Here is a 55,189-nt window from a genome sequence, read left to right as displayed (position 1 = left end):
AGGAAGATCATCAACAAAGTGATTTTGTCACAAAAAGTCTAATCTGGTTGTTTTCTGAGTCAGAATACAGGACACATTTCTAGCAGAAGACACTTTGAGCTGCAGTCCCTCCCTAAACTTTCCCAGATATCCAAATGTTGGTTTTATTCACTATTAAACAGGCAAAAGAACTTCTCAAAAGGATTGCTGGGCTAGTACCCATCACATTCCGCTGAGGACTCATCCATACAGAGCTCAGTGATCACTGGGTACCTTCTATAAAGATATCCCCATGGGAGTCATGTGTCTGGCACAAAATTGAGTATCTCTGCTCTTACTGGAAAGACTTCATTCTAGAGGAGAATTTATAGCAGCTTTTGTGACATAGACAGGAAACAAAAAATATCTTTTGTCAAACTGAAGCCACAAATAAACTACTTGGCAGACAGGATTAAAGGGGTAGGGTCCCAAGTAGCCCTAGACTTATGCTCTCTGGTTTAAATTGTGTGTTCCAACACACTAACAAATCTAAAGCATATAAGATTGCAGTAGGGTGTAGGGAATCCAGGTCAGCTCTTTGAGATCTGCCAGTTTCAGGACTCTACATGCTTACAATTTTAACTAATTGAAGCCAAAAGATTGCAATAGAATATGGAAATGTACTAGCCAAAGTGAATCTGTCACAACCTCAAATCACTTCATTTATTGTAACTCTGAAATCTTGTCCCATTATGAAATGTGTGCAGCAGTGTATCCCACGCTGACAAAGGGGCACCCTACAGGTTCAAATGTGGTTTTGAAAGCTACTAGCAACAGTCAGAAGTGCTTCCCAGAGCCTGTTTCTTCCTGCCCAGCTGATGCCTGCCTGGCCAGCAGTAGCACACTGCTCATGAGGGGTTTGGGCACACTCATCCTCACCTAACAGCTCCTTAACTCCTGGCTAACTTCTGTGTGTGCAGACCAGTCAAGAAATGAAGTATCCTTTTAAACTGTGCATATTCTGCTGCCAGAGTCTCAATAAACTGATTTAAAAGCAGATCCATAGCAATCAGACTGAAGTTGTTCCTGGAAAACTCCACAGCAAAAAAAAAAAAAAAAAAAAGAAAAAGAAAAAAAAAAGAGAACAAATTAATTAACATGGGTAGCAAATAAAGCAATACAGCAAGATATAGGGGGGATATTGTAACACTGCAGGTGGCTTTGATTTGATTTACAAGAACACTTGGCATCAGTTCAGCCATGAGTTCTCTTACATATCTTGGATCATACTGAGCCAGCTTCTGCAAAAAATTACTACAAAATCCTTTCAAAAAATTCTACAACACACACCGTGTACATTTGACTGTGTACCTTAGTAAGCCTACAGTAAAAATGGCTTCTTACTAGGAAATCTAAATAAACTGGGATATAGAATGTAGTGTTTGAATCTTTTTTTCTTTCTCTGCTCTGTTCTTAACCAGCTAAAATCTCTTTCTATTGGAAGAGCTCATCACTGAAAGCATGGTCAAGCTTTCATACAGAATCTCTGGGTTTTACTGCTTTTCTGGCCAAGGACTTTCTGCACAGCAGCAGAGAAACATTCCTGCTTTCTAAGGGGCCTGTGACAGAACAGTATCTGATCAAAAATATAATCACAAAAGCAAGCACAGCACGGACCAGGAACTCTGGGTTTTGTACTTTTTCTGTCCACACTTACAGTAAAATAAGAGGTTTAATCTGACTGTATTTGAAAACTGCAACAGCATGTTCAGCTTTTTTTTTTTTGAGAAATGACAAAATAAAATCACATTGGAAAAAAGGCTGAGAGGTGAAATGGTGGCAACACCATCCTTACCAAAGGCTTCTAAAATTGTTAGAGAAGACAATACCCCCAAAAGCAAGCATAATTAGTCTATTTCTTACTGTAAAACTGTGTCACTTTGCTACGTGATGCAGATGGTATAAATTGCTTTGAAGAAAAATAGTAGAATCCCAAAATGCAGTCAAATCAGTACAGCTGTATCCAAGAATTTTGTGGCAGAGCATACAGAATTCTACACTGCAAAATGAACAAGGCAAGAACTAATTTAGCTATATATTACACAGTTACTAAAAATACAAGCAGCAATCTCAAGTAAATGCTCAATCCCTCAGTAGTTAGACAAAATTTTATTATTTGCTTTATTAGAAAGAAACAATTCACAATAATTTCTTCTAAATTAATTTTTAAAATGCAAAAGACATGATAAGCTAACACCAGTTCAAAACGGAGCTGAGGAAAACCAAATTATCCTTGCAACTATCAGCCCTATTTCTACCATGGAAAAAAACCCCCACACAACAAAAAGGTAATGGAGAACCATAAAAAGAAACAAAACAAACTAAAAAGGAAAAAAAATCTAATGAAAGGTGTACAGTTTTTCAGTATGAGCTCTGGAAAACCACTCATGCACTGGAGTGAACAATTTATTTCTGAACTCTTTCCTTCATACATGATGACTTTCAAAAAGGTTTTTTGATATTTTATAAGTAGCACAACCAGAACTAAATGAATCCAAATGTTTGTGTGTATGTGTGTAATGCAAACCCCCCAAATTTAAAATAAATATTTGCTACTAACATGTCATATAGAATAAATGGAAATTTTATTTTTAAAAAGTGCACAGAAACAGATCATTAGCACACACCAGTATTTGTTAAGATGGATAAGCATTTGCAAAAAAAAAGGTCTGTATTCAACACATTAGTAACAACTAACAATGAAATAGAATAGGTATTGCCTATGCATAAACAAACTTAAGGTTTTGGTCAAAAAACATATATTATTTAAGTACACATTGTAAATCACATATATTTAACTGAAGGTACTATTTTTGAAAAACAAATCATAGCATATGTCTACAAAACTAATTAGAATTTAGAACTGAAATTAGATCAAGAATTGTTTCTTATATTAATCCTGTATCAGCTGAATATTTACATGTGTTTTACTTGAGGCACAGGTCAGTCTTATTGAACAGCAGCTCTTGAATTCAGACAAATACTTAAATATCTCACTGGAGCTGTGTCACCAGGGTATATCAGCACATCCAGAGCTTAAACTATACCTGTATCTAAAAATTTTTCCTACTTATATTTATAAAATGCTACTATAGTATATTCCTGAGCATAATGATGAGATGTAGAGAAAAGTGGCTGGATGGGACAGCCTTGTGGTGGCAACTCTTCCATGTAGTGTAGGACTATACTGGGACTAAACTGCAGGGGAAAAAAGAGAAGGAACCTAATGATCTCAATTTTTGTCTGTTTTAATAGGTAAGATATCATTGAATTGAAAGCTAATCTGTGGTCATTTGCATTTACCATGGACTAAAAGGACTCAGGTAAGATTTTACAGGCCAGGACATTGACAGACATTGTGTGCACACCCCACACACACACACCTGCTGCTGCAGCCGTGCACTCAGCCTGGCCCTGCTGTGCCCTGGGGAGCACAAAGGGTTCTGCAGCAACACCAGCCCCATTCCCCACGTGTGCCCAGCCCCTGGCACACAGCAACGCCTCACCTGCTGCTCCTGCCCACAACAGATGTCTTCCCAGGGAAGAATTAACATCAAAAAATTTAATCTGTCAAAATAATGTAAGGCCTCAATGGCTTTGTCTTCAACAAGACTGGGAGCCCAATCCTGACAAGTTTCTCTACTATAAAATAGATTAAAGAATTCAGCCAAACATTGTAACATATGCATCTTTCAAAAACTGCACATAATTCTGGATGCTCTGGTTCTTGATCACTGACTTCTGTAGGCGGTTCTCCAGCTCTTTCAGATGTACTTCATGATGCTTTTCATTCTAATGAAAAAAGAAAAATGCACAGAAACTTAGAAAAAAAATATAAAGCAATGAAAATAATAATCTAAGACACAAAGTACCTAATTTTTATAGCTTTATTTCCCTGTAAACATTTTCAGAGGCTCCACAAAAGCAAAGGTGTTAAAAATAGCTTCAAAGGATAGATGCTTTTCTTTATATTGTCAGGACCAAAGTGAATATGTTTGGATAGACTTAAAATCAAAAAAAGGCCTACAATAATTTATAACAATTATAAATTCAGATTACTGGCATTAACTCAGGAAAGAAAAACAAGCTATCACTACATCATTATGATATTGTAATGCACCTAATCAAATGTAGAGATGTTTCCTGAACATAATTGATCTGAGGGAAACTACAACTTCATACTTTATTTCTTTTTCATCTTGCTGTGTAAACTTGACTGAGTAAGAGTTGTAAACTCAATATTATTCAAGTGATTTAGTTAGATTGGACATCTGTTAGGTTGATGGGAAATGTCAATGTACAAAGTATATTGTAAAGTTGAATTAATTTACTGCTCTGAAAAGTGTGTCTCCACTGTATTAGTAGTGTGTTTTCAGTAAAAGGAACTTGGTTTTGTAAATGGTGATGTGGGGATTTCTTGAATCACAAACAGCATTATTTACTCACATGGTGAAATAAGCAGAGGAGTTGCTTTTTTTCTTCTTGCCTCTTTCTCACTTCAGCTTCAAGAAGCATCAGTTTTGTCTGAAAGGCCTGTTCTCTGTATGACATTTTTTCCCATTCTTCAGCTACCTATAAAAGTAATGAGAGAGAAAGGCTATATATGTTATATATATATACACAAAATATATTTATAAATTATATATGTATTACATATATATTTACTTTTAAAGCCAAAATCAAATTATTTTCTTATATTTTAACATTACTAGCTCTATTTCCTATTCTTTAATCTAATACTTAATTTATTTCCCATGCCCAGGACTTAAACAAATCTGAGAAATATTCTGGCTAAATTTGAAAGCTGTTTCAATTTGGAAAAAATTGTAATACAGTGGGAGTGGAACACTTTATAGCTTATTTTCAAGTTAAGCCAAAATTTCAGTATTTTCAAGACCAAAAAATATCCTCAGACAGTAGTGAAAAAAAATCAGATGGTTATTTCTACATTTTTAATCTGAAATTTTAACTTCATACATTTTTTCTGATTAAACTAATATAATTCAATACAATCTAAATTTCTGCATTTTCTCTTTAATTTGATTTACCGTTTGCATAATTTCAGCAAATGATTTTACAGATAAAATTCTGCTTAATATAGAAAGAACCTGTTCTTCCTCTAAAAAGAGAGGGATTTCAACACCAACGTTCTTGTGGGCTTTTATAACAAAGAAAACAAAAGGTAAGATTAAGCTTTTGTATAGAAACTTTTTGCCATATGTGTGGGATTTAATAGTAGGTGGTTTACGAATTTTGATTTATCAATTAAAAAAAATGATAATAAAAGGTTGGTAAATTGAAACTTGGTATTTATTTCCATAGTATCCAAATTTGACAAAGAAATTGAATTGTTCCATCCATATTTGAAACATGAAGGAATTCACAGTAACTGTTTAGTATTTCTTCCTACATGCAAAATAGTCTTGTCCCAAGCTTTTTTCTCAAGCTTAATTTTAATGCTGTTTTTAAATAGAAAGTAGCAAACAAGATTGAGACATGTAATAAATCACCAATACCCTTTTTCTCCCTTCTTCCAAAGCAGATTCAAGTTGTCTGGTCAATGCATTATATTCTGCAATTTTCTCTTCAAGCTGCAATTTACTGCTCTGAAGACTCTCATCTTCTTTCCTGAGCTGGTAAGCAAGTTCTTTATTCTGATATTCCACCTGTCCTAATTGCCTTTACACAAAACAGATCAGTGCATTATAATTCACTATAGCAGAAAAGTGTAGGAATGAATTTTGATCAGATTCTTCAAGTTACCTTTGAAGATCTCCATATTTCTTCTGAATGTTACAGATCTCTTCTTCTAAGCAAAGACTGCCCATAGAAGTTACACTGTGGTTATCCTGTGAAAATGACAATTTGTTTCTAGTTGAAGAGACCTCTATGTAGGATCTTACTGGAGTAAAGTAAGCCTGTCTATTAAAATCCATCAAAAAATTTAACTGTAATTTCAGATAAATGCTGTTTATTCAGACAAACGCTATACTATAATCAAGTAAATGTTATCTTGTATTATTGCACCTTGTAAAAATATCTTAAATTAGTAAATTAGTAAAATTAGCTAAAGTTGGAGACTAAAATTTAGTGTGAAAATTTAGGCTGAAAATCCCCTATGTAACCAAGTCCTAAAAAACTCCATGTGCTGCCCATGCAGCCTTGTGTATTAGGGCCAGCTAAAAAGGCTCCCTCACAGTACAGTCACAGCAAGCATAAAAGCAACACTGCATATACATCCAGTTATCACAGCAGAACAAGGCAGCACGGGCAAAGAACTTCATAAAGAAGAGAATATAAAAAAAGGACAAGTTCATGAAAAGAGATACAGCAGCAACAGCTGAAGGAAGCAAGAAGACAGTCTTCTACTGCTCAGCATCCAGTGTGCTAAACTTTTATACACATTTTCCTTCAAATCTCAGTAGCAATGGGATTATTGCTCCTTCTTGCACCCATCAGCAGCCTGTCAGCAATAATCAGGCACATCAGCAGTTACAGGGGTGACCACCACCATTCTTTGGACCACCTCAAGCAGTCCCATCCAGCAATCTGAGCTCATCTGCTGATTGTGTTTATCAGACCTGCAGGCTGTTCAGGCAGCAGCACACTGGGAGTAGCAGAAATTAGTCCAGATGAACCCAGGAGAGGAGCAATTGCTCCAAAATGAATTTTCCTAAATTCTGGTCATAGAGTCAAGTGTAAAGTACATCAATCACCAAGACTTAATGCTGAAATTCAACTACTGTTCCACCAGACTAGTGATTATATTCCCAATTATTGTGCTATACTTAAGAGGTTCTTCTGCACTTTTTCAAGGAAACACGTAGTTAGATTAAAATGACATTCATCGTTTTATATGATGTATAAATTTTGCACCTCAAAATTAATTATTGTTTAAGTACTTGATTTAAGAGTTTATGAACATTCCTGGAAGAATAAAAATCAAGAGCAATGTTTTATATAAAGTCTATAGGACCACAGAGACTCACAGTACTTTAGCTGTGGTTTTCCTGCTGACATAGCAGGATGATTAGGCCCCTTTCCCACCCTACTAACTTAAAAATCTTTGTCATTTGTGCTCTTCTAACTTAAAAGCACATTAAAATAAAGACAAAAAACAATAACCAAAAAATCCCAAACCTACCCTGCCATAGAAATTGATGTCAGAGAAAAAAAAAGTCCAGGAAAATTCATTTTCAGGCTTTAGAGAAAATACAAGCATTAGCGTTAAATACAGCTAAAAATTGCAATTATCCTATTAAAGCGTATTTTAAAAGTACTTACTCAATTAAAACATTTTAAAATGTTATACATCATCAAGAATATAATTTATCTGATTAAATATTGTGTGGTTTATTAATTTGCCATTAAAAACAAAACTAATGTAGAATTAAATTGTTCTATTAGATACAAAAAATATCAAGACTTGCATTTATTTCCAGGGAAGAATTCTGCAACACATCTCAGGACACAGGTATTCAAAAAGATCAAAAATATATTAATTATAAAAGTTACAAGCCTCACCACATAATGAATTCACATAAATACTGTTGGCAACAGCTTTATTTGCATTATCTGATTTCCCCAGAAACTGATTTATGATTTATGAAGATTTCCCCAGAAATTTTGATTTATGAAGAAAATAACAAAGGAAACCTCACCACTGTCACACACACCAATAGCAAAATGCCCCAGTGACATTTTACCACATAATTTTCTCATTTATCTTTAGAAATCAGCATGTTCTAACCACCTGAAGCTCCAGCTCCCTGAGGGTTTTGCATTTCTGTGCACAGATCCTTTCCCAGGCCAGAAGTTTTTGCTGGTTTTCCTCAGTTGCTTTCAGCAAGTCACAAACATGTTCTAACTCCTTTAACTCAGCCTCCATTTTGTGCCTCACCTGCATAGTAGCATCACAGGAGAAAAATGTAAATGTAAACCCATAAATTAATTGTAACACTTAATGGATTTTCAGGTGGGTAATAAAGCTAAAATTCTATACAAGTAACATGTCACCTATTTTATAAAATACAGACAAAGATACAAGTTCTTTTCTGATACTTAAGAATATGCTGTCTTCCAGTGTTCAGCTCCATCTGCTGAAAAATTGATAACTCATCTCTGTATGGAGTCTCAGTCTTAACTGTTAGTTAAAAAGAAAAGAACTTACAATAGGTTTGCTTCCATGTGCAACTTTCACAACTGTTCTGTCAAAAAGATAGTTTCAAAATCATCAACAATAAAATCACACTTTTGAAGGTGATAAAGGAATTCTGGAATTCTAAAAAAGTAGCCAAACTACTTAGTAATTGGACTAGAAATCATTGTTCCACTGTTTGTAATTGTGAGGTATCCGAAAAGCACCAGCTTTAGATAGCAGTCAGTAAAACTCAGAAATTTAAAACCAAGAGACAGTACCTTGTGACTTCTAACAAGATCACAAAAATTTAGAAAAGACCTGTGTTCTACAGAATTATTTGGGAACATTCTTTACTACTGAAAAACTTACCTTATCTGCTTCTAAGCATTTGTTTTCTGTTATTTTTGTGTTTTCATTTAAGACTGTTTCATATCTGGATTTCAATTCTTCCACAGCAATTTGTCTTTTTTGTACCTAGGACAACATACATTATTCACATACATTTGCAAGGTCCTTCTTTTAAATATAGAAAAGGTAGAATCATTAGTATGAAGCATAAAGGAAAACATCTGACTTCTAAGCAGTATCTCAAAATTTATTATTTGAAGTTATTTATTTTCATTATCCTACTTGTCACAGCAAGTACAAAATGATTCCAGGTAAAGAGCACTGTCATATCAGCAGTGTGTTATCAACAATGGAGAATGAGCTGCAGCTGTGCTGTAGAAGCAGCCAGTGTGACTCACACCTCTGTCCCCACAAAACTGTCACTGGCACTTCCCATCTGGAGTCACTACAGCCCTGAGCTGGGGAATTCACTCCACTCACTGCTTGAGGCTGGCTGTTACCTGGAACTACATCTACCATCCTGAACCTGGCTGCAGCTTTAATTGTGATGATGCATTCCAAAGACAAGCTCTCTGCCTCTACTCTAGATTTTGTATCATGTCTTTCTTTTCTCTTGTCAGTGAGTAAAACAAATCAGTAAGTGAAGAATGTCAATGAAATTGTGTCTATACTACAGCATAAATAGACACATATTTGAATCAATGTTCTAAAACTCCTGTGTGAATAAAGCCAAATACAAAAACTGAATTGATAAAAAGCCCATTATAAGTTTGATTTATTTGTTTCACTGGTATTTCTTTGTGGATTTCCCCACCGAAATAAAACAACTCAAATAACCCTATACTCATAACCCTAATATATATTTCTTGAATGAACTTGGATTTCTTGAGCTTACTTGAATACTGATATGCTCTTAGGAATGTGAAGATAAAATATGGCCAAGTAGAGGTAAAATATCATCAGTTTATCCACTGAAGACATCAGACTCAAACTTTTTAAACATCTCGTTTACTGGGTCACTAACCTGCTTTTTAGCAAGCAAATCTTGTCAAAGCAATCTTGTCTTGTTGGCTTCAATGAGCTTCAAGTACAGACAATGTGTACTTGCAAGTGTGTGGAGACTATTCTTCCATAGGGTCTGTAATAGCAATTTCTTCTTTCATACTCAATATTACAAAAATAGTACAATCCCAATGACAACAAAACAGATTTATTACAGACAAAACCTTTATAATTTCCTCAAAATGGCTTACAAATTTAAAAAAGAAACATACTTGAAGATTTCAAACATGCTAAGTCACCTCATTTTTACTGTGTTCTACAAGGTTTTCCTGTAGCTTTGCTTTTTCTTGCAGATGAAGCAACTCATATTCAACAGATACTGTACTTTTCTCCAATGTAGCAAGGGAAGCCTTGATCAAAAATAGAAAATATAAAAATGTTAAGAGTGTTACTAAAATAACACATTCTACAATATGATATTACCAGCAAGTGACTGGCACTAGGAAGAGTAATGTAAGTATTTTTTCTGTCAAACAAAAATGATAGCCTATAGTTCATTTGTCAGCTCATCAGAACACTTCTATTGCACAATAAAACCTGCAAACTCTTTCAAAATTGAAATTAATAATTAAACTCAGTTCTTTCATTTGAAAGAAAGTTTAACAAACATAAAAGAACAATTTCTACTTAAGAAATTGTGCAGTTATTGACAGTAAAATAAACAGCATCCTGATTAAGCAGATATATCATCAGACAACCTTGTTCCTGGCTTTGCCATAAATTTCCACTGGAAAATTTTCAGCATCTCCTTTGTCCTTACTATTATAAATGGACAGCAAACCTTATTCTGCAGGTCTGGGGTCTCTAGACAGAAGGTCCAAAGAGAATTAACATGGTTGATCATTAATGTGTGAGAAATGTAGAGCCATTCAACAATGATTTATAATCTCACCTTTAATTTTTTGTTTTCAAGGTAAATATTTTCATTTTCAGAGTTAACAGAATTTAGCTGTCCAAGAATTTCCTCTTCTGAGTTTCTTCTCCATTTCTCCCTTCTTTCTACATCTTCCATCAGGCCTTGGATCTGACTTGTAAGACAGGCAAGTTCTCTATAATACACAATGCTTCCAAAACTCTCACTATGAAAATGAAATTGAACTTTAACACATTCCCCTTTGTAGTATATATATATATAAAAGGGGGAATGCATTTATGCATCCAAAGAAAGGATTATCTGCTTATATTCTGAAATAAACTCTGCAAGAGGAGAGTTTCTACTCCAAGGAAGGTGTCTTAGCTCAGTTACAGAACACCAAATGATACTCCCAAGAGAACTATGCATATGCACACTGTACAAAATATAATTATATTGAATTTATAGGGTATAGCACATAATGTCCTACTAAGAACACTCCTTAGCTACTTAGGAATGTTATTACTTTCTTTTATTAAAAGCAGCAAACTATGCTAGGCCTCATTTTTTGCTTTTTTTGGTTAATAAAGTTCACAAAATTTGTTTTGCTGTTTAGTCAGCCACACACTGCTTAGTAGAACAAATCTTGTTAGAAGGGCACATTTCAAGCAAAGACTTGTATTTTCAGCTGAAATGAAAACAGCAAAAACCAGCTGGAAGCAGAATGAGTATTTGTTCTTTCTTAGATGCCTTCCTATGCACACTGGACCAACAGTGGGCTAGAGAGATTTCTGGACTGATGTCATCTACTTGCCCTGTGGTTAAATTTTAAAATCTGCTGCAAGTATTTTCAGAAATGCCAGATTTTCTGGGAAAAAAAAAATATTCAAGCCATTTTAATGTGAGTTGTTAAATACTTGAGCATGAATCAAGTTCTCTGTGAAACAAACATTATCTCGGACCTAGAATAAAGGCATCTAACAGTTTCTTTTGCTGGTTTAAATTATAGTCTATATTTCTACCAACAGAAATGGTAAAAGGATGTTTGTCATTGTCTGCTCAAAAAAATAACATATCCTTCATGTACATTAAGATTGACTGTGTAGTTTGAACAAGGTTGGATCATTTTGTTCTGCTTTTCTCTATATCAGTGAACTGTTCGAATGGCATCTGAGAACTCCTCTCTATCCCCTATGAGGTGAGGCATTAGGGAAACTGAAATAATTTGGCCATCACTACTCTGAAGTAGGACCTACAAGACAAAGAGCCTTTTTCTGTTCTGTAAACACAAGGGTTAACACTCAAGCTGTTGAATCAGTTATTAAATAAGTGGTTATGTGGAGGCTGCATAGGAGCTGCCAGCAAGTTCAGGCTGATCAGAAGTATGCAGGAAAAGGAATATGTTCCTTACTGGTAAAGGGGAATAAACCTTCAAAAGAAGTGAAATGCAACAGAGAGGAGGCTAAAAATCTTAAATTTGTTCTTATTTCCAACTTCCAAATTCTGCTCAGAATTTTAAAATATTAATAAACTCATTTACATTGTCAACAATGAGTATTGCACTACTAAATATCAACACCCTGTGACCATAGAAATAAATAAACAAAAAAGATCAACAGTCCAACTTACTTCTCAAGACCTTCTATTTGAACTTCTAACATTGTCTTTTCTTCAACTATTCTATCATGCTGGTTTTTCCAGACATCAGAAGCTGACAGTATCTCACCCAGTCTGACTTCCTAGAGAATGCAGAAATTATAAATTATGTAACAAAAGAATGTCACTGAAGAATGTCATTTAATTCTATAAAATTTAGATAATAGAGATATTTAAAATAAGACCGTTTTATTGGATCTCCCTTGTACAAATCAATATAAATTTTCTCTCATCTCAAAATAAAATCAACAAAATTCCCCATATTTTTAAAAATCAAATCTATGTACAGATTTCCTTTCAAGGCAGAGACATAGTTAAACACTGGTACTGTATATCAACTGTAGAATACAACATTTCAAAATTTAGGATGATAATCTTTTCTTACAAAAAAAAATTGTCTTTAATACATCTCTACTACATATAAATGACATTAATAATAAATGAATAAAATTGTGCTAAAATATCATAAGAATGACAAATGCTAGCTGGGTAAGAAATTAAGCATTAGGTAAAATCCCTTAAATGAATATAGATAAAACTACTGATAGGCAAAGCAAGATTCCAAGGAACAACTTGGATTAAGGAACTTTTATGTTTGGATTTGGAAAAGGTTCAGAGGAAGCAGCTTAGAAACTACAAGCTAAGTAACCACATGAGACATCACATATTAATAAATCAAGAAAACTAACACTCCAAACCTCAGCCATGGATTCTCAGTTAGTACACTGTATTTCTGAGTTAGTCAGTGCTTATCCACAGAGGACTAACAGGAGGACCAGGAAAGGTTTAACCAAAAGCTGATGACACTCCTCTTACCTCCTACAGCTTAAAATGTTCAACCTCTTAAGACAACCACTAAATTTTAACAAAACAAAAGCAGTTAGTAGTAATAGCTTTCAGGACACCTATAGCAACCTTTTCCTTAAGAAATGAGCAGCAAAACAAAAGACATACAAGCACAGCAAAATGAAACAAATTTTTCTATTTTCCACAGGTGAAAGTCTTTCATTTGTTTAATTTCAAACCATACAACATAACATTGCTCATAGCATAGTCACTCACATGTTCTTTTATTTTAGAGGTTACATCTTTCACAGTTTCTTCTAAGAGTTGAGCTCTTTGTTTCTGGGATCTTATTGCTTTTTCCAGAGCTATCTTCTTTTGCTCACTTGTTTCCTTTAAGGCTAACTTCTGGCACTTGTATTCACCAATTTGATGTTTCCACTCTGCTATTTTATTTTTTAGAGTCTGCAGCATAATTAAAATCAAAGATTCAAATTCAAAGCCTTACAGATAATTTTGTGCTATAAAATAATTAGGAAGAGCTGTTACATTTATAACATCTGTTTCCATATAATTTTGGTATCTCAAATCCTGTGGTTGATACAAGGAGCTAGCTAAGTACAACAGTCAAGAAGAAAAACACAGGGAGAAAGTCATTACCAAGATGAAAAGAGGAGGCTGAGAGGGGGCAGGGGAAAGAGAGCAATCTAACCATGTCTGTGTGTTCTTGCAAATGGATGCAGAATTTCCACCTGCAAGGCATGGTATCAACACTACATGATGATATTCATTTAGAGCAATACCAGACTGTTTCAAGGAGAATCTCAGATCCATTTATCAAAAATGATCAAGCTACCAATAGACAATTAATTTCAGAAAGACAAGTGTAAGTCCTGTTCATATCTTTTACTATTCTTCCACCAAACTCCAGCAATTTAGGTAAGCCAGCAGTGTCAGCTTTCTTAGTTCAGTGATAAATATCCAAATTGTAGGAATGATTAATACATTTGTTTCCTTCCTTTTAGCCTAGGTCTGACACTACATTAGGCACTCCTAGTTAACTACTGAACCTGTGGATGGGCCAGCCTTATTCAAGGTACTCATTGAGAGTTGCTATAAAATATGCATATTATGGGTACCTCTCAGTAAAGTTCCTGCTAATGGCCCAAAATTTTACAGAATCAAAGCAAAATGTATGTGGTTTTCCAAGTGAAAGATGGCCTCAGGTACCAGGATTCACCGAAAAGCAGAAGTACTACTTAAAACAAAAAAAGGAAATTACAAAAAATACCCAAATATACAAAAAGGTTTTCCTATATAAAAACTTACAGGGCACCTAATAAAGAAAGATGTGACTTGAGGTCGTGGATTAACACAGCAAACAAAATTTCAGTTTATGTATGGATTTCAGCTGTCAGTGTAAGTAAACAGCTGCCATCCCCTGTTATAACCACAGGAGGTCAGAATCACACTAAGAATAAATGCTTTGGGCATTCGCGAGCGGCTGAGGTAAATTCGAATTGAGAACTAATTTTATAGGGGCAATGCTAAGCTTTTGCAAGCTTTTGTCTAGTTATTAACAAAATCAGCTCCAGGATTTAAGCTAGCAAACGACTTCAGCAATTTCTGAAAGTGATCAAAACTTATATATAAAGATTGAATGGCAATACAGCTGCACATCAAGTTATTTTATCTAATGAAAATGTTGTTAGAATTCTATAATTGTACTAGGTAGAACAAGAAAACAATTTTTATTTAGAAGAAAACATGAGACATTTATGCAGACATAGACATGTGATTTGAAATTGCCTTGCTACATGTTGGGTGACAATCTCAAATGATTCAATTAGCAGGGGATGCATGCTAGTAAAAGAGTTTGGAAATTAGAAACACATTGTTTTTAGCCAATGTTTTCTCATTCATGCCTGTGTTCTTGATAAGTTTCATATACTGTATTCTGAGGCCACATACAGCTGCAGCCTTTCACACATGACCTCCTCCTTGCCTTTAGAAAAGCCAGTAACTTATTCAAATGCTCAAATTTAACTTGTGCTTTTTAGAACAGAAAATGGAAATAATTTAACCTACTTTAACAAAGTGGATTAGGCATTAGTCATCAGTGTTTTACTTTCAGTCTACTAAGAGACATCGATTCTTCACAGACAATAAGAAGCAACAGGGTGTGGCTGTCACTGCTCTCTTACAACAGGAAGTCACCATAGGGACTTGCTTATCTCTTGACCATATGGAAACTTCTAGACAGTGCAGTTAAGTGAGTGCAAACACATCTATGCACCTTTCACTTTGCTCCACCAGAACTGTACAAGTGTGCATAAGTTGAGAAAAGACAAAACACCAACAAATAACCTTGCAGTTCAAATAGTGTGGTCAGGCAGATCTTGCAGAACATAAATGGTTATAATTTTAACTGTTTGGGATTTTTCTTCTATCAATAATTTGCTTTCAAAACAGGTTTGTTTGTTTTGGGTTTTTTCCCTATTTAACTGAAACACAAGTAAAAATATTTTGACCTGCATTTTCACTTTTAATTCATAATTTTCTGCTTCTTTCCTTTCAATCTGACGCTGCAGGTGAGCTTGTACTTCCTTTACTGATTTTGACAGGTGGTCCTGTCTCTGTATCTTGATCTAGGAAAGATAAACACAAATTTATTGTACAATGCTGTATCAGGCTCTCTGTATTTTTTCTACTATGCTGTAGTTTCTAACTGACATTTGAATGTCCTCAAAACCAGGAAAAGAAAAAACATGCTCTACAAGTATATTCACAAGCAGTAACTTGCTACTAACTGTATTAATGTTAAACAGAAATCACCAACTTGAAACAACTGACGTTTAATTTTATGTATAATATTTAATCTGAGTTTAAGTAGCAGGAATAAGGCCTGGGAGGATGAACTCAGACATCCAGGCTAGGGAAAGGCATCCAGCTAGCAGGATGACTAACACTGAGCCACACTGATCAGCTGTGCTCTAACTAGACCTGAACTGACTTCATTAAATTCCAAAGACCTTCATCTCCTATTAGAACTATTGATACATTTAATTCAAACTCCAATTTTGGGGGATATGTAAATCACAAGGGAAGAGGAAACTTATGTCACTAGCACTCAGATCAGATGATTCTATGAAATTTCTTTCAGTTTAATTCTTCTGGCTCATTCTAAGTAAGAAGTAATAAGGTAGATAAATATTGTGTTATCAGTATAGACTGCAAGAGACTAAAAGAATGTACCAGAGGAAGTGTTCATTATAGACACCAGTAAGAAAGGCAGATTCAGTCAAGTGTTGATGAAAATGCCATTTATTGAAATTAATGTAAGAAGAAACAAGGGACAGCACAGAAAATTATTTATCTTTTCAGATGGTAGGCACCCTAAATTGTCCAACATTAGGTAGTCTCCAGTTAGGGCATGGTGTGCCACATAGATCCCACCAACACTGAAGTCTGATGGCATTGGGGTCTCCAGAATTTTTATAGTCTTTTCTGTTCAGCATTTCTATTCTCAAGCAAAAAGATGTTTCCATGAAAATGTGCTCCTTCACTTCAAGATAAAGGCAAAGTCATGACAAGAGCCCCCAAAGGCTCCTCTATTATGACCAGCTGGTCAATAGAGGTTAATATCCAGCAGTCAAATGATATGTTCATTTGGTTAAGCAAAAAAACCCAAAAAAAAACAAAACAAAACAAAAAAACTCTGAAAGAAGAACCATGGCTCTTAAAAACCTGCAAGGAGTTACAAATATCAAAGTACACTGCTGACCCTGAAGGGTTTAACTGAGCCTATGCTGTCCCTCACTATTGCCCTGGAGATATTCAATCTGTAACACAGATTGCCAAACTGCCAGTAAAATAACTTTCCAACTTTTACAGCGCCCTCTTATACAGGAAAGTTCTCCCCTTTCAGTGCTGGTTTTTGCACTGAGCCCCTTCTTTTTGAATGAGCTCTCACCAGACCTGCCAGCCTTTGATGATATTAGCTCTGTTGTCTGTACTACCTTTCCTAACAGAGCCATGGAAAGCAGCTGTGAGCAGTATCTGTTTAGCTCATTCCATATTATTCCTTATAAATACTTTTCCCCCAGAATATTGCAAATCAGTAAATGAGAAGTCAAAAGCCACCTTAGGATATTAGTGTTAAGAATAACTGTATCCTTAGTTGGTTTGAATACAGTTTTGATGGTTTTAAGATAAATCTGTAGGAAACACCTTTCAGGATTTTATGTTTTTCATAGGTCTTTGAAATAATTGTTTTACTCAAAATTTATATTTTTTTGATTGGGAATCTAGTATGTTGGAAGAAAATATTCATTCTAATGGAACTGATCACTCACTTTTTCACACTGGAGCATGGATGAAAGTTCTTTAATCTGTTTCTCCCTTTCAAGTATTTTTTTCCTGAGATTCTTCATGGGAAAAAACCAACAAAGAAATTATTTTAATGTCTGTACACAACAAAGCATCAGAAATGCACAGTGATAGACATTTCAGATGTAAAACTAAGATTCCATTTTGTGATGGTAAATCACAAATACTCCCACTTTGCCACTCTTACTGGAAATTGTATGACTCTACAAGGTAGCCAATTTCAGATATTCAGCTTAGAAGAGAGAGAATCAAATTTCAATTTACTTACAGTATTCTGAATTTCACTTTCACTTAGCTCCTGCATCAAAGTGTCAATATTTTTACTGTTTAACTGCAACACAAGAAACATTAAAAATTTATTGTGATTATAACTGATTTTGTATTTTTCAATAGTTTTAAAGTGGTTACATATAGTTTGCTACATTTTTAAACCTGGTATACATTACTAGAAAAGCTCATACTCACAAGCTACTTGGTGATTAAAACCTAAAGATTCAATTTATTTTGTGCATGGAACTTTGTAGCTGAAGAAACAAACCAGGGTCATTCCATACATCTATTTATTTCTTTATTTTATCTAGAAGGGCTCTAAATATCATTGATAAGTATTATTTAAGCATGTGGTTAAAGGGTAAAAGCATTTGTAGAATTCACAATATTTCAAAGACTAATATTAAGTGCTAAAGCCTTTCAGGAGCCTCAGTTATGAGAATTTGAAGACTGAGCTAGAAAGCATAAGGTGGAAGATCACAAAAATCAATTTGAGTTAACTCTTTGTAGAATTTATGTGCCCATGATATTGTCAACTAAACATTTATTTTAAAATGTCCTACTCTGTGTGTGCGTGCACAACTTCTATTTTAAAATAGCAGACTTGTGTGGCTTTCAGACTGTAAATCCAAGACAATTTAGTTTCACTAATGAGATGAACCCACAAACTCAAGTTGGAAACTTTGGTATCAAAATTTGACTAGAACTCCTTCATCTTATCCTGGCCTGCATGTATGAACATTCCTCATAATGTTCTGTCATCTCGATCCTATGCCTATCTGTAAAGTCAATCCATGGACCTCAGTTCTGCATCCAGGTTTCCACATTTGCATGCACAGCAAACTTATAAATATTGTATTCAGTACAAGTCCTAATCTTTCCTGACTGTACTGAATCAGATTTGCTGTCATCAAAAAATAATATATAAACAGGAATGGTGTTTTGTTGCCTGACACTGATTTATCAGCAAAAATACTTAGAAGGCTTCCCAGAAGAGAGAAGTGACCGGAAACCTAAATTTATCACACTATCTTTCCATTCTCAGGAAACAGTCTTCCCCACAGTTTGTTCTTTTTGAACTTTCTTTTTGTCAAATGACCAACAGAAAGCCTCATGCTTGTAAGACAACTAGCAATGTCTATGAAAACCTGAAAATTAAGTTGAAAATTAAAAAATAAACTTTGGAATAAACACCCATTTTGTTAGCTTCTCAAAGAGAGTTAAGAAAGTCAGTAATGACAAATTACATTTAATTGTAAGAGCAATCTACAATCTTCATCAGGTTTCTGTGTTCGTTCCACATGTGAGTTCTACATGTCTGTTGTTACACAGGAACTCACTCAGGTGTTTTAACAGACATAGTTCAACAAACTCCTTCCAAATTTTTAGGAATTTTCTTTGTGCATGGGACATAACAAAACAATCTTCCCACAATGTGTCTTATAAAGATTATATGGATTATATGACAACATGTTTCTTTCAGACTAGTGTAAGAAACGTACATTTCCATTGATTCTGTGTTTATGCCCTACATGTTTTCTTACTTGGTGTTCTAGACTGTCAGATTCTTTGCTCAGATCAGTAAAACACTTCCCATCTTGGATGGCTTGTGTAGTTCTGTGACAATCCTTTTTATCTGGCTGAATCAGTGAACACAGTTTTCCTGTTTCTCCCGGTGGCACACGTGTTTTTCCCTGAAATAGCATTCATAATTATGTAACATTTAGTTTTGCTCACAGTTAGGTCACTGATACTGCTAATTCAAGGATATCAACATAAAACAAGTCAGCTCCTCCAAAGAATCCTTTAAGAGAAAGTTTAAAGATTAAAGAATCATTTAGGACTTTCCCCAAGGATAAAAGCCTGCCATATCACAGGATGTACCCCCAAACAGTTTGCTCACAGAACACAGCTAATTCACAAGGCCAAGGCAGACTATCTCCAGTAAAGGTGAAGGCCAAGAGCTGCTCAGATTCCCATGTTGCTGTTTTTCACAGCAGACTTCTTCCAGTTTGGAGGCAGCAATGGCTTTCCTCTTTTCCCAAACTGGAAAAGCTTCTCACCAGGCCCAGCTGCTCAAGAAAATGATGGTGCCCATGCCATGGCAAGTCCAGAGCCATATCAGACCTAAAACCTAAATGAATCCCATTCCCTCCACTTCCTTATCAGGTACCAGCAACCTGTCATCACCCCTTCCCCAAACACCTCTCCCCTGCCTCCACCCCAGCACGCCAGAATGATTGATGCCTTCACCAAGCACAAAGTTATTGTTTACTCCCCTCAGTACTCCACTGACTGCTCATTATTTTTTCAGAAGTGGATTGTGTTGCCTTCTCCACCCACCAGGACCCATTTCTCCTGTGCTCAGCCTGTGCCAGGTGCATCTCCATCAAAGGGATTTGTCAGACTAAGAGTTTCAGCTCTTATATCCATATTGCCCTTCATATAATTGAGAAAATGAGTAACAAATTCAGGAAGTTCCCATCTTAAACAATCACAGAATCAGAATGCAGACTGCTCTCTTTTCAATTGGTCTGACAGCAAACAAGTACAATCAAACATCTAAGGTTTTTTTATTTTATATATGTGTATGTCTTGTTTTATTACGGGATTAGATTTCCTGGCAGACCTCAGCTTGTGTAACACAGTGCAACTCTCTGATATACAACCAAAATCAAGTTCTTGAATTTAATTACTTCCAGTGAAAACGGCACATTGGAAGATTAAACATCATGCTTCATTTATCATAGCAAATTGATATAAGCAGGAAAGAACAAAGAATATTGCCACAGTTTCAGTATAATGTTGCCATGTCCAGCACTGTCACTTGGCCCGTTTTTGAAATATCACCTACTTCACATCTATAACTAGGAAGTATATTTTAACCTTGTTAAAAAAACAAATGCAGTTTAAAAAATCAAACCTAACAGGAACAGAATGAACTTGCCTCAACAGTGTGAAGAATAAACTTTTCCTGAAGATCAAAGTCCAAGGAAGGAGCAGAACAGTCATGTACAGGTAAAGACAAGGATGCCCGTGATGATGATGACATTTTGATTTAATGCTGTATAACAAGACAATGTATGTCAACATATGTTGGAGTTCCACGAATCAGTAACTGAAACATTACTGGCATGCCAGGATGTTCCCACTTCAGTGGGACTGCTGGACTGGACCAAGCAGACCCCAGTCACAGCAGAGACGTAACACAGTTAATGCACCTGAAATCTTCCAAAAGAATTCACAATTTGCAATTGCTCAGCACTGAATTCACAAACAAGGTTTGCAGAAAGCAAATCCTTCCACAGCAGGAAACTGAATACACTCGAAGGACAAAGTAAAGCTCGCAATGCTACTTCCCACTTCCACACTCCTCAGCACAGAGGGGAGGCTCAGGGGCACAGGTCACTCAATGCCAGCCCTCACCCTGGGCCCACTTGGGCTCCCGCCTCACCAAAGGCCCCTGCGCCCGCTGCCTGGGTGTCCCGCAAGCCGCTCCCCAGCACCAGTCCTACGGGACACTGTCCCCTCAGCACCTCTCCTATGGAGCACTGTCCCCTCAGCGCCGCTCCAGTGGGCACTGTCCCCTCAGCACAGCTCCAGCGGCACTGGTCCCCTCAGCGCCGCTCCAGTGGAGCACTGTCCCCTCAGCACCTGTCCAGTGGAGCACTGTCCCCTCAGCACCTCTCCTATGGAGCACTGTCCCCTCAGCGCCGCTCCAGTGGGGTAGTGCCGCTCAGCACCTCTCCTGTGCAGCACTGTCCCCACAGCACCTGTCCAGTGGAGCACTGTCCCCTCAGCACCTGTTCAGCGGGGCACTGTCCCCTCAGCGCCGCTCCAGTGGGGCAGCGCCGCTCAGCACTCCTCCCGCGGGTCCCCACCCGCGCCCGCCGCTGCTCGCCGCCGGGAGCCGTTGCCGGAGCAACGCGCCGTTGCTGTTGCCGTTGCCGTTGCCATTGCCGGTGCTGTGCCGGCCCCTCTCGCGGCGGGGACAGGCTGTGATGCCCTCCCCGGGCTGGCCCTGCCCGGCGCTCCCCGCTAGCACCCAGTGCCCCCGGCCGGGGCCGTGCGGGCCGCAGCCCCCGCGGGCCCGGAGAGGCGGCATCGCCCCTTCCCCGGGAGCACGAGGGGAGGGGGGTGGGATGCGAAGGGGCCTCAGGAAGCGGCTGTGCCCCCTACTCCGGCGGGACGTGCCCGGCGCGCCCAGGAGGTTACTGTCCAGAAACCTGGAGACCTCTGGGGAGTTTTAGGTCCTCCAGATGATTGCTTTCTGGGTGTTTCCATTAATTTTTAAATTTTTTTTGAGGTTAAACAGTAAGTATTCATATAACCTGACTGTATGTGCAACAGATGTGTGGAAAGATCATTTGCAAATCATAAATTGTGCAAAACTGAGTGATCATGTGATCCAAACATGATCACTTGTACAGGTGCAAAGGTAGATATGTACATAGACACATATACTCACACATGATTATAATTTGAACACTTTGTTTTAAAAATCATGCTGATAGAAATGTTACTTTTTAAGATTCTAGGTAATAGCAGCGTCAGCAACTTACATTAAAAAATAAGCTTGAAAGAAATAATCAAAATAAAAATCAAACATATGCTTTGTCATCTTTTGTAAAAATGCCAGTGTGTTTTTTCTTCTATGCTGGCAATTTCAGAGAGCAGGCTACTCACTTCATATACTTTTTGGAGAATATTACCCAGCCATGTGTGCCTGGTAATAAAAATTAAATGCTAAATTTCAAACTTTTAAATTCAAGTAGACATGAAATCACTTCATTATCCATTCTGGAGTGAGTGCCCGATTGTATCTGAATTCCAAAGACAAAATCTTCCAAAAGAGATTTTGTCTTTGCTTGTGCAAAAGGCCTAAATCTTTGTTCTCTATAGGACCCACAGCCTCGTATTGAGAATTCACTATCTCTGACAGACCTTTGCTTCAGCACCACTGTTATGAGCTGTGGCTTTGGTACCCCATAGTCACCTCAGACAAAATTCTTAATTTTAGCTGCCCATAACTTGCTATAAGATTGGCTTATTTTAAAAAGAAAGCAATAAGTTTTTGGAATTTCCTAAAAATCTAGTCATAATTTATAAAATAACGCAAGCACTATCCAGCAGTGAGGGCTAATTAGCATGATAATTAGCATTGCACTCTGTACCTCCTAAACAAAGAATGAATTACAAGTTTCAGTCCTGAAAACCACATTTTAATGACAGTGGCAGAATCCACAGAGTGGAAAATAATGAAAGGAAACAGGACACACAGCTCCACAATGACATAATTACAGGCCTTATTAAAAGAGATGTGCTTGAGAGAAGCTTCTTTAGATACCACAGAAACACTGCTGAGTGTTTGTCACAGCTCATGACTTCATCTGCTCTAAAGGTATAATTGAACCTTTCATTTCCATGTCAGAAATTCATTACCTCAGTGTGTTTGCTCATTGGTTAATTTTGGCAATAGTCTGCTATTGCAAAAGCTGCAGATTTGCTGTGACCCTGTTAATATACTGTTCCTTCCCCACCCTTGTATGCACTGCTTGGTGCAGTACTGACCAGATCTGATTTCTCCAGCAACCCTTAGACACTCGCTGCCTCACACAGAAGTGGACATCAGGCAGAGACAGAGTACTGTGCGTTCAGATCTAAACCTTCACTTTCCCAAGCAATAATCAATGCTGTAACTTCAGTTCATATCAAAGCCAGAATAGAATAACTGTTGCTTTACAGTAGAAAGACTCCTTTGGAGAAAAAAGTCAGAGATGAAGCATTATTTGCTAGTACTAGTTCCCTCTAATTGCTTTTAGGTTAGTGAATGCCCTTTCAGTCAGAAATATCTCCTTTTGTTTGCTTCTGATAAATCTTCTTATTCCATAAAGGAGTTCTGCTGCATGCAAATTCTTTAATAGGAACTACATCACACAATCGGAATTTCCCAGAGTTATGCAAAAATATGACATTACACAGACAATCTCTATGATCCAGGACAACTCACTTGCTACCTGGGTCACCCACTCCTGTCTGCCTAGCAAGCAGAGCTGCAGCAGTCTGCTGTATGGAGGCACTGACATCTAGTGGGCTCCAGCTACATTTCCAGTAAAAGCAGCCTAGGGCTAAGGCTGGTCCCGAGGCAAAAGCCGTGGAGGCAGCCATGTTGTAGCACTTGTGCGCTCCCCTTGGGATGCCTTTGGCAGCTGCGGTGTGCCTGGAGCTCTGGGCTCTGTGGTTTTTGGACGCTAACTCTAGGCGTAACCCTAACCCTAACCCCAGGCAATAAAAGAAACCTAGGGCTAAGGCTGGTCCCGAGGCAAAAGCCGGGGCGCGCTCCCTTCGAGTGGTAGGATTTCCACGCTAGGGAAATCCTGCCTGCCTGCCCGCCTGAGGGGACTCTGCCCGTGCCACCCGCCCTGCTAGCGACTCTTCACGGCAAAGGCCGCGCCCGGCTCTCAGTCTCCTTCGCCCAGGACTGGCGGGCAGGCTGACCCGGCCCCGAAGCAGCATGCCGGCTAACCCCGCAGGCCGCCGAGAACGCCGGCATGCAAATACTGCCCTGATACCAGGGCCAGCCCTGACACCCCACCCTACCCCGCCCGCCGTCTCCTTACGCCAGCGTGGGGCAGGCGGGGGCTGGAGCGGGGCGGGTCTGGGGAGGAAGGCGGCCGAGGCGGAACGGGGCCAGGGCAGTCTGGGGCTGGGGCGGGGCGGCCGCCGGCGCCCCTCCCCCGGCCGATCCGGGCCCTGGGCTGACGCCGCGGCTCCGCCAATCGGCTGCGGCCGGGCCGGGCCCGGCACCGCCCCCGGCGGCTCCCACAGGGACGGGCCGGAGCGGCCGCCGCCGCCGCGGGTGCCCGGTCTGAGTCAGCGCCCCCGCCCAACATGAACATCATGGATTTCAATGTGAAGAAGCTGGCGGCTGACGCGGGTACCTTCCTGAGCCGCGCTGTACAGGTACGAACCGCCCTCCCCTGCCGGGGCCCCGCCGGGACGGGGTTCTGTCGGGGCGGCCCCACGCGAGGACGCCCCAGCCGGGTCGAGGCCGCGGGTGCTCCGCTGGGCCGCCGCCGCCGGGCCTGGCGCGGGGCGCTGGCCGGGGCGCCGGGCTCCGCCCCGGGGGCCGGGAGGGGCCGGGCCCGCCGTGGGCTCCCAGCTCGGAGGGAGCGCCCGGCCCGGCTGTGCTGGCGGGGGCGAGGCCGGAGCGTTGGCCGGGCGGCGATGGGCTGCTGCGAGAAGTCTCCTCCAGCCGGCCCCTCCGGCCGTGGGCTGGGCGGGCCCGGCGGTTCGGCAGGCGGGCTGCAGTGCAGCAGGCTCGGGGGGCTGCGGGGGTGACACAGCCCAAGGTCAGACGGGCAGAGAGGGGAGAAGGCGCCGGCCCTGGGAGCACGAGATGCGCAGGCATCAACTGCCGGGAGGTACGGCCGGACTTCGTGCATGCAAAGGACAAAGGTGTGTCTCGCCTGAAATAAGCACCTGGGGTTTACTGGCTGCTAGAAACGTGTTCATATCGCTGCCTGATCGGTAAAAATCGAGTTCCCATGCGACACATGAAAGCCCGGTATGTGTCTGCTTAGGCTGTTTGGTTTATTTTACTTTTAGTATCGTTTTTCAGCTAGTTTGATAGCCCATTGTTTCAGATTTGGTCTTCCCCTTTCTTCGCAGTAAGGGCATTGTAACTGTCTTTTGTTCCTTAGCGCTTGTCTTGAGCCGTAATCCCCTTTCCTTATATAATCAAACTTGAACAGATTTGCTGTATGGAGATGGGCATCCAAGCAGTATATAGTAATCTACTTTGGTTTCTTGTGAGTTCTCACTGGGTCACAGTCAGGTTTGGAATGTGGTGAGCGTTGTTATCTAGTCTCGTCAGTCTGATGTATTGCCCTAAATGTCAATATTCAAGCAGAACCAATGATCAGCAGCACAGCAGAGCTCTGAAAATGCAAACTCGTCAAAAAATATTGTTCAAATTCAAATGAAGTTAAAGCAGTCATTATAGCTTCTCTTTGTGGTGGAGGTATTTCCATGCTTCCCCCACTGCTCGTGGCTTCTTCCACATTTACCCCCTTCCCAGACCTACTCTTCCTTTCCTGCCTCCACTTTCTCTTTTCTTGTAGGACAAGGGAAAAAAAGGAGATGCAGTTTCACCCTTCATTGTAAGATCTTGTGATGGGGCCTTGTGATTTCATTTAAGTGTATGTGTGAAATCCAACATTGTGATCTTCACTTAGCAATCTTCACGGTGCTGAGAGGATTTAGGGACATATTAATAAGAAATATTAATAATTTTATATACAAATACTCTTATCTGTAATTAATTATAAAAAATAATTCCACACCTATTTTTACTGTATTGTAAAGAATCTGGACAAAGTTTCTGAGAACACCTGGCATAGTTTAAAAAGCCTTTTAAACAGCAGCAGTAGTAGTAGTAGTACGTCTATGAATAAATTGCCTTCTTCCCTATACAGCAGCTGAACTTTCTCATGCCTGCAGTTTGCTTTTATGTAGAACTGCAAGTGCCAGAGGCATTTATCAAGATGTGCCTGCTATCAAAGTTGGTTAATCTACATGTGGCAGAAATGCAAACAAACTTGGACAATGCAATTTACTTCTATTGGATTCTATTTCTTACTGGCCACCAAAGAGCTTGTTAAGAATGGAATTGGACAGTCAGAATGCTTCCAGTCCTGTTCAATTCCTAGTTGGTAAATTTGTTAGTGACTTAATCATAAGGCAGGTTCTCCTGAGGATGCCTGACTTGGAGCAGGGGCTGTGAGGGATGGGATCTCTGCTGGAGGAGCTGCTGCTCTGAAGGGGGAGGGAAAGCCCTCACTTCCGCCTTTGCTTGCTTCCCTGACATGAAGTGTGGAGCTTCTCCCTGCCTGGGATTGAAAAACAAACTGCTCGTGGGTTAGTGAGACTTGGCATGAATTTGGTTTCAAGTGAAATGAGTTGTCTGATGGATTTATTTAGCTAGATGTTGTTATATTTTCCTTCATGGTCACTAAAAATCACAGCTTGGATGAGAACAGCCGAGGTGGTCTTACTGTTTCTGTAAGGCATAACAGGACATCTAAAGGGTTTATCAAACACTGGTTTGTCCTATTGTAAAAAGCAACTCCCTGCCTCCAAAGAGATAGATTTTACAACTTCCCAAGAAAGTTTGTTTTAGCTTTTAATCCTTGTCTTTAGAAGCTTTCCTTAATGTCTAATTATAATTTAAATCTTCTTACTGTAGTTTAAACTCCCTATTTTTGTCCTGTTTCCTCTGGACAGGACTTTTTTTCAATATATTCAAGGTAGATTCAAATCAGAATCTGTTTTGTCTTCAGGTTTTACATGAGGATAATTGACAAACAATTACAAAACATACAAGATTGAAGTAATTTTTTAATTTTCTTTATTACCTCTGGACTTCCATTATGGTTAATGTTTTAAAGAACACTGTGCAAAATTGGACAAACTGCTTCACGTGAGAATTCTCAGTACCAAGTTTAGCAGAGGATTTCTTCATAATGTTACAAATTACCTTTCCCATATTTTTCTACCCTTTTTTAAATCTGATAATATGGATGTGCTGGTGAACTTAACAGCTTTCAAATTTGTCCTTAGATTTTTACTGATGACTGGGGAATGGTTATATATTTTAAAACATCATCTTCAAACTAATATAAGAGACTGTTTTAAATTTGTTCTGGAAAATTATTTCTATGAACTGAATATTTTTAACTTGACTAACTTGCAGTTCACAGAAGAAAAGCTTGGTCAGGCAGAGAAGACTGAACTGGATGCTCATCTGGAGAACCTTCTCAGCAAAGCAGAATGCACTAAGTTATGGACAGAAAAAATAATGAAGCAAACAGAAGTATTATTGCAGCCAAATCCAAGTAAGGAGCCCTTCAGGTTTTTGTTTTCAACTTTTGAATTAATAGATATGCCAGTGTAAGTCTTTACTTCAATAGCTATTGCATAAGGAATGACTAAATACAGCAGTTTTAAAATTTGAAGGCTGCAGTTATGGAAGGCACATTTTGAAGAGCTGGTAAGAATTGGAGTCACTGCCAATTGCTGATATTTCCTAAACCTTTCAAATGGGGAAGACTTTATACTGAGCTTTTTAAACTGTCATATTGGTTCCATATTCTGCTCAGTCTCAGGTTGATTGGATTTTTGAATTGTTTAGTGTTTAATTGAATTTCCCATTCTAATTCCAGATATCTTGGATAGCTGTAAGAACTCTGAACTTCTTTCTGGGGTAGATACAGTGGCTCAAGGAACTTCATTACTATTTAATTGTTTAAACTCTCTGCACAATACTAATCTGCTTGGAGCAGGCAAGATGAACTAAAATACCTGTCTTTAACAATTCCCTTACTGAAGAATTAGCGCCCTACTTGAGCAATACAAAAAGTGTCAAATATGATTTCATCACTGTTGGGTCTCTTACTGTAACAGCAACAGAAAAAAAACCATGGGCAGAAGTAATGAAGTTTTATGGTGTGTTAATTTTATTTGTTTCTGAAATTGCTGCTAGGAGTAGTAATGTTGAGGACATCAGTTTCAGACTCATCCTACAGTTGTATTAGGGTTTAGAGCTATAGGAATTTGCTTAATGTATAGATCTAGATTTTAAGTCAAGACCTGGTGTCCAGTCAGTGGGTGAACTACTTCACTGAAAAAATCTAAACCTTCTTTGGGTTTGCTCAAATGATAATTTTATAAAACTGCTATTACTTCTGCATTGAAAACAAATGTTCTCCTTGTAATGACATACTGAGCTAGGATTTATTAGTAAAGGTAAATCATACACTGCTAACACTTCTCTAATGTCAAATGGATAAATTCTTTATTACAGAGATGTTTGAAGTATTACTTTGGAAGTGTGTTGCATCTTTTAGTTCCATAAGAGCAGTATTTTAAAAATAAGCCAACTAATCTTGTGGGAAGGATGCAGCAGAACTTGCAGAAAATTCTAGCTCAAGTTTCTGCTTTTGTCTAGGCCAGAGGAAATAGTTGTCTGTTTCATTTAATTCAATATTTTAGTATCTCTTGAACTTCTTCAGAAACTTGTCGACTTTGACTATTGAAGCACTGACTGGAGGCTAGTGGAAGTGGATACAGAAGTTTCAGTGGAAGGATGATATATAGTAGTGTCTCAGTTCTGCTCTCCAGTCCATTTTCTTATGGCTAAAAATACTCACCATTGAGCAATGATCTTGGTGAATGTAACTTCAGCTGTTTGCTGGCCTACTTGGAGAGGTATCACATGCTGCAGGGAGCTGCTTTTGGTGCTTGTTAATGGAGTGACCCTGTCTGGGGGAGGAAAAATCACTTTCAGTCCCATTTATAATTGTACCTATAGATCAGACCCATGTAATAGTCCAATAATTTTAGATTACTTTCCAGTTGTTTTGTGATTTAGTAAAAAATAAATATTATTGCTTGAGTAAAGAAAACAAATAACTTCTGATAATTTCTGGTTCACTCTTGCTGCCAGGGAATGTGCTGATACCCATAATTGTGTGTCTTAGATTAATTTGTGACCTCCATGAGAGAGTAGTTATTTAATCCACTGCTGTTGAAAGTTGTCTAATTAACAAGTAGTACTAAAGTGGCAGGTTTGTTCACTGGAAACCTTCTTTGTGGTTGTCTGTACTATTTTGGCTGAAATTAGTTCTTACTGACTGTATAAATAAAGCCAGCTAGGTGAGAAATGAAAGCAGTTGGTCACAGAAATTGGGTATTGCATCTGAGGAGTTTGCTTTTTCAATTACAGAGTCCCTGGTTAGGTGTGTGAGGCCTTTCCACTGAAGAAGCTCCCTGTGGCTTAGTATTGTGATAGATGGGTAGTAATACTCACATAGTCTCAACAAGTTTTTCTGATAATTTTATTGCTCAGACTAAGAAAATATGAGAACATGAAATGAAACATTTTCTAATAACTTTTAATGGTTTCTTTCAGAACATTTCAAGGGAGCATGGGAAGGAGGATATAATTTCTGGGGCTATTGAACTTTCAGAATATCTTAATAAGAACTTAGAGTAGTTGATGAACTTAATTCCTGCTGCAAATTGTAGTTAACATTTTTTTTTTCTGGAGGGGGAACAAAAGACTGGTTTTTTAAGAAGTATTCTGTTATTGCTCTTACTGTGGAGACTTTTGATCAAAATTCTGAAAAGCTGTATAACAATGCTAATGGAGAAGAGAAGTACACATTTTCACATTCCCAGATGGCTCTAGGGAATACTTGAACATGGCATGGCAAACATGGAACATGGTCAGTTTTCAGGAACAGCATCTCCAGCCTAGCATTGTTCACTTAATATTGAGTTTAGTGGCTGGATTTTGGAATTCTTTTTTTGTGTTCCTTTTTCTTGTTTGCTTGTTTCCCTTTCTAACTTATGCTTTAAATGACTGTAATTATTTCAAATAAATGTTTTTAGATGCCAGAATAGAAGAATTTGTCTATGAGAAGCTGGACCGCAAAGCACCAAGTCGCATGAATAACCCAGAGTTACTAGGCCAGTATATGATTGATGCTGGGAATGAATTTGGCCCAGGAACAGCCTATGGTAAGAAGTAAAAAAATGCACAGACACAGGCTTTTTAACAATATAAAAATGTATTTCTTGTCATCCTCTAGATAAAACTGTTGGATGACATTTGTGTCAGTTTGAGTTGACTTGCTGTATTACTGAGCATTAGGAGATCAAAACTAAAATTTCAAGTATTGCTCAGTTAATGTGCAAATGCATATTTAGAAGTTTAAGTAGATGGGGGTGAGGAAAAGCATATAATTTTCCAGTATCTCAAGCTTTTTCCCTGCTACCAACTACTCCTGTCTTAAGAACGTTGTGTAGGAGACAAAGTTGTTGGATTAAAATAAGTGGGTATGATGTCCAGTCCTGAAATAGATGTTCACTATGAAGTTGCCATAATATGTGGTCTCATTGAAATCTTGCCTTGGCCTGTGATTGATTATAATAAAAATGATTTGGCTTGTTGTTTGTGTGAATGTTTATTTTGGTGTGGGGTTTTTGTTTGTTTTTATGTTGGGTTTTTTTGGTGTTTAGTTTTGGGGGGGTTGGAGTGGTTTTTCTGGGAGGGGGTTGAGATTTTTGCACATTATTTTCTTTCTTTTGAAGGCCCTTTTCATGGCATTGGATTGTTTTTCAAACTGCTGGCCTAAACTTTCCTGCCTGTGACAACCTGTTTTGTTAACCTCCTGCCTGAACAATATGATTAACATATTTTTTCCTTTGCAGGAAATGCACTCATTAAATGTGGAGAAACACAAAAGCGAATTGGGGCAGCAGACAGAGAACTCATTCAAACCTCTGCTATAAACTTTCTCACTCCCCTAAGAAACTTTATTGAAGGAGACTACAAAACTATTACTGTAAGTTGAATTGTACATTTTTCAGAATTTCACACTAATTGTAAATGTCAGTCTTCAAAATGTAGTAGTAGATAATGGTGCACTATTACTTTCCTCCAGGTAATACAGACAAAATCAAGTGAAACTTGTGCCTTTGGAGTATTTTCTGGTTTTTGCTGAGGTAAAAACAAGATAATGATGAAAACATTAGTTTGGTAACTATTGTTCTATAAGAAGTATGCATATTGAGCATAAACTGTATGGGAATAATTAGGATCTAATTCTGCCTCCATGATACTTCATTAAAAGCCTTTCCAAGTAGACAGTCTTTTGCTTGTGTGTGTACTCATTCTCACAAACTAACCTAACTCACTTTCAGAAAGAACGTAAACTGTTACAAAACAAAAGACTGGATTTGGATGCTGCAAAAACCAGACTGAAGAAGGCAAAAGTTGCAGAAGCTCGAGCTGCAGTAAGTAGAGGGCTTTTTTTCCAGTTGGTCCATAACTTTCAGATGGATTGATACATATTTATCAACTTGACTGCTTGGTTATGTTTCCAGTCCTGGCTTCTTACCCTGGTTGTTTTTCTAGGTACTTTTGTAAGAAATGCCTTAGTGGAACACAAGGAAACAGAAGTGAGTTACTGATCAAGGTGTTAGTCTTCTACTTTTAAATATTCCATCAAGTTAGACTTACTCTCTTCTTGTTCTATAGTAGATCAGCCTATATTGTCAAAAATTAATTGATACAACCTGCCAATATGGGTGTAAATACAAATACTTGAATCTCTGCAAATGTTGAAGTGTGGGTGTGAAGTGTGTGCTTTCAACTGATGAGCCTATCTATACTTAACTTTGCTCTGTCAAAAATACTTGTGGTTTCTCTTTATGTATTGCTTACTATTTTACACCACCAAACAGAGGTGAGACGCTTCAACTTGGATGACTTGAACCATTCTGATTCCCTCAAAAAATGCTTATTCAAGGAAATTAAATTGAAAAAGAAGGTTACTGCTTTTTAAACTCTTAAAATGCTCTAAGTGAAGGAATGGACTGTTGACTGTATGTAGTTTCATCAGAGTATATTTGCAGTATTTTCATAGCTATCTTTTGACTTCTTTCCTAAATATTCATCAGTTAATGACGGATACTGATTTCTCCTGTAAGGGTTAATGCAATAAGCGTCATGCAAATAAAGAAATCCAGTTAATTTAAATACCCAGGGACAGTGTACATGATGGAGAGGCAGAAGGACTGACAGATTTTGCTGGCTTTTCAAAATGGGTGTTTGTCCTGAAGGATCTGAGACATTGTCTTGAGCTTTGAAGTGCATCTTTGCAATGACAATCCATCTAAAAGCCAACATGATCTCTACCTGACAGTTCTGCTCTTGTGTGTCAGTCCATGTCATGCACACTGTCTTTCTGTATTTAAACTATCTGTGTTTTTAAATCTATGCATGCATTTTCCCTTGTGTAAATTCTCTGCAAAAAGAGTCACTTCTCTATTTGTCAAGCTTTCCTAATTTGTAAGACTAACTATGGAGAACAGAGAAGGTTTTGATCAGCAAGCAGTGCAATTTCGAAACAATGGATAGAGGAGCATTGGATAGTAAACTATTCCTTTGCTTGACTTTGTTCAGAGTTAAGTTTAAAAAAGTGGTTTTATTATTAGCTTCCTTTATGGTATGGTAGCAAGTATGGACTTCGCTTTCTAAAGCAATGAGAGTTGTTCCCCTTGATCCCATGTATTCCTACAGCAAGTACGCAGTTTTATGCACATAATTTAATGCTGGAAGAGCATGAAGCCCTAAACCTCTTCACTATTTTGCCTATACTTTGCTGTCAAAATGTAATTAAAATTAATGTGCATGTGTAAGAAGTATCAGATTGTAGAATGCCAGCAGAAATAACAAAATTGCAGCTCTTCTTTATCGTCTGCATTGTATAAGTGAGAACTAACCTGGATGTAGGTGTGATGCAAATGGGTTAGATTTTGTTGGCTCCCTTATTTATAAAGGAAGAAACCTAACAAACAGGGCTGGACTGATAGCTTAGTGTAGTGTATTGAGCTATGATGCAAATTTTTATGCTTTACTATTTTCTGTGACAGGTTAAAGTGCTAAATTTTATCAACATGTGATTACATATTTTTAGAACTGGGAAAAATAATTTGAAAATTCCTTGTCCTATGCTTACTGTACAACTGAAACAGCTTAGTTCAGTATTAATAATCAAAATCTAAACTGTTTTATTTATCTATATTCTCTTCACAATCTTGTTTCACTTAAACTTGCAATGCTTTGTGCTGATAATCTATTTACCTGCTATATTTGCAGTTTTTTAACTTGCCTTTGTTTTTTATCTATACACTTAAGCAACTAAACATCTCTCAGCCTGAAGAGAATAACATTATGGTAAATGTCTCTTACATGCTCAACTTGCTGCATGTAAAATGGCTAAAGGTTTGTTGGCCTCCTGTGTTCATTCATTTTCCGGTCAAATGTTTCCTCTTGCTATCCAGCTCATTTTGTTGTTTTCAGTTTGAAAATGGATTTGTGAAATGCACTAAATACACTTATGTCAGTACAGCATTGGATATTATTTTTATCAGATAATTTCTGATAATTTGAAATACACAGTATTATATTCTAATTTCTGTGATTTTATGAATGTAAACTTATTATAAAAAGGAGTTAATTTTTCACTTCTGAAATTATTTTCAGCTATTAGAGGAAAGAAATTATTGAGTTTTCCTGTCTTTTTAATATGAGTAAAAGTGAATTATGTGAAACAGACAGGAATATGTAGAAATTATTCCCTTCAAGCAATGTGTTACAAAGAACTGCAGCTGAATAATGTCACAGGAGTTAATGGCTCAACTTAAAGTACAATGTGTCCTAAACTTATTGCAAAGGCTCCCTAGTGCAGCTGGTTTTAGCCCTGTAGTTGTGAAAGTGGAAGAGAAAGGGATTAATTAGTCCTGTGCAGCATAGACTGTGCTGTCCAGCCTGTTCTGGCTGGGGTTTGGATCTGCACAGCATATTGGAGCTCATCTCAATTTAGTGTTCCAGATTTCTCTGCTGTGATCAGATAAAAAAAATGAGCAAATAAACTTGTTTGTTACAGTTTGCTCCTTCAACCTTTATACACATTTCTTCCTACTCCTGATTGTGTCATCATCTTACAGTGGCAGAAGATGAAAATTAAAGAACCACATTGCAAGAGGGAATTGAAAGAGCAAGCTGAAGTAATTAACTTTTAGACTAAAGCCCTTGCAGTTCTATGATTTTGCTGTGCTGCTTGCTACTACTCTAATACTCAACGTGAGATACCTCTGTAGCAGTTTCAATTAAATTTAGATTTCAGTCAAAGTGCTTGTGAAATAGAAAACTGGTAATGAAATTAGCAAGAGAAAGCATTCATCTGTTTCAGTGTGAAAATGAGAATAACTTTCCATAGTTTTCCATTATTATAACACATTAAGGTAACTTTAATTCCTCCTAAGGTAATTTGGTTTGTCTGATTCACGTCATTTTTTAAAGTAGTTATGTCTTGTGTTGTAATAGCTTGTTTTAAGTAGATTCTTGTAATACATGAGTTCTACAAGTCACACTCTCCTCAGTATCTAACTTCTTTCATAGAGGTAATGCTATCCACATTCATAGTAGACTCATTGTGTATGAAGGGCTTTGGGCAACTGACTTGTAGCACTCCTGAAATCCCTGTGAAGTTCTGAGGACAGGAAAGTACTTCAAAGCCAAAGTGTGATTATATACTATAATAGAGTGCCACCAATGTCTAAGTTTGTATGTTTTTATTTTCTCCTCCCCCACTCTTAATGCTGACTAGATATGGGCTGAGGAAGTGACAAAAGTAAGTAAACAATTTTAAAATTGCAGAATTCTGAAATCATAACTTGTGCTGTTCTACTGTAATAAGGGATATTACATGTTGTTGATTTCAGTCTGATGCTGGCAGCCTGATGCATTAGATCAGAGTACACTGGGCCCCTCCAGGGCCTGTCAGGTTTCAGTGGCAGAACAATGCCTGGGGTTTGTTTTATAGTAAGCTGTTTCTGGCTGTCAGTACCAGTACCAAATGATTCTCATGAGACAAGATACAATAGACTACTACAGGACTTCTCTCAAAATTTACTGATATGATATCCTCATCAGAACAAGCTTATTTGAAACTTTTCAGAAATATTTGGATCTAGTAATCTAAACTCTCCTGAAAACACTGATGTTCAAGTTTTCCCCAGAACATGGAGCACCTCACCTTTCTCCCCAGTGTCACTAGATCTTCAGCAGCCTAAGTTAGGGGGTAGGCACATCTGAGAAGTGCACCTGCCCTGAAAGCTGGTTTGGAAGTTTAGCATTAGCCTTGGGATGGGCATTGCAGCCTGCTCTGTTGTGCCACCCCTTGGCCAGGGACAGGCTCAGAGGAGCTAATGGGCTGTTGGGCAGTGGCTGCTGTGGTGCCCTGAGAAGGGCCATTCATTTTTCATGGGCTCACTGCCTCTGACAAACCAGCATTGGCAGCAGGCTGTGAGGGGCTGTGCTAGCAGGAAGGAAGGGTTTCTTACTGGATTTCTGTAGAGGAGGGGTAGTTAAAGTTATGTCAATAGAAGGAGAGCAGGGGCTTTGGAGTATGGTTTCTAATGGGGAACTAGCTAGGCAGCTGTGGGAAGTGTAGGGAGAAGCTGGGACATTTCAGCTTCAAGTGAAATCTTGGGAGTTGTGGGAATTGCTCTTCCAGCTTTCTGTGAGTTGTGGTGCACACAGGTGAGGATGAGTGTGAGTTCAGAGGGAAGGAGGCATTTAAAGTAAAAGGAGGGTTAACTGTAAAAGGAGGATGAGGTCAACTTTGATCCTAAAGTTTGAGAATTATTTAATTAATTAAGTAAAGTAACATTTGGAAGCAGGAAACCTCTCTGCTGGTCCTATATTGGGGAACAAATGGCAGGGAAAGAATACTGCTGTATTGAAAACTAATCTTGAAGCTTTGCTTTGCTTGATTTGCTTTTCAGAGACGAGAACAAGCAATTTTAAGGGTAGCAAAATTTAACAGATTATGTCTTGGAAAGAAGAAATACTACAAAGTGTTAAACTATATAGCATAAAGAAGACAAAAAACTTTAGCTTCTGTAATAAATTATGTAATTCAAGGTCCCCTTTTTAATGTAGTATATAAATAGCAGAGACTGTTGAGAAGAAATGACAATATTATGTACTGCCAGTGGAGCAGTAATCCATCCCCATTTCTAAAGGCAATCTGTCCTTCTGTGTTTGAGAGTTGGAGGAGGAGATTCATAAATGTTTTCAATTTAAATATAAGCTTCCCAGCAAAAAATTCAGACCATCCAGTCACCTCTGGCTCAGTTATGGGAGTTTTTTTGAGTTAGAATAAAAGATGTGCGTGATGGCACAAATGACAAACTTTCTTCAGTTCAGCTTCCTCTAACTCTGTATTTCAGAAGGAATATTGACTACTAGGCACAGCTGTATAATCCACTACCAGTGTTTTACTCAAAGCATGTCTGGTAAAACAACATTAGCAAGGTCATTTTATTTCGTATGCTTTTATGTGTGTTGTCCCTTCACTGCAGGATTACACAGTATTTCTAAGAGGTCCTGTACTCCTGTGTGAAATCTGGGGAGATTTTTTACATATGAATACTCAGATTCAAAACCTGGGGCATATTCTGTAATTGCAGAGCAAGTATGATTTTGAGGGATCTTCATGAGACATACCTAGTGAGGCCTTTTAATGATCCTAAAACCACAATACAGCTGCACCTGGGAAGTTTACGCTTGTGTTTCTGAGCTCTTCACTCTGTTCAGAAATAAAGGTGATCAGGGCATAAACTCCCCAGATTAAAAGTCAGTTGGTTTTCACCTTTACTCCAAGCTGTAGAATAGATGTGCTGTCCTGGTACGGTTCACTTGGCAGTACTGAAAATAGGGATGGGCAAAGCTCATTAACGACATAATTCAGTTAATGTAAATCTCTATAAAACCAGTACATTGGGCTTTTGTAAATATATTATAAGTCACTCTGTACTAGGTTAATATGTGTTACCACGTTACCTACTTTTCCTTTCTTTTACAGAAAGTAGTTGATTTGCTAGAATGTTGTTGAAACAAATATAATTATTTTGATGGATATGTCCCCTTCTAAGTTCCTGTTCTCCTGTATTTACTTACCTGACAGGGAGACAGAAACACGTTAGCAACTGCTGACTTCAGAGAAGCAAGAGACAAAGCTGTTTCTGTCCAGATAAATTATTTACTTATTGCTTTGATAGGTTTTTAAAAGAAAATTAAAATGTTGCTTTTCTTCCCCTCTTGGCTATCAGATTAGCTTTTTTCATCTGTTTGTTCTTGCATTTCTCTCAAAGACTGACAGATAGATTTCACTGCTGCTAATTCAAATTTAATCAGAAAATTCCAAGCAAAGATTCTTTCCTCAACCAACTTTGAAGACCTAATTAATTTGTAACTTGATACAAACACTGCTATCTCAGTTGTGAGTAGGAGGCACACGGTTCTCTTTAGGAACTTCTTCAGTGTTTAATTTCTGTGTAAGCTCTTCCAGTTGCCGTGACTTTCAGGTAACTGTGTCATTCTTCTGTGCTCTTTTCTGAAGTTCCATGTGACTTTTCATACTGATTAACATTAGCTGAGTGGAAGAGCAGGATGGTTGCAAACACATAAAATGCTTTTGAAACTGGTGTTTTACCTGGTATCACCTCATTTTTTTCACCTGGTACCACCACAGTTTTCCTGAAAATATATTTCTCCTTTCTGAGAATAATAATTGCTGCACCTTGGACCTATTGTAGGTTTTTGCCCTTGGGTTTGTTTTTAGAAACAAGGTACTAAATGAATATAAGCATTGAGGTGAGGTAAACCAGATTCCAGGCTGAGGACATTCTGTCTTGGAGCAATGAATCTTAGAGCACATATTCTGTATATGTGTATTTAGTGTAATTTTTTTCTTCCCTCCCCAGAAAAAAGTACTCTAAAGTAATTTTAGCTGTGCTAGATTGAATTAATTTAAAACTTAAAAATAATTCAAAATTTTATGTAACAGGGAATAAATTTGAATTATTGAAATATGAAACTTGTATTACATCATTTTTAATAGAGATTTTACTCTAATTGTAGCACCAAGTGTTAGAACATTTTGTATAGTTCAGGTTTATTTATTTCAAAGACTCCTTGATTATTACAAGCTCCAGAAATAATTGTAGTAGTTTGGTGGCCAGTATAAGGCATTGCATTATGAGATATTCTGGTGAAACTTCATATCAAAGATTTATGTACAGCTGATTGCTGTGCAGTTACATGGCAAAAATAATGTCAGATTTACCCTAAATTATTTCATCAGAGACCCGTTCAGTTGATCTATAGAAAAAAATTACATTATTCTTGGCTGCCATTGGTATGCTGACAAAACCCCTGGTGCAGACGTGGTTGTGCCAGCGAACACTTGATTTGTTATTGTGAGAGGTGGGGTAATAATGCTGGCAGAGAAATGCCTTTCTTTTGCATATGCAGTAGGTGTCTGATAATAAGCTGCCTGCTGTGTACACAGGGCCTCCACGTTTCTGAACCCAGAATGCAATTACAGGTTTTGCCTAGTAAAGGTCTGCAAAGAAAAGCCCATTTCAAACACCTAATTCAAGCATTTGTGTGAGCAGTTTGCATCAGGTGGGACTGTTGCAGTGGGCAGGTGTGGCACAGAGCACTGTACCAGTACCTGATGTGCGTTCTTGCCTTTAGTCCGAACAGGAGGTGCGAATCACTCAGAGTGAATTTGACCGTCAAGCAGAGATTACCAGACTGCTGCTGGAAGGGATCAGCAGCACACATGTGAGTACCCAAAGGGTGTTGAGGAGGAAAGGCAATATCACCATTATCAGGTGCCTTCTAAAGAAAGCTGCTGTAAACTACTTGGGAACTCTGGTCTATGAGGTTTCACTTCAGTGCATTAAAGCATCAAACCACAAGGGTTGGGGTTTTTTTAATTCTAATTTAATATTCACTGAATTTAACTTTACTTTCCCATTAACCTTCAGAATGCAGAAGTTTTCATTTTCATTCTTTATACCCAGCTTCCCATTCATCAGATCAATTGAGTGTTGAGACCATAAAAATGTTTACTCAAGTATGTTAATTTTTATGACATTTTATTCTGTTTGCCTGGTAAATCCAGGCACTGTGCCTATCTGGTGTTTATCCCTATGTGCCAATGTTGGCATTAGCACCTGACCAGGTGCCTACTCCTTCTAATGCACCTGTGTGCCCTTGTGGACTGAACTCTTGAATTCTTTGCTGTGTTACAGGCGCATCATCTCCGCTGTCTGAATGACTTTGTGGAAGCTCAGATGACCTATTATGCACAATGTTACCAATATATGTTGGATCTCCAGAAACAACTTGGAAGGTAGTAATACTGTATAAACTTCAGGAAAAAGCTGTTTTTAATAAATGCTTATTAATAGTAGGAAAATGTAACTGAGAGAACAGTGGTGGACACACAGGCATGCTGGACTGAAAGGAAATGTATCTGTTCTCAGGTAATTAATGTGTAATTACCAAGTGCAACTACTTCCCTAAGCCTACACACAGCACTAAGGCTTTTTGAGAATTGATCTATTGAGATTTTATATATTGTGTAATTGAGGAAAGTAAGCTCTTGGTAACCTCATTAAATATGACAAAAAGAAATTTCTAGAGATTTGTTTGTAGTCTCAGTTGTAGACTCAGTATTTCAGTTGTCTTATGCTTCATGCTACTAAACCACTGTGCAATGTGGGAAGAGTTTTTATACTTCCTATAAATTCCTGTTGCCTCTTAATTCACTACAGGTCATTATCTGATTTTCTGATGAAGCCCTGTTCTCCACTCTTAACTGAGTTGCCAGCATAGATAGGTTATAGGGAGAAATCTACTTCATCCTGTCTATTATCCAGAGCACACACAGTAGAATGAACAAGTTTGTCTTGTTTCATGGATTTAGCATTTTTAAAGTAAGAGAAGAAGCTGACATTAGTTTTTGCTCTTAATCCTTTTTCTGTGATGGGTGGGAATGTAGAGATCCACATACTTACATTTCATAAAGTTTCTCTATTCTGATTCTTCACAAATCACCCTTTCTTAGAGTTACACAGATCATGTTGTTTATATGAGTGTATGCACTGAAGAATTGTCTGTACTTAAAAGTTTACTCTAGTGTCTGTTCTAGGTAACTGTCTCTGAGGTATCTGTGTTTATGTTTTCCCTGACAAGGAAGTAAAAACAAAATTGTTCTTGAGTCTTGCCCTTTTCCTGACTTGCAACTTCCTGTGGCATTTGATTTCCTCAGTTTGTTTAAATGTGTAGTTTAAAGATTTTTTTTTTAGTCTTGAAAAAGACTAAACTCCTAAATTGTAGTTTAAAGTGTTTAAAATTTTGATCCAAAAAATGCTGCATCTTTAAAGTTACCTCACAGTCTAATACATTCCAGATAGTCAACTATAAAATGTGGTAACACACAAATACAAGTTATGGAATTGAAAGCTTGAAAACAAACATTTACAATATTAAGGAAAAGCAACTATTAAATTAGAAATAGAGTGAAATATATTACACAACTATTTTTAGAGGATATTTTAAAAGTGTGTACTTTTATCCTAGTGTATTTATCAAACAGAAGGTCTTAAACATAATACCCTTATTCTAAGGAAGAACATGTTCCTCTTTAAATTCTGCTTTAGGATGTACAGCTTGTGCCAGAACTGCTGTTTTTGTTTAAAATTTGTGTAAGTTGCTACCAGGTATAAAGAAAGTGTATTTGAAGAAAATAGTGCCTTTAGGACAGCAGAAAGGTGCATCTTTATGTGGCTGAGATCTGATCAGTATTTTTAATAAAATTACTATGACTGGTAGAAAACCAAAAGCATGGAAGCTTTGCAAAATTCTAAATGCCTCTAACAGTGAAATGAAATTTCCCTGCCTATGTGGATTAAAATAGTTATGGTATTAAGTCTTGGGTGTGTCTTTCCTTCCTTGTGCAAGGAAATCTGACTGAAGCATCACAGAGCACTGGGACAGGGTCTCAGTTGTGCTCCTTGCTTCCATTTACAGGGATGTGGTGTGTAGCCCTTGCAGTAAATTAGCAGATGAGTAGGTTTGTGTTCTGTGCTCCTGAGGTTTTGTGGGCACATACAGACCAAATAAACAACTTAGGCAGCTCAGCTAGGTGTGGGTTGTGCTCTGTTGGTTAACACGTAGTGCTGAGTTACACAGCTTTTCACACATGTAAGAATGGTATTGTGCAATATTCTCACATAAAAGCCAAGAACTGTGAAGGATCTGAGTTTTGTTTTGAGGTTGTTGATGGACCAGAGGCATTCAGCCTCTAAGTGAGATCAGTTTGTTACTTAAAACAGAAACCTGGTTCTCAGAGGAGATGCATATGATGTTTTACCTGGGTCAGAATCTAGGGCATACACCCCTTCCTGGTTCCAAAGCTGAGCACTCATCTTCCTGATGTACTCTCCAGAAGCAACTGTAAGGAGGGTGGGGGGAAAACTTGTACTCAGTTCTCTTTATACAAATAGACATATTTTTATGGATGTTTCTCTTCAAGGCAGCACCAGCTGCTTATCTCTGTACTGCCTTCCCCTCCTGTGAGGCCAGATTGATTCTTTAAATCAAATCTCCCTTTTTTCTTGTTTTCAGTTCCTCAGTATGAACTAAACAAATCTATTTCAAATATTCTGGTACTCTGGCTGCTTTTTTCCTTCCTGATAACTGCTTTTGCTCTGAAGTTTCTCAGCTTCCCTGACAGACAAATGTTAACTGTGGCATAATTTTTTCAGATTATCTATTACTAGTATCTTACTCTACAAGCTGTGAAACTCCTGTTACTCAAGCATTCAAAATAAAAAACCGTGAACCAGACAATCTCTGTATAGCTGAAGCCTTCCAGCAAAATGCCTTACATATGGCTTTGCAAAAGGAGTGAGACTTAATGCTCCACTGATTGACAGACTGGTTATAAAGTTTTGGCTTTCTGTTCCACTGACTGTACAAACCAGTGACCCTTTGAACTGAGCAGAATAACTTACAGGTAATTACTGTGTTAACTGAGAACAGGTTTAGCAGTATATTGAACAGTCATTTAGCAATATTGAGAAACAGCTGATTGTAATTTAAAACTAAATCCCTCTGGTTGAATGCCAACTAATCATGTAATAAATACATCATGAGGCACAGCTGAGTTATACCTACAAAAATGTGGGGTTTGGTTTTGACTCCCTTTATTTTGCTTGTTGGATTTGTTCAGAGAACATGATGAACTAGTTAGAAAAACTAATCTAGCAAATGAGAAAAAAAACCCAAAAATATTTGGTGGAGTTGCCTTCTCGGTGAGTTGAACCAGCTCTTTATGATCAAGTGGGGTCAAGGTAAGCCACAGGGAAGTGGGACTTCCTCCTTTGCACAGTAGTAAGCTGCTGCCTAAATTCAGAACAGCTTCCTGAAAGTCTTCCCAATTTTTACATGCAATTTGGTCTGACTGTCAAGGGGCTAGTGCTGTCCTCCATACTACACTGCTGCTCTCTCCTTTTAGTCAGATACAATTGTGACTGCAAGATAAACATGTTTAAAAAGCTATTCTCATGGAAAGTTGTCTTCCTGATTTTTGGTTAGTTCAGATTGTTGAATCAAAAGCAGCAGATTGCTAGATCTGACTCAAATGGTAGAGAATGAACATCTGTGCTAAAAAGGGGTACAGGAGTGGGTCTGCCCTGTTTGGTGGCACTGTGCATTTACTGGGTTAAATGTAGTGTGAACCTGGAACCTTGTGTGCAGGACTGCTGCAGCTGTTACAGGTATGAGCTGCATTAGTTCCACTATTTATTGTCACATGAACCAAAAATTAGTTGCTGCATTGATGGGTTTAGTTTTTGCCTGCATCAGCTCCCTAAAAGCAGCTCCTCTTACGATCATAGGAGCACCAATACTGCTGCAGACGTGGTTAGGAATATACTGGTCTGGATTTACATGGGTACAGTTGCCACTGAGCTGCACCTTCAGAAAGAATCTGACTGGTGTGCAAGAGGTGGAAAGGGATGAGGCTGTTTTCTCGTGGGTTCATATGCATGGTATGGATAGATCCTCCTTATGTCAAAGAGCAGGCACATGAAAGGAGGGGGGAGGCAGTATGCCCAAATCCCAGATGTTAATGAAGAGGCATCCATGTAGAAGGACTGAAGAGGGGAGTTCTGTGTGGGAGTTCACTGGTCAAAAGAATGGAAGGTAATGCAACTCCAGTTCCAGGTCATCATGACTCAGTCTAATTCCTAGTGCTGGCCCTTTTTTACTGCATCAGCTCTGTCACTTTTTAAAACCTCTGACCTACTCTTTAAGGTGGAATCCAGATGGGTGTTAGAACCAAGTAAGGCAGCAAGGGGACAAGAAATTGTTACATCAGCTGCTAAATAACTGAATTTAGTCAGCCACAGGACTGCATCCCAGAATGTGGGGCAGAGTGACATGAAATGTTCTCAGAGCTCATCATTGCTGGTCCGTTCTTCCTACCCCACTGCCCCACAATCTCTTGCTGCTTTGCTCTCCTTTTTGCTCCTTCCATTTTTCAGTCATGTTATTCTGTGCTTTCCCTTGTATCTGTTCTGTCACTCAGAACAGTTTTTTGTGACTGAGCTCATTAACTAAGTAGGATATTATACACTTTTTTCTCCTCTTTTTCAGTCAGGTTAATGAATTTAATTGACTTCACGGGAGGGTCTGGCAAGCGCTATGGCTGGCACTGAGCAAGTAGCAGCCTGACCCAGAAATGAGGAGCTTAGGTTGAAATAAGTTCATTTTTAGTGTAAAAAATATTTTTTGCTTTACAGCTTGAAGTTAGCTGAATCAATGAACTGATTTAGATTACAAAAATAGTTGTGTGGTTTTTTCTTGCTTTCAGAGGGAGGCTGTGGTTTTAAGTTGTATTATATTGCCCTGATTTGGTTTGTCAGCACAATCTTTTGTGTAACCACATAATTGAGGAATGAGCAGGAGGAGGTGGAGGCTACTTTTCCTGGCAGAGCTGTCAAAAGAAATGTTTATCAAAGTACAGTCTGAATTAAGTTTGACCAACAGTGCTTTCTTGGTTTTGCCTTTTTTAAGAGACAAATATCCAGGGTTTTTTAAGGTGACAGTATTCCTTTAAAATTATATTGATTTGATTTATGCTACTTTTCAGGAACAAGTATCTTTATTTATGTTATAGAACTCTTAGTGCTGCTCTCTTACTTCTATCTACTGCTGTTTATTGCTGATAAAAATAAGAGTGCTAATTTAGGCATGGGAGCATGTATAATGCCCTGTGTAAAACAGATTAATTCAGAAGTATTTTCTTTTTTTTGTCCTCTTACAGCTTTCCATCTACTTTCCTCTCTAACAACAATCAGTCTTCTACAACTCCTGTGCAGAGTGTTTCCTCTCCCTCAGTCTTGGCCTCAGCCTCTGCTTCATTGCCTTCAGTAAGCAATTCAATGGTTACTTCAGGCCTCAGTGAACTGAAGTCATCAAGTGGCAGCAGAAAAGCAAGAGTTCTCTATGATTATGATGCTGCAAACAGCAGTGAATTATCTCTACTTGCAGATGAGGTAAGAGTTTTCTATGTACCTTAATTATTTGAAAGTAAAATGGGAATGTTTGTGAGTAGCCAGTTGAGATATGCTGCATCAAAAAGTCTGTGCAGGTGATGTTTTAAAAACTAAATTTCATTAATACCCTTGGAGCATTGTCCTGTACCTATGTATCCTAATATTCTGTAGTGAGAGCCAACATGTGTGACACCATCTTAGCTTGCAAGAACATTTGCTGGACAGTCAGGATGCAGTTCTGCTGACTACTTTTCACCACACCTTTAGCACTATTGTCAATATGATTAGTCTTTCAGACATTGACTGTTGCAATTTGGGAAGAATATGAAAATACAACTACTTCTTGTTTTGGTGGTGAAGGTTGTGCTGTGTTTATTCCTGTTCTAGTTCAGTTGCAGTTGTAAATCAGAGTCTATACAAAGAAGATGGAGATAGATTGTGAATCACAGTGCATTCACCTGGTAATGTGAATGTAGCTTAATGCTGAAGAAGAAATTGAAAAAAGAATATTCAGGATTTTTGGGTATTTTAGTGTGCATTGCTTCAATATTTTTATTTGACTTTTTTCTTGTCTAGAGAGTGACTTAGATAGAAGCTGTGAGCTTGGAATTTCTGTGAAGATGTAGCACATCAACACCATCTGTCTTTCTATCATGTACTCCACAGAAGTTTCTTTTAGGCTGCCTGTTAAGGCTGAGGGTGAATACACAAGTTAAAGCACAATAGAAAATAAACAGTAATGAATAGAATTTCAACAAAAAAAGGTACTTTAAAATATGATACAGTGTCTACTCTTTTCCATGGACCCATGGAATAATTTTTATGAGCATTAGATTATGTTCTCTGGATGCTCATATTAAATTCTCTGTTTAACCTGGTTAATCTCAATTCCAAGACAATGGGAATCACATGTAGATAGACTGTAACTCTCTTTCCTGCAAATGAAATTTATAATAATGTCTTTCTCTTTCTGTAGGTGATAACAGTGTACAGTATCCCTGGCATGGATTCAGACTGGCTGATGGGTGAAAGGGGAAATCAGAAAGGCAAAGTGCCTATTACTTATTTAGAACTGCTAAACTAAATGGTTGGCCTGAATAGAGACTGTCCATTATGGCAACACCATATTTATATACAATTAACGTTATGTAAGCAGGTTTATGTGTCTTCCATGTTACTGTCTTGAGGGACAAATACCAGCCATTAAAAACTGGCTTTTCTGCCAGCATGGTTGCACGGTCAATACTCTATTCAAACTTAATGTGTTTAAAGCTTTTACTTCATGTGCCAAGAACGTTTCCTACAGATTTGTTTCTACTGAAGTTTTCACTAATACAAGCTTCTACTTTTGAGTAATCTAGATTGAAAGCAGGAGGTACTGTTTTCTACTGAAATTTTTCATTAATGGCAAAGCTTTTCTTCACATAAAATAAACTTATTGTGAACTGATGCAGGTGTAATGCACGTTATTTGAATAACCAAAACCAAATGTGACACATAAACCATGTGGTTGTGTCCCAACACTTGAGGAGCTCAGATGTGCTGAGGCACACATGGCTTCTGCTGAGTGTCTTGTGCATTTAGTCACCTCTGAACAGTTAAGGCAAGTTCCCAGTATGCTGAGATTCTAAATTGCACATAGGTGGATTGACACCAAGTAGGGACATACAATTCTGACTGGTTTTTAACCTTGCCTTGTATTTTTTTCATTTAGTTGCTTTCCAGAAAAGAGACTAATTCAGTTTGATTAGTAATTATAAAAATTCTTTCAACTGCAAATCAGCCTTTATGTTAAATTAAGCACTGCATTTTGCTAAGCAAATATGCACTGTCTCCCTACATTTAAGTAGTTGTATAGATGAGCATACAATTGTTCAGATTATAGGTTGTAATGAAATTCTGCATCCCCAATTCTTATGCAACAGTTTATTGTCCTGTTCTAATTAGATTCAATTAGTGTTAGGCATTTTGCTTTGCAAGAGAATCTCCTTTCAATGCAGGAAGGAAAAAATGTTTTGAATCTGAAAATGGTTTTATGAAAGGTAGTATTATTTGTAAATAAAATAACATTTTCCTGAACTCTGCACCCTTTAGCATTTCATAAGTAGCAGATTTTTAAGGCTCGAAAATTATTTTAAAAGTGTAATTAAAGGGAATCTTCCTTTCTTTCTTCTACCTTTAGTTTCAGTATAGTTAGTTAAGTGGGTTGCACTTGTAGAAGGAAACTCTGTCCATTGAGAAGGAAATTCTTCTCCTTGCTGATCATGCAACGTTACCAGGAGTCCACTTTAGCTGTCAGGGAACTCTGGTACCAATGCTTAGCAAACTGCTTCTGATCAGCAACTTTGTTTGCAATGACATTTCCTTAATAAATCTCTAACATTGTCACTGCAAGCATGTAGTGATGAAACATTCAGCAATAGAAATTACTTCAGTGGGATGGATAAAATGATATTAATTTAGGTGTTATGGCTATTTAATTAAAAAGTGATGATTTTTATGTTGAATTTCACTTCCAAAATTACTCTCTAATTTTTAGAATGAAGAAGTTACATTAGAACAAATATATCACATTGATTCATCTCTTGGGGTAACTGCCAAGAAAATCCTAAATTTTTTCTGTCTATTAAATGCAAATCGACAACAATAATAATAGTTAGTGATTAAGTAGAAATAACCATGAATCATTCATGATGCCTTAAATAAAATTAATAGGAAGATAAAACCCTACAGTTTAGAAGTAAAAAGACTGAGCCATTTCACCATAGTGATGATCTGCAGTCCTCTCTAATGTGAACTGCAATCAAATGTGTTTAAATTAAAATCAATATTGTTCATTTGACTTAATTTTTAGAATATTCCAGATAATTAAAAAAAATTACTCTGCTATACTGGACTATTTACTTTGTATTTAAGTGAGTGCAAGAAAATGTTACAGAGCAGCATGTTAAATGATGATGGAGATTTAGTGAAATCTGAGTTGTATAGCTATGTGAAGGCAACATTTAGCAGCAGTCTAAATTATTGTTATGTGTCAACAGCTTAAGCTGTGTGTGAGAGAAATTGAAGTTGACCCTCTGTCTAAAAAAGCTGAAAATCCATATTTTCAGTTCTCCCTGGTTTTGTTTAATATTAGCCCAAAAGTAATTTAAATAAAGAAACTTGTTAATGTTTTCTTAAACTCACCTATTGTGAGATTCCCTGTTGTACCCCTGAAAAGGGGAGCTGGTAGAACAGTGCTTGTTTGCACTTGTATTGTACTGAATATAACTTTACTGCAGGTAGTCCCACAGCTCCATCTTTGCATGTCACTTTGTTGGCAACTTTCAGGCAGAAATTAACTGCAAGATTTTGGTTTTGTTTGCTGACTCGATTTTTGCAAGAAATACGAAAGTAACTGATTTTGGCTTTGGGTCTCTTATTTCTTTAGTTAATTCCCTGTTTTCTTAAAACAAGCTTTACTGGTTAAAAGAAAGGAGAAAAGGTAAACAGGGCAGAAAAATCCTGTGTGAAAGTTGTAGATATTTATGAAATCAGACTCCAAACACAGAAAAATTTATAGAATATGCACTACCTTACATTTAATAACTGGTTTGGCAAACTAAATGCATTCAGAATTGATACCTAAGGATATGTGCAGGCAGGGGATGAGTAATTCCATGGCTGTTCAATATATGCATTTTTTCCCTGTATTCACTGGCATTTTACTTCATTCTAATTAATGCTAAGATTTTTAACAATTTCAAGTAGAATAGTTATCACATTTATATTCTGTAACAAACTTGAGTGGGTTTTCATCACAGCTTATCAGTTTTTATGGTAGATGGCATAATATACAACATTGTTAGTGCCAGTAAATGAATAATTAATACTTCTAGAAAACTGCATACTAGTTTTATATAGCTTCTGCCCTAACTGCTGGTTTTGATGCTTTCTTAGCCAGAGCAAGCTTGAAAATTAACTCTTAGTGAGTCTGAACAGAAATTCTCATTTAGACCTCTTGCAGACTGTGAGATTTTAATAATTTTTGTTACTTCTGTTTCTTTCTAGAGTTGTAGTGTATCTTGGAGCAAAATTCTTTGCCATGTAGAAATTTTGACCACAGGTAAACCCACCAGTATGTAGTGTCTAATTGAGACAAATATGTGTGGGAAGGTGGAAAGAAATATCTGTGGACTGTGTGCCTGTGCAGAGATATTGAACTTAGCATAGAGCTCTGCCTAAACTAATTAGTCTTCTGAGATGGAAGCATGATTAGCCCACAAACAGCAGGGTGTCAGTACAGTTCTGGCATCCCTGGATCCCATACACAGGGCAGGAATTACTGTGCTCTCTTCACTCATGCAGGTGACATCATAGCCAGGGATTTGTATGTGATTAAAAAGCAAATTGGGCAGGATTGGCCTCGTCTTGTATTTTGTGGCATGCTTCACATTTTACAAGAAGCTGACATGGGCTTTCTGATTGTTACAACACACCAAGTGTGTATTGCAACTCAGAAAACAAGAACAAATGTAAAACTTGTCAGGACTTGTGCTGGCTGTGTCTGTGCTGTGCACACACCTTGTCTGGGATTTCAGACTCAAAGGCACTATTCACTGTAAAAAATTTTGGTGTCCACATAATATTATCAGTATTGAATGGAATAGCTGAACTGTGCTTCATCCTACCTTGAAAGCTGTTGGGGCTTAAAAACTGACATTGTGAAATGGATCTTTGGTGTGGGCTTTAGCCAGGTACTGCAGTCCTGTGAAGTTGTAGGGGAACATCAATAGGCTGCTTCTTCCTGCCTGCATTTTAGAAGGCCCAAGAATTCACTATTTCAGTGTTGTAGACAGAAAGGCACTTGTGACAATCCACAAAGATGAAAGGCTTCTGAAGCAAATGTTCTTTATTCAAAACCACCATATTACTTCTCTGACTCAAGTTTCTGGCAGGAGTCCCATAAGTAATCTTTATGTTTCCACCTAGAATGAGCAGGCATAAATATTCCCACATGTATTCAGTGTAAAATACTTGAGCATAGATTTTCAGTTCCCCAAAAATGTAGACTGAGGTTGTCAATGGAAGGTGGTGAGGCTGTGTGGAATTCTGCAGTGCAACATGCTACCTTTTAATACCTCTTCCAGAATTTGGAGTTTCTCTACCTTACCATGCAGCTCCACATGAGACATAGAGCAAAAGGATTTAGTGTTCAATTGCCTTATCAGTAGTTATGTTTGGGCTTTCCTTACCCCAATTCAAAGCTGGTCTTTCAGAGGGTCAGGTAGAGATCTGGTCTGAAGTAAATACTTCTGGGAAAGGGAATAGGGCTATGGAGCCCCATGAGCCATAAATAAAGTTCTGGAATCCTGTGTAACAAGAACTCCCGTGAGAGTTTGTACCCTATAAAAGGTGGTGGGAAATTAGTCACTGCCTCTCTGGCACTGTGGCTGCAAGTCCTGTCTAAACAAGGACTGCAGAATTAGGCTGCCTTATTTTCCATGGACTGCCAAGGTATGTATTTACTTGGCCTCACAGTACTGAGTCCTGTGAGGGTGGTGTTGAATCCCTCTATCTCAGACCTCCTCAAAACTGTTTTAGTTTTTTTCTTCCATTTCATTCACCTTAAGAATTTATGAACTGATGAAAATCCTTGCTAAACTTGGCCTGCAGCCCAATCCTGATTTATTTTTTTAAAGCAGAATTTCTGGCTGCGTTTGTTCTAATATAATGGGCTGTAACCAATTAATCACACAGCTATTAATGGAAGTACAAGGCAGTACACTGCAAGCTTGTTAGTTTGGCCATGCAAATTTGTGTTTGGTGAGGATGCAAAGACCATCAGTCAAGCTGACAGACAGCCTCAGTTGTCTTCTGTGCTGCTGCCCTTACCATTGAGCCATGACATGGAGCATTCAGGGTGGCATCTGGGGCTGAGAAACCCCTCCAAGCTGGGTAACTTGATGGATTCTGTACCTTAGCTGAGGGAATGGCAGGAAAATGTACCATGAAGGCAAACACTGAACTACTCTATGAATGTGATGCCTTTTTAAAATAGTTTCCTGCCAGAAGTGAACGACAGGAAATACATTAGCATGGGGAGCTTACATGCAATTAATAATCTAAACTTTGTCAGCACAGAATTGTTTTATAAATTTTTAAATACATGAAATAGATGTTTGACATGAGCAATTAAGGAAAGCTATTTGGAATTGCAAAATTAATTAAAGCTTTAAAATGTCTTTACACAGTTATAGACAGAAGCAAAAGTACTGGAAATGGAGTAATGAAGGAGGAAATTGTTCATACAGAGAAACTTTTGAAACAAGAAATCTGTCAGTTTTACTTCTGAATTAAATTGCTTTTAATTTTAGATGCTCAACAGTGATATTTGTGTACACTGGGAGTCTTGAAAATGTTCAAATCCCCTTTTTGGAGGTATTGGGGAGTTATGTTTTATCTGTTTTTGGTAAAGGTAAGGGCACATGTCACTGAGGCTTAATTTCACATTTCCCACCTCAACCTTTATACACCTTCCAATGGGAAAAGCGTTGGTTTTTCTCCATTGAGAGTATTGAGCTTCTAGGAGAATTTCTAGGTCTCTAATCCTGTTCCTTGTGCAGTGAAACTGTTCATTATTTTCAGTTTAATGCCTCCATGTTGCTGATCATAAACTTCCCTCACAAAGGTGAGTATCATTGTCTCTGTTTACCTGGGAGAATGTGCAGCACAGAAAAGGGGGATGATTCATCCACATCATCTTAGTGATCTGATGATTGAGGCTGCTGTTTTCCTGATGGCTTGTGCCTTAATCATATCCTCCTGTAAAGGCTGGCTCAGACATCACCTCTCAAGGGCTCTGCTTACATTTTATATTATAGCAAGAAGAAAAAATTACTTTAGATAGAATTCTGTCTCACTTGTTGGAATGAAAAGAGACCATAATATTACTTTATAATTTTCCCAAACTTTCATTTTGCTCTACTATTTTGTTTAGCAGCAGTTGTGAGAAGGTCTGGCAGCCACTCAAGGGAGTACAGAAACACACAGAGTCCAACCTGGATCAGGTCAGACATATTTTTGCCCTGTGCTAACAGAATCACTGCTGGTGTCAACTTAATAAGGATTTTCTTTTCTTTGTCAATTCAAAGCTTTCTAGATGTTTAGATTTTAATATTAAGATTTTTTTAGATCTTTAGATTTTAGCGATAAGATACTTAGGGAGGCAAGAGTATTTCACTGCAGAGCAGCATACAGTGACTGTAGTGCATCAGGTGAAGTTCCCATGGCTACCCTGAGGCTTTTGCAAGTCACCCTTGGCTGACCTCAGGCCAGTCCTGCCTCCAGAGCTGCTGCACTGCTCACGAGCACAGCCTGAGCTTTCCCTGCCCCACGTGTGCCACAGGAGACTTTCTCTTAGAGGAGCAGATTCTTCTTTTCTCCAGCTTCCCAAGCAGGCTCAAACCCTGCCAATATTCATGAGCAAGAAGGTAAGAGGTTGTAGGGCTCTGGGTGGTGGGAAATTACTGTTTAGAAACGCCAAATCCCCAGCTGTCAGGGTGCAGCACAAACCCTGTGGTTCCAGTTGCAATCCCAGCTGGGGCCATTAGGTAGCATGTGTTCACTAATATGCTGAGAGGTGTGGAGAAATCACTGGTAACAAGGGAAGGACCTAAAGCTTTTCAATGGTTATGTAAATCCTGTAAAAAACTTTTTTCTCTCCTGTTCTTATTTATATATTCTAAAGACATGCCTAAGAATAAATAGTGTTCAGCTAAATTTGGCATACATAAGGAGACTGTTTAGAGATGAGGGGAGGCTTTGTATGTGAGTTCTTAGATAACTGTGATAGACTAAATTGGAAACTTGCTGTCTTTAAGGCATTGTACAGTTGGCTGGAGAGCTATTTAAGATTTGGTGCCAAATGACTTTTGAGCAGGTGTGCAGGAAGCTTCATTTAATTCTCACAGCAACTTTGATTGCTGTGTATGAGACTTGCCTAGACAGCAGCTCTCCCTAGACTGCACCCTGCCAGACACTTTGCTAGCCCTATTGCTTCTCTGGCTGCAGAGGGCTGGAGCAGTGGCATTAATGTCTGTACTCCACTGAACTGCTCTCAGCTTATGCAAAATCCTGTACATTTTGAAGCTAACCTTTATTTGCTCTAGTTTAAAAGAACACTGATCTCTTCTTTGCACTTGCAAGGGACAGCATTACTAGTCTTGAGTCCAGCAGATCTTTTAAATGTGCCTTTGTGAGTGGGATAGTTGTACCTCCAGATTATGTGTATTTGTAAGGTGGAATTAAATGCTAGCTGCCTTGCAGCAGTAACCATCTGGAGAAAAAAATATGTGGAGAACTGTGTTATTTTAGCCACTCTGGCCCTGCTGCCAAGTGCTGAGTCTGTCTCAATGGTGATTACTGTAGTTGTTTGTCTTCCAATCAATCCTGCAGCAAATATCAGTAACAGATATGCTAATTATACTTTTAAATCCTCACAGTAGGGTCCTGAACAATCATATCCTTCCTTAAATGTACAACTGAAGGGATCAGGCAAGATTCTTTGTCAAATGTCTGGTTTCAGGGAAGGGAGTCTAGGACTTTGGAGTTGGGAGTTTGATTGCCTGCATTCGTGTTTTGCCAGCAAAAGTTGTGTGCTTTTGATGTGAACCTCACACTTGTCCTTGCTTAGTGTGCACTGGTTTGTGTCACTCTGTTCTCAGTAGGCAGTCCAGATCCTTTTAGTGGGAGATGTTTCCTAGGAAAACACCTAGAATGTGCTATCCTGTAATGCTGGATTTTCAGCACCAGCTCTTTTGCTCTGTGCACCTCTCCCTCTGTGCCACACTTGTGTAGACTGGAGATCAGAGACACCAAAGCAATGAAAACTCTTCAGAAAGTCTCACAGCAACCTGAGCTTAGCTGAAGGTTTTTACCTGAGTTTTTAAGTCATTCTTATAATGATGCTGCTTTAAGAAAAATCACAACTTGTGTTTGTCTCACAAGCCTTGGCTTTCTGCACATAGGGCAAGAGCCTCTCTTCTCCTCAAGGACTATTATCACAAGTAATGCACTGGAAACTCACTTCAAATGCCAGCATCTTCCCACTGTGCTCCCGTGCCACATGGAGCTTTGTCCATTGGGCTGGGACTTCTGGGTGTTGCTCAGTGCCTGAACAAGAGGAGGTTGGTAATAGGGAACTTGTCATTCACTTGTCCTTCACTTGTCACTCAGACACTTCACTGCAGGGCCTTTCTACATGTAGCATCTATCTGCTAATGACAGCAATTCTTACTTGGGTGATGAAATTTAGATCACATGAAAACTCCTTACTCTGCCACAGAAGTTCATCCTGAGTTTTTCAGGGTCTGTTTCAATGCAGTTTATACAGCAGCACTGCCATCACAGTAACCCATGGAAGATGTCTGTAATGGTGCTGCTGTGGGGCAGACATGGTATCTGTCACACACATGTGATCTTCATGGTTCACATGACTCTTTCTCTAGTCCAGGTCTCAACTTAGTGCTCAACATGATGAATTGATGAAGTGATGCTCTCCCTCTGATTTTGTAACCAAAGATGCAGAATAAAACGGGTAAAATTTCTCACTGAATATAGATTTACAGTGTGTCAGTGGTAGTCCTTGTTGAATTTCTTACCTTTTAAATGATTAATTATGTTAAAAAGGAAGGGAGATAGCACAGTTGAGACAGCCATGATTTACAGAGTAACACTGTAGCACTTCAGAAGGCTGCCAACATCTGCCCTTCTTGTTCCTTAGCCCAGCCTTTTATGGCCCTCCTGTTGATGCAGTGCACCTGTGTGCCCTCTGTTCCCTTTGGGGGTTGGTCAGTGCACCTGGGCACTCCCTGGCTCATTGCTTTAATGCTGTTCACCTGCTTGTCACACCTGTAGCCCTTTAGGGATGAGGCTTGGCCACAGCCCCACTCCCAATTATCACAAGCTGTGTGCCTGCAGGGAGATATGACTGTGTATGTTAACTTAAAACCAAACACACTCAGGCTCAGAGAACCTGTGAGAGCAGAGCCCTGGCACTGCCTGTGTGAGACAAGCAGCAGCTGAGAGCAGAGTTGGTCCTTGTCACCACGTTCCCATCCTGAGCAGGACATGGCTGGGGCACAGCTCCAGAAAAGGTGAGTAATAGGGTAACAAATGCTCTTAGTATTACTAAATTCTGTGACCTTGCAGTGCTTGTACCTGCATGAATGGAGAACAGCAGCATTGCTCATGCTGTGTTTCACTTACACAAAAAATAATTTATGGAAATATCTAGCTATTACAATGATAAATGGCAGTCAAATAGTTTCATGGTGAAGAATGTGTCAGCAAGCCAGGAAGAGGGTGAGCCAGGGAGGCTACAGCTGGACAGAGCTGGACCTGTGCACAGGTGTGAACATAAGACAAGGAAATTCACCTTATTCAAAAGACATAAAGTAAGAAAAGCCCACTCTTACACCCTTCCTGACATGATTGTGTCTCTCAGGTCCCCTCAGGAAACCACTTCAGTGCACTCATGAGACTGGAGCCCACCCTGTGCTGCAGTGGACACTGGTCCCTCTGCAGTGGTCAGTGCTGAGGCACGAGAGGGGCAGCCAGGAGGTCTCTGGGCA

The 55,189-nt window shown here is 38.4% G+C and overlaps 2 protein-coding genes across 6 annotated transcripts; one reads left to right on the top strand and one right to left on the bottom strand.

Annotated features, from left to right (window-relative positions):
- Positions 1 to 2,697: 2,697 nt before the first annotated feature.
- ODF2L (outer dense fiber of sperm tails 2 like) lies at positions 2,698 to 20,958 on the bottom strand. 2 transcript variants are annotated; one of them, XM_064719867.1, is made up of 16 exons: positions 20,467 to 20,958; positions 19,052 to 19,213; positions 17,518 to 17,580; positions 17,216 to 17,287; positions 15,392 to 15,508; positions 13,140 to 13,325; positions 12,051 to 12,160; positions 10,461 to 10,596; positions 9,808 to 9,918; positions 8,528 to 8,632; positions 7,772 to 7,918; positions 7,163 to 7,219; positions 5,782 to 5,867; positions 5,535 to 5,697; positions 4,465 to 4,590; positions 2,698 to 3,810 (listed from the first exon to the last, which is right to left on the bottom strand). In XM_064719867.1, exons 1-16 carry the CDS (start codon positions 20,569 to 20,571, stop codon positions 3,682 to 3,684), a joined length of 1,875 nt encoding a protein of 624 aa, XP_064575937.1. In that variant the 5' UTR covers positions 20,572 to 20,958; the 3' UTR covers positions 2,698 to 3,681. The 2 variants fall into 2 exon arrangements, with proteins under 2 accessions (XP_064575937.1, XP_064575936.1); XM_064719866.1 differs by lacking the exons at positions 7,163 to 7,219; positions 19,052 to 19,213; positions 20,467 to 20,958 and having other exon boundaries at positions 17,518 to 17,577.
- A 3,363-nt stretch (positions 20,959 to 24,321) lies between these two features.
- Positions 24,322 to 46,025, top strand: SH3GLB1 (SH3 domain containing GRB2 like, endophilin B1). Of its 4 annotated transcripts, none has more exons than XM_064719921.1 (11): positions 24,322 to 24,482; positions 27,274 to 27,415; positions 29,973 to 30,101; positions 30,795 to 30,928; positions 31,287 to 31,379; positions 33,286 to 33,324; positions 34,760 to 34,783; positions 38,698 to 38,787; positions 39,261 to 39,361; positions 44,345 to 44,576; positions 45,553 to 46,025. In XM_064719921.1, the coding sequence occupies exons 1-11, from the start codon at positions 24,411 to 24,413 to the stop codon at positions 45,658 to 45,660; spliced, it is 1,164 nt and encodes a 387-aa protein (XP_064575991.1). In that variant the 5' UTR covers positions 24,322 to 24,410; the 3' UTR covers positions 45,661 to 46,025. The 4 variants fall into 4 exon arrangements, with proteins under 4 accessions (XP_064575991.1, XP_064575989.1, XP_064575993.1 ...); XM_064719919.1 differs by having other exon boundaries at positions 33,286 to 33,372; XM_064719922.1 differs by lacking the exon at positions 24,322 to 24,482 and adding an exon at positions 24,850 to 24,977 and having other exon boundaries at positions 33,286 to 33,372.
- Positions 46,026 to 55,189: the final 9,164 nt, after the last annotated feature.

Source organism: Zonotrichia leucophrys, chromosome 8 (assembly GCF_028769735.1).
Source record: "Zonotrichia leucophrys gambelii isolate GWCS_2022_RI chromosome 8, RI_Zleu_2.0, whole genome shotgun sequence".
Classification (NCBI taxonomy): domain Eukaryota; kingdom Metazoa; phylum Chordata; class Aves; order Passeriformes; family Passerellidae; genus Zonotrichia; species Zonotrichia leucophrys.
The sequence above is the reverse complement of the archived record's forward strand: the minus strand, read 5'-3'. Positions and strand labels throughout refer to the sequence as shown.

Coding starts and splice junctions, on each gene's coding strand:
- ODF2L (XM_064719867.1), bottom strand. CDS start 20,571: ATGTCATCATCATCACGGGCATCCTTGTCTTTACCTGTACATGACTGT. Junction 15,509..17,215: donor CCATGCTCCAGTGTGAAAAA/GTGAGTGATCAG, acceptor TATCTTTCCTAG/ATCAAGATACAGAGACAGGA. Junction 4,591..5,534: donor TGGAAGAAGGGAGAAAAAGG/GTATTGGTGATT, acceptor TTACTTTTATAG/GTAGCTGAAGAATGGGAAAA.
- SH3GLB1 (XM_064719919.1), top strand. CDS start 24,411: ATGAACATCATGGATTTCAATGTGAAGAAGCTGGCGGCTGACGCGGGT. Junction 30,102..30,794: donor TGGCCCAGGAACAGCCTATG/GTAAGAAGTAAA, acceptor TTTCCTTTGCAG/GAAATGCACTCATTAAATGT. Junction 34,784..38,697: donor GGGCTGAGGAAGTGACAAAA/GTAAGTAAACAA, acceptor TCTTGCCTTTAG/TCCGAACAGGAGGTGCGAAT.